This window comes from Gorilla gorilla, chromosome 9 (assembly GCF_029281585.2).
Source record: "Gorilla gorilla gorilla isolate KB3781 chromosome 9, NHGRI_mGorGor1-v2.1_pri, whole genome shotgun sequence".
NCBI classification, from domain to species: domain Eukaryota; kingdom Metazoa; phylum Chordata; class Mammalia; order Primates; family Hominidae; genus Gorilla; species Gorilla gorilla.
In genome coordinates this window covers 14268456-14340544 of record NC_073233.2, presented here as the reverse complement: position 1 = coordinate 14340544, position 72089 = coordinate 14268456, and the positions used below count along the sequence as shown (strand labels likewise).

At 39.9% G+C, this 72089-nt stretch overlaps 3 protein-coding genes and 1 long non-coding RNA gene across 7 annotated transcripts in view; all 4 read left to right on the top strand.

Annotated features, from left to right (window-relative positions):
• NLRP10 (NLR family pyrin domain containing 10) overlaps window positions 1–6683 on the top strand; it is a 13893-nt gene extending 7210 nt beyond the window's left edge. For all 4 annotated transcript variants that reach the window (XM_063710913.1, XM_055356492.2, XM_063710915.1 and 1 more), the window contains 2 exons: window positions 1610–1943; window positions 3513–6683. In XM_063710913.1, the coding sequence (XP_063566983.1) occupies window positions 1655–1943; window positions 3513–5341 (2118 nt within the window). In that variant the 5' untranslated portion in view covers window positions 1610–1654 and the 3' untranslated portion in view covers window positions 5342–6683. The remainder of the gene's footprint in view (window positions 1–1609; window positions 1944–3512) is intronic.
• Window positions 6684–28058: 21375 nt separating this feature from the next.
• On the top strand, window positions 28059–29003 carry LOC101137409 (olfactory receptor 10A3). The gene has a single exon (XM_004050645.4). The coding sequence runs from the start codon at window positions 28059–28061 to the stop codon at window positions 29001–29003; it is 945 nt and encodes a 314-aa protein (XP_004050693.3).
• A 9592-nt stretch (window positions 29004–38595) lies between these two features.
• On the top strand, window positions 38596–39540 carry OR10A6 (olfactory receptor family 10 subfamily A member 6). Its single transcript, XM_004050644.4, has one exon. It carries the CDS (start codon window positions 38596–38598, stop codon window positions 39538–39540), a length of 945 nt encoding a protein of 314 aa, XP_004050692.4.
• A 10175-nt stretch (window positions 39541–49715) lies between these two features.
• Window positions 49716–55306, top strand: LOC134759326 (uncharacterized). Its single transcript, XR_010135429.1, has 2 exons — window positions 49716–49942; window positions 54740–55306. It is a non-coding gene; the product is annotated as an uncharacterized lncRNA (long non-coding RNA).
• Window positions 55307–72089: the final 16783 nt, after the last annotated feature.

The following is a 72089-nucleotide window of genomic DNA, read 5'->3' as shown; positions in this document are numbered from 1 at the left end:
GGGAAGCCCTGAGTCTTCCCATGCAGCCTGAAGCTTTGTTGTAAATTGATCCTGCTTTCACAGGCCTGCTTTTCCAAACTGGCCTATGACTCACAACCAAAGTCCCCTGTATCCTAACATGTTCCAAACATTTTCTTTCTCTGTCAGTATGTAGTCAAAATGTTGGTATTTGAATGGCAACAATTCTCTGTGTTCCCAAATTCTCTTTTGAACACTCTCAATGATGAATGTGACATTGTACTACTGAGATGGGTTCCCTATGGGCCTTAGGTCACAGGTGTATTTCTGGATTCTGAAGGCTTTCTATTAATTGTTGCTTTTCTTTTCCAAAGACTGCCACCTGGCCTACATTTTAGTTCTACATTAGAAACACAATTCAAAATTCTGCTCTCCTTTACCTGTTACTTTAGTATTTATACATGTCTCCAGTTTCTGGTAACATTTAGTCTAACTTCCTGGTTCCTGACTCTGTCTTCTATTTCTTTATCTTTTGAGTTTTTTCTGTCTCTCTCTTCCACCCAGGGCATAGACCAGTTTAAATCCTGCCTCTTTGTCCAGTGGCCTAGCTCTGGAAAACTCTGAAAAACCACTTTTCTCTGACTGCCAAATTTCTCATGTGGAACAGTACCTGAGATGATTTCTGAGATGATCAAAAAGGATATGTAAATCACCTGGCACAAAGTCAGCACTCACAGGTGGCGGTTCCTCTTCCTATCATCATCTGGATTTGTTTCCTTATTTGAATTAGGAGACTTCTAGCTTTGCAATCCCTGTGTGACTGAGGCCAGGAGGCTGACATGTGAGGCCAATGGGTTGAGTGTAGATTTTTTTTACCTTCTTGCCATACCACAGCAGTTCCAGCAAATGTGCTCCAGCTCTCTATAGGTTCACACAGCCAGGGACAGGCTCACTTTTAAAACTTAAAACTTGGCCGGGCACAGTAGCTCATGCCTGTAATCCCAGCACTTTGGGAGGCCAAGGCGGGCAGATCACCTGAGGTCAGGAGATCGAGTCTAGCCGGGCCCATATAGTGAAACCCCATCTCTACTAAAAATACAAAAGTGAGCTGGGCATGGTGGTGGGCACCTGCAATTCCAGCTACTTGGGAGGCTGAGGCAGGAGAATTGCTTGAATGTGGGATATGGAGGTTGTGGTGAGCCGAGATCATGCCACTGCTCCCCAGCCTGGGCAACAGAGGGAGACTCTGTCTCCAAAAAAAATAAAATAAATAAAAAACTTAGAGTTTTTTTTCTTAATCCATCCATCTAAGGAGGCATACAGAGCCTAATAAAGAACGTGTGTGAGAGGGAAAGAGGAAGGGAGTGGGGGGAGAGAGAGAGACAGAGATAGAGTTTGGGAGAGAGAGATTGAGAGATTAACACACCTACATACCTTCCTACCCATTTGCCAACACAGTCATGTGTCACCTGACTAAGAGGCAGAGGGGAATGACTAGGAAAATTCCCCTGCGTTTCATCTGCTTGTCTTTCTTGGAGCTGTGCGCATGTATCTCGTCTCTCCCTGGCCTCTGCTCTGTAGCTTGGCCAAGCCCCCAGAAAGCAGGGTGGGCCTCTCAGCAGTGGACCTCTCCTTTTGCCTCTTTCTCCAGGTCACTGGTCTTCTGGTCTGGACTTGATCCTTCCCCCAGATCACCATGGCCATGGCCAAGGCCAGAAACCCCCGGGAGGCATTGCTCTGGGCCTTGAGTGACCTTGAGGAGAACGATTTCAAGAAGTTAAAGTTCTACTTACGGGATATGACCCTGTCTGAGGGCCAGCCCCCACTGGCCAGAGGGGAGTTGGAGGGCCTGATTCCGGTGGACCTGGCAGAATTACTGATTTCAAAGTATGGAGAAAAGGAGGCTGTGAAAGTTGTCCTCAAGGGCTTGAAGGTCATGAACCTGTTGGAACTTGTGGACCAGCTCAGCCACATTTGTCTGCATGGTGAGTGTGGAGCGGGGGAAGGAGAGGGCAGGATGGCACTGGGACTCCCCTCCCGCCATGGCATTTCCAGAGCTGCCTGTAGCCTGTACCTTATGCCTTCTGTCACCTTGTCCTCTAGTCCCTGGTGCCCCAGAGTCCTTGGTGGTCTCCACCTGAGGGTTCCAACAACTGTCAGGAGGGGGACTGAGCCAAAGCTGGGATTTATTTAAGAAAAGACTAGTCTTTCTTCCCCACATCTTACCTCCAGCTGCAGTGGCAGAGAAGGGGAGAGTCTGAAGAAAGAGTCTTAGAGACAGGGAGGGTGCTGGTGAAGGGATTTCCACTAACCAGAAGAAATAGCATCAGGATGTAGGGGTCAGACCTGTCCCTAGCTGCTTCCTGGCAAGCTGCTCAGGCTGCTTCTAAGTCTTCTGTGCCCCTGATCTCTCAAGGAACCACACTACAGAATGGGTGGTGTGGGACCTCATGGCCTACTGGTTCTTCCTGTGGGTGCCTGGGGGGAGGGAGGGATCTTTTGGTGCCTTTGCTCCCTCCCATAGGCTCCTTTCATGCTTGAAAGCTCCTCTGCTACGTACAAATGGGAGGGTTTCATGGACCCAGAGTCATGGCTCTTTCTGAGAAGCTGGTTTATCTTTAGCATTTGGCTTGTCCTTTCCCAAGAACAGGCTTATCTTAGTCCCCTTTGTATTGCTATAAAGGAATACCTGAGACTGGGTAATTTATAAAGAAAAGAGGTTTATTTGGCTCATGGTTTGGCAGGTGGTGCAAGAGGCATATTGTCAACATTGACTTCTGGCGAGGCCTCAGGCAGCTTTCAGTTATGGAAGAAGGCAAGGTCAGAGCTGGTGTGTCACATGGCAAGAGAGGGAGGAAGAGAGAGGGGAGGAGGTGCCAGGCTCTTTTAAACAACCAGCTCTTGTGTAGCTAATAGAGCAAGAACTCGTTCATTACCGTGGGGAGGGCCCCAAGACATTCATGAGGGATTTGCCCCCATGACAAAAACAACTCCCACTAGGCCCTGCCTCCAACATTGGGGATCACATTTCAACCTGAAATTTGGAGGGGACAAACACCCAAACTGTATCAAGGCTCCTATCACTTCACCATCCTCAGGCATCCCTTTCCTTTCCCCTCTCTCTGTCCTCACCTCTTCAAATGGAGACATTTCACATGAACACTCAGACATTCATGCATTCTCACACAGGCATTTTGCACTTACATGTATTCTTACAGACACACACTTGCTGATGCACACTGACATGACTTCCCTGCACAACGGTACATGAAGGTCCACGAGCACATGTGGATACCAGCATTCATGCACAACTATCCACACACACAGAACACACCCTTGCACACTCATACAGATGTGCATATGCATACTGCGCCTGCACACACACACTCATGCACACATACAGTGGCCCCTCCCCATGAAGCCAGAACTATAATCTCAGCAAGATCCAAGTTGGAGACATACAAGAAGACTAATGAGCAGAGTCAGTTTGGAGGGGCCATTTTGCCTTCTAAAATTTCCATTTCACTACCTAACATCCCATTTGTTTGGCTCAGATTACAGAGAAGTATACCGAGAGCATGTGCGCTGCCTAGAGGAATGGCAGGAAGCAGGAGTCAATGGCAGATACAACCAGGTGCTCCTGGTGGCCAAGCCCAGCTCAGAGAGCCCAGAATCACTTGCCTGCCCCATCCCAGAGCAGGAGCTGGACTCTGTCACGGTGGAGGCTCTATTTGATTCAGGGGAAAAGCCCTCCCTGGCCCCATCCTTAGTTGTGCTACAGGGGTCGGCTGGCACTGGAAAGACAACTCTCGCCAGAAAAATGGTGTTGGACTGGGCCACCGGTACTCTGTACCCAGGCCGGTTTGATTATGTCTTTTATGTAAGCTGCAAAGAAGTGGTCCTGCTGCTGGAGAGCAAACTGGAGCAGCTCCTTTTCTGGTGCTGCGGGGACAATCAAGCCCCTGTCACAGAGATTCTGAGGCAGCCAGAGCGGCTCCTGTTCATCCTGGATGGCTTTGATGAGCTGCAGAGGCCCTTTGAAGAAAAGTTGAAGAAGAGGGGTTTGAGTCCCAAGGAGAGCCTGCTGCACCTTCTAATTAGGAGACATACACTCCCCACATGCTCCCTTCTCATCACCACCCGGCCCCTGGCTTTGAGGAATCTGGAGCCCTTGCTGAAACAAGCACGCCATGTCCATATCCTAGGCTTCTCTGAGGAGGAGAGGGCGAGGTACTTCAGCTCCTATTTCACGGATGAGAAGCAAGCTGACCGTGCCTTCGACATTGTACAGAAAAATGACATTCTCTACAAAGCGTGTCAGGTTCCAGGCATTTGCTGGGTGGTCTGCTCCTGGCTGCAGGGGCAGATGGAGAGAGGCAAAGTTGTCTTAGAGACACCTAGAAACAGCACTGACATCTTCATGGCTTACGTCTCCACCTTCCTGCCGCCCGATGATGATGGGGGCTGCTCCGAGCTTTCCCGGCACAGGGTCCTGAGGAGTCTGTGCTCCCTAGCAGCTGAAGGGATTCAGCACCAGAGGTTCCTATTTGAAGAAGCTGAGCTCAGGAAACATCATTTAGATGGCCCCAGGCTTGCCGCTTTCCTGAGTAGTAACGACTACCAATTGGGACTTGCCATCAAGAAGTTCTACAGCTTCCGCCACGTCAGCTTCCAGGACTTTTTTCATGCCATGTCTTACCTGGTGAAAGAGGACCAAAGCCGGCTGGGGAAGGAGTCCCGCAGAGAAGTGCAAAGGCTGCTGGAGGTAAAGGAGCAGGAAGGGAATGATGAGATGACCCTCACTATGCAGTTTTTATTGGACATCTTGAAAAAAGACAGCTTCTCGAACTTGGAGCTCAAGTTCTGCTTCAGAATTTCTCCCTGTTTAGCGCAGGATCTGAAGCATTTTAAAGAACAGATGGAATCTATGAAGCACAACAGGACCTGGGATTTGGAATTCTCCCTGTATGAAGCTAAAATAAAGAATCTGGTAAAAGGTATTCAGATGAACAATGTATCATTCAAGATAAAACATTCAAATGAAAAGAAATCACAGAGCCAGAATTTATTTTCTGTCAAAAGCAGCTTGAGTCATGGACCTAAGGAGGAGCAAAAATGTCCTTCTGTCCATGGACAGAAGGAGGGCAAAGATAATATAGCAGGAAAACCAAAGGAAGCTTCTACTGGAAAAGGCAGAGGGACAGAGGAAACAGATGAGGAAGTTAGGTGCAGTGGGATGGGAAGCAGGGAAATGGGGGCAATCATGCTGAAGGGTTGGAGGAATGAAGGGGTGACGGGACGGACAGGAAGATGGGGAAAGACAGACAAAGTTAAAAAGGATGGAGAGAGGAGAATCAAGACCAATGGGTACAAGAAAGAGTGAAGGACAAAAGAATGAATAGAAAAGAGAATTCGATTAGAGAGGATCAGAAGATATAAACATAGGACCTGGGCAAATGTGCAGTGAGTCCTTAGGAACAGCCCCATGCACCACCAAGGTCTCTAGTACCATCCCCAGAGGCTGTTTATAACTCCCTACAGTATAGAGTACAGTTTCCATAGCTCCTCTTATATGTTAATGACCAAGCATTTGATTCTGACATTTGACTCTTTCCTATACAATATTCTATTTCCTGCTTATTTCAGAGAGGGCTTCTGGAAACATTTCCAGGAATTGTTTTCACAGCCTAAAGCTATAGGGATACAGACATGTAAGAAAGGCAAGGATTATACATTTCGAATTCATCATGCTGTGTCCAGACCTGTGCAAAAACCTGGCATAGAGTAGCGTGTAGTAAAGGTTTATTGAATGTGTGTCTAGGGACCTCTTTGTCCTCAATCTGAAATCAAGATAAGTTTATATAATTAAAGATTTTGATACAAGGATGTTGGCAATTGGGAGAAGGAAAGGATAAATTTGGAGTTACATACCAAGGCTCCACCAGATGAAAATAGTGCCTGACTGTGGATTTCATGGGCAACAAAAGCAAATGTAACACAAGAACTTATATTGGTGTTATAAGCATGTCAAAATTATTCAAGAGATAATATAACAGTTTTATGGGCTATAAATAATAAACATAAATTACTTATAGTCATTATTGCTAGTTGAATATGCATAAAATATCATTGATGTGAGAATCAGTGTGTTTTACTGGAAAGATCAGGAACACTGGTTCTAATAAACCTGGTTCTAAATATTGGATCTAAATACTGGATCTGCCGTTTTCTAGCTATATACCTTTGCTCAATTACTTATATTTTCCAAGAGTCAGTTTAAAACAATTTATAAAATAAGAATTGTAACATTTATAATTTGGGAAATATAAGGTTTAGACCTACTACTGCTACTGCTACTAGAGTAGCAGAAACCATGACAATAATGAAAGCTAACACATTTTAGAGCTCTTGTTGTGTGCCAGGTTTTGGGCACGCACTTACATACACATACAGTTTAGTTTTCTCCCATTTTAAAAATGTACATAAATGTTCTATTGTGTCTTGGCCTCTTCCCCTCAACATCTAGTTTTTATATGTTACACATAATGTTTCCATAATCATTTTGAATGTCTTTTTCTGCACATATATATTCATTTGTCGGATATACCTAAAACTGGAATTTCCAGGTCAGAGGATATGTATGTCTTTGGCTATAGAAGATAAAAGTGAACAATTTTTCAAAGTGGTTGTATTAATCTTCTTTAATAAATAGTGTGTAAGAGTTACCACGATTCCAAATCCTTGCTAACACTTAGTATTGTCAATCTTTTCACTTTAGCTATTCTTGTGGTTACATAATCATGGTTTTAATTTGCATTTTTCCTATGAGTAATGAGGTTGTCTATACAAACCTTTATTGGCTATTTAGATACACCCTTTGGTGAATTGACTATTAACATTTTTTATTCATTTAAAAATGTTAACAATATCTCTCATGAGCATATATGCAAAAACGCTCAACCAAATATGAGCAAATTGAATCCAACAGTGTATGAAAAGAATTATATATTATGACCAAGTGAGATTTATTTCAGGTATATAAGGCTAGATCAGAATTTAAAAATTAATGTAATTTATCACATCAACAGGCTAAAGAAGTAAAATCATGTGATCATATCAACAGATGCAGAAAAACATTTCCAACATCTATTTATGATAAAAACTCTCAACAAATTAGGAATAGAGGGGAACTTCTTCAGTTTGATAAACAGCATCTACGAAAGCCCTATGGCTAAAATCATACTTAATTGTGAGAAAGTAGATGCTTTCTCCATAAGATTGGGAACAAGGCAAGGATGCCTTTTCTCACCACTCCTATTCAACTTTGTGCTAGACATCCTAGCAATGCAATAAAAGAAGAAAAGGATGCAGCCATAAAAAAGAATGAGATCATGTCCTTTGCAGGGACATGAATAGAGCTGGAGGCCATTATCCTTAACAAATTAATGCAGGAACAGGCAACCAAATACCACATGTTCTCACTTATAAGTGGGAGTTAAATGATGAGAACACATGGACATATAGAGGGGAACAACACACATTGGGGCCTATTGAAGGCTGAGGGGTGGGAGGATCAGAAAAAATAACTAATGGGTAGTAGGTTCAACACCTGGCTGATGAAATAATGTGTGCAACAAATCCCCGACACAAGTTTACCTATGTAACGAACCTGCACGTGTGCCCCTGAACTTAAAATAAAAGTTAAAAGAAGAAGAAAAGGAAATAGAAGATATAGTGATTGGGAGGTAAGAAATAACATGTCTTTGTTCACAGATGACAAAACTGTCTATGTAGAAAATGTCAAAGAATTTTTTTTTAAACCCTCTGGAACTAATAAGTAATTATAGTAAGATTGAAGGATACAAGGCTAATATGCAAAATTCTATTGGTTTCTTATATACCAGCAATGAACACAACACCATCTACCTTAGCACCAAAAAATACTTACATATAAACCTAATTAAATATGTACAAGATCTCTATGAGGAAAATGACAACACTCTGAGGAAAGAAATCAAAGAAGCAGTAAATGAATGGGAAGATTTTCCATGTTCATGAATAGAAAGACTCAATATTGTTAAGATGTTAGTTTTCCCCAATTTGATCTGTAGATTCAATGCAATCCCAATCAAGATCCCAGCAAATAACTTTGTGGACATTGATAAGCTGATTCTAATGTTTATGTGCAAAGGCAAAAGACTCAGAATAGCCAATAAAATATTGAAGAAGAACAAAGTTGGAGGAGTGCTGCTATCCAACTTCTTCCTACTATAAAGCTACAGTAATCAAGACAGTATGGTATTGTTAAAATAATAGAGAAATCAGTGGAGTAGAATAGAGAACCAGAAACAAACCTACACAAAAATGGTCAATTGATCTTAGGCAAAAGAGCAAAAGCAATTTAATGGAGAAAGTTTACTCTTTTCAACAAACGGTGCTGAAATAACTGGACATCCACATGTAAAAAAATGAATCTAGATGTAAAATACAAAAGTGCTAATATAAACTGCTAGAAGATAATATAGGAGAAAATCTAGGTGACCTTGGGTTTGGCGATGACTTTTTAGATATAACAGCAAAAGCATGAATCATTAAAAAAAGAATTAGTTGGCTTCATGAAAATTAAAAACTTACGCTCTGTGAAAGACACTGTTAAGAGAATGAAAAGATAAGCCAAAGACTGGGAGAAAATATTTGCAAACACATATCTGATAAAAGACTTGGGTAAAAAAAATATACAAATAGCTCTTAAAACTCAATAATAAGTAAACAGTCTACTTAAAAAGTGAGTAGGAGGCCCAGGCTGGTGGATCACGAGGTCAAGAGACTGAGACCATCCTGGCCAATGTGGTGAAACCCCGTCTTTACTAAAAATACAAAAGTTAGCCGGGCGTGGTGGTGCACACCTGTAGTCCCAGCTACTCAGGAGGCTGAGGCAGGAGAATTGCTTGAATCTGGGAGGCGGAGGTTGCAGTGAGCTGAGATCGCACCACTGTACTCCAGCCTGGCAACAGAGTGAGACTCTGTCTCAAAAAAAAGAAGGTGAGTAAAAAGATTGGAACAGACAGCATATTAAAGAAGATACACAGATGGCAAATAAATATTTGAAAAGACGCTCAACTTCATATGTCATTAGGGAATTGCAAACTAAAACCACAATAAGATACCATGACACCCCTGTTAGAATGGCTAACATCCCAAATCCTGGCAACACTAAATGCTTGTTAGGATGTGGAGTAATGGGAGCCTTATTCATTGCTGGTCAGAATGCAAAATGGTACAGCCACTTTGAAAGACAGTTTGGCAGATTCTTACAAAGCTAAACATAGTTTTGCTATATGTAAGATCTAGCAATTATGCTCCTAGATATTAACCCAAGTGAGTTGGAAACTTATGTCCACATAAAAACCTGCACATGAATATTTATAGCAGCTTTATTCGTAATTGCCCAAATTTGGAAGCAACCAAGATGTCCTTCAATTGGTGATGGAGAAGCAAACTGTGATACATCCACATAATGGAATAGTATTCAGTGATAAAAATAAATGAGCAATTAAGACATGAAAAGATATGGAGGAGCCTTAAATGCAACTACTAAGTGAAAGAAGTCAGTCTGAAAAGGCTACATACTGTGTAATTCCAAATATATGCTTTTATGAAAAATGAAAAACTATGGAGACAATTAAAAATCAGTGGTTGTCAGGGGTTCAAGGAGAGTCAGGGAGAGATAACCAGGTGGAGGCACAGGCACTTTAGGATAGTAAAACTATTCTGTGTGATATTATAATGATGGAGTCATGACATAAATTTTTCAAAACGCATAGAGCTGTACAATACAAAGAGTGAATCCTAATGTAAACTGTGCCTTGTAGTTAATAATAGTGTATCAAAATTGGTTCATCAGTGATCACAAATGTGTCACACTAATGCAAGATGTTAATAAGAGAAACTTTGTGAGGGGGTGGTGGTGGTGGAGAGGGTATATAGGAACTTTCTGTACTTAAAAAAAGTTTTATTGAAGTATAATTAGTTTAATACAATAAATTGTGCATATTTAATATATAAAATTTGATGAATTTGTACATACACATACATCTGTGAAACCATCACTACAATCAAGGTAGAAGACATAACAATCCCTCCAAAAATGTTCCCGTGTCCTTTTTTCTTTTTGTGTGTGTTAAAAACACAACACAAAATTTACCCTCTTATAAATTTTTAAGCACATAATACAGTATTGTTGACTATATGTGGGAATTCTGTACTTTCCACTCAATTTTTCTTTAAACCTAAAATTGCTCTTGAAAAACTAAGAAAATCTGAATTAAGTATGGACTTTAGTTAATAAAAATATGGTTAACTTTACTGATATATAGGATATTAAAAATATTCTGGGTGTTAGGTCATTTATCAGTTAATATGTGTTACACATATCTCTTCTTATTTTTTTGGCTTGTTTTTTCAGTCTCTTGATGCCTTTTGATAAAGGAGTTCTTAATTTACTCATTTTTTCTTTTATGATTAATAACTTTATTTTCTGTTTAAGACATTTTCTATCCTGAGAATATAAAATAATCTCCTATATAAACTTCCAGAAAGTTTATTGCTTTACTTAACATATTTAGTCTGGTAAACCACTAGGAATTAATTTTGGTGTATGATGTGAGATAGATAAAGTTTTATTTTTTCCCAGTAGTGATAATCAGGTGGTCTAATACTATTTATTCAAGAGATCAACCTTTCTCCACAGTTCTGCAGTATCACCTTCATCATAAATCAAGTGTACAAAAGTCTCTTCTGATCTCTCTATTCTTTTCCATTGATCTATTTGTAGATTCTCATGGCAAATACCATGCAGTTTTTATTATAGTAGCTTTGTAATAAGTCTTGCCACCTGGTAGTGGAAGAACAACAACTTTTCTTCTGGATTTTTGTGGCTATTTTAGGTCCTTTGCATCTACACTTAAATTTCTTAAATTTTAGAAGCAGTTTGTCAATTTATAAGAAAAACATTAGGATTTTTGGGTTTTGATTGAAATTGCATGCAATCTATAGATCAAATTTGGGAGGACTGACAATTTTATAATATTGATCCTTCTAATCCATGTACATTGATTGTATATAGCTCTACTTTTTATATACATTTGATGTCTCACAGCAATATTTTGTAGTTCATATCTTTCAATGGTATTTAATACAATTCTAAGTGTGATTCTTAAATTTTTATTTTCTAATTGTTTTTACAATTAGCTTTTTATCAATCTAATTTTTTTGTACATTGATTTTCTATATTGTCATTTCCCCAAATTTACCTATTTTTTAATAGCTTAAGAGCAGACTTTTTGGACCTTATATTGACACATTATGTTGTCTGCAAATAATGACAGTTTAATTTCTTCATTTCTAATCACTGTACCTTTAACTTATTTTTGGTGCAAATTGTGTTTATCTGTAGATTCTTGTCTTATTTCACTAGACTTTTCTTGAAAAAAAATTTTTTTTTTTGAGACAGAGTTTCACTCTTGTCACCCAGGCTGGAGTGCAGTGGCATGATCTTGGCTCACTGCAACCTCTGCCTCACAGGTTTAAACAATTCTCCTGCCTCAGCCTCCCGAGTAGCTGGGATTACAGGCACCTGCCACCACGCTTGGCTAATTTTTGTATTTTTTAGGAGAGATGGGGTTTCACCATGTTGGTCAGGCTGGTCTTGAACTCCTGAATTCAGGTGATCCACCAGCCTTGGCCTCCCAAAGTGTTGGGATTACAGGTGTGAGCCACCACGCCCGGCCTTCTTGAATTTTAAAAAATAATTTTGCTGGGTGTGGTGGCACATACCTGTAATCCCAGCACTCTGGAGGCTAAAGTGGGAGGATTACCCGAGTTTAGGAGTTGGAGGACAGCCTGGGCAACACAGCAAGAGCCTGTCTTTAAAAAATAAATGTGTATATACATATATAATTTTGTATTTCTTCTTCAAAGAGATCAGTTATATACATTGGATTTTCTTGGTTTGCTTTCCAAGTCTAAAACTTTTCTGTGGTCATTTAAGCTTTTATTTTCTGTTTTATTTTTCTTTATTCTATTTTCTATTTGTCGCTATGTTTTGGCAAAGAGGAGTCATTACTAAAATGGTGTCCCTATTAGAACCATTAAAGAGGAGTATGCAGGAAACGTAGGTAGGACATCTGTGTCAACCTGTGCGTTGGTCACCAGTCTTTGAGCTGTGTGTTTGTATTGCCCCTGTATTTGTGTACTTTAACAACTGTGTAAATAATAACTTCATAATGACTTCTAAAAAGAAGTATGTTCTCCTGTTTAATGGTTCTGATAGGGACACCATTGTAGTAATAATTTCATTTATTATTCAATATCCTTTATGAACTCTGGTAGCTAGTATTTTATAGCTTTCATTTTTTAACTATATATTTCCTTAATGCTTATATTTGTGCTTTGTGCTCTTGTTTTAGAGGAGCAGTTTCTTCATAGGTATTTAAAATTATTGGCTTTTCTTTTTTGGCCACAATTTTTACTGGCTTCATAGTGACATTTTTATAGTCACTGTTCTTAATATGCTATTTCCTCCCTGAAACTTTTTTTTCTTACAGTCTCTGCTTCAATATCATGCTGTTTCTCTTTTGATTATTTCTCACATTTGAACAAGTTAGGTTCTTTCTGTACCTTTTTTTGCAAAAAGGTTTTTTGGAGGAAGGGCTAGGGTCATTCAAGCCAACAGGGATTCTCTTGGTTAACACTAAAGTTCTTTAGACGTTTGCTACTCAATATGTGGTTTGTGGCCCAGCCACAATGGCATCGTCTGGAGGCTTGCTAAAAATGCAGAATCTCAAGGCCCACTCCAGATCTACTGAATTTGAATCTTCATTTTCAAAAGATCCTCTAGTGATTCATAGGCTCATTGAAGTGTGAGAAGAAAGAGGGGCTTTTTGTCCTTAACAATTCTTTTTTTTTTTTGAGACGGAATCTTGCTCTGTTGCCCAGGCTGGAGTGCAGTGGCGATCTCGGCTCACTGCAAGCTCCACCTCCCGGGTTCACGCCATTCTCCTGCCTCAGCCGCCCGAGTAGCTGGGACTACAGGCGCCCACCACAGTGCCCAGTTAATTTTCTGTATTTTTAGTAGAGACAGGGTTTCACCGTGTTAGCCAGGATGGTCTTGATCTCCTGACCTCATGATCTGCCTGCCTCAGCCTCCCAAAGTGCTGGGATTACAGGCTTGAGCCACCGTGCCTGGCCAACAATTCTTAATCTTAAGTGAGTGCTATGACTTTCAGTGTCAGGAGTAAGCCCTTTTCAGTGATTTTACTTCTCTCCTAGCAATAGATTTCTTTTGCTTATTATTTGGTGTTTCTTAGACTGATTGGGGGTGGGAAAAAGAGCTTTTTTGGTCGTTCTTATGCATATTAGTCTTAGGCAGGTGCTGTGACCCTGAGTCTCAGGAGTAGGGGTTGCCTTGACCCTGCCCTAAGAATAGGAGACATCTAATAGTATTGGTATGTGATCCTGGGCCCAGAACTTTTTCCTGCCCCATTCTAAGGGATAGAATATATTTTTTCTTTTACCCTTCCTCAGACTGCAATGTATCTTTACTTGTGCCCTGGGGTGACAGTTAGATATATTAATACATATAAATTATGTTATATATATATTACTATATCTAATAATACATAATGCAAATTATATATAATAAAGTGCATATATTTTAATAATGTAAAAAATTAAATTATGGTATAAACACAAAATTTACAATCTTAATCACTTAAGTGTACAGTTCAGTAGTGTTAAGTATATTTGTATTTTAATTATTTTTAATTTGAAATTATTGTAGAATTATAGAAAAGTTTTGAAAATACTACAGAGAGATCCTGGTACAATATCACATGCCTGTAGTCCCAATTACCCAGGAGGCTGAAGTGGGAGTATGTCTTGAGCCCAGGTATTTGAGTCCAACCTGGGCAACACAGTGAGATCCCATCTTTAAAAAACAAAAACAAAAAACTATAAAGAAGTTCCTGTTCCTGTATATTCTTCACCCAGATTCTACTTATGTTAACATCATACATAAACATAGTACAGTTATTAAAACTAAGCAATTAGCACTGGTTTAATGCTATTAGCTTAACTACAGACATTATTTGGATTTCACCAGTTTTTACACTAATGTTCCTTTTATGTTCTAGAATCTAATCCAGGATCCCACTTTGCATTTAGCTGTCATGTCTTCTTAGTCTCCAGTCTCTGACAGACATTCCTTTTATCTTTCCTTTTCTTCCTACATGACCTTGACTCCTTTGAAAAGTACTGGTCAGGTAAACTGCAGAATGCTCCTCAATTTGGATTTGTCTGATGTTTTGAAGTTACACATTTTTGAGAAAAATGCTACAGAGATGATGTGTCCTTCTTAGTGCATCATATTAGGAGGTACACGATGTTAATATGTGTTATTATTGGAAATGTTAACTTTGGTCACTTTGTTAAAGTGGGGTCTGCCAGGCTTCTCCACTGTGAAGCTACTATTTTCCCTTTTGTAAGTAATACATATTTTGGGGGAGACACTTTGAGACTATATAAATGTCCTGATTTTCCTTAAAATTTCTCCCATTAATTTTGGCACCTATTTGTGGGTCTTGATTACAGCTACTATTATTTGGCTAGAATGGTGACTTTCCTATTTTCCTCATTCCTTCTACATTTAGAAGAAATTAATTATAACTTTCTTTTAAGGAATTCCCCCCATGTAAACTTTTTTCAAGTACGATATTCATTGGGAAAGTGTAGAAATCATGAGGGGGCAGTGCGATGACTTTCGCAAAGTGTGTACTGCTGGTGTCACCATCGCTGAGATCAAGAAACAGAACACACTGGAATTCTGGAACCCTCCTCATGCCCTCTACCAGTCACTACCTTGTCTCATTCCAAAGGTCACCACTATCTGGATTCTAATCTCATAGATGACTTTTGTCTGTTTTTAAACCTTATATAAGTGGAAATATATGATACGTATTCTTTCGAGTTAGCTTTCTCTACTCTCCATTATGTTTTTGAGATTTACTTTTATTATTGCAGTGGTTCATTAATATTTCTTTGTGTAATATTCTATCGTTTCGCTAAACTACAATTTGCCCATTTACTGTTGATGAACATTTGAATTATTTCCAGTTTTTGGCTATTAAGTATAATGCTCTGAACTTTCTTGTGCATGTCTGTTGGTAAATATATGTATGAATTTCTGTTGGATATATGCAGGAGTGAAACTGCTGAATCGTAGGCCATGTGTACGTTCATCTTTAGATGACGTTGCCAAATAGATATCCAAAGTGAATGTAAGAATTTGCACTGCCATCAGAAATGTATGAGACAAGTGGCCAACAAACATGAAAAAATGCTCAATATCACTAATCATCAGAGAAATGGTAAATCAAAACCACAATGAGATATCATTTCATACCAGCCAGAATGGCTGTTACTAAAAAGTTAAAACACAACAGATGCTGGCAAGGCTGTAGCGAAAAGGGAACACTTTTACACTGTTGGTGAGCATGTAAATTGGTTCAGCCCCAGTGGAAAGCAGTTTATAGATTTCTCAAAGAAATAAAAATGAACTACCATTCCACCCAGAAATCTCATTTCTGGGTATGTACCCAAAGGACAATAAATCGTTCTACCAAAAAGACACCTGCACTCATATGTTTATTGCAGCACTATTCCAATAGCAAAGACTTGGAAACAACCTAGGTACCCATCAGTGGTGCATTGATAAAGAAAATGTGGTACATATACACCATGGAATACCACACAGCCATAAAAAGAATAAAATCATGTCTTTAGCAGCAAAATGAATGCAGCTGGAGGCCATTATCCTAAGCAAATTAATGCAGAAACAGAAAACCAAATATTGCATGTTCTCACTTATAAGTGGGAGTTAAACCCTGGATGCACACGGACATAAAGATGGGAATAACACACACTGGGACTCCAAAAAGATGAAAGGAGAGATGGGGGCAATGGCTGAAAAACTTCCTGTAGGGTACTATGCTCACTATCTGGGTGACAGGATCAATAGAAGCTGAAACTTCAGCATCATGCAATATACTCTTATAACAAATTTGCATGCATTTCCCCTGAATCTAAAATAAAAATTAAAATGAAAAAAGAAATGTATGAGAGTTCTATTTGTTCCACATCTTTGCTAAAAGATGGTAAGATAAGTGTCTAGGGAACACACTCTGCTTCCACTACCCCAGCTTGCATCACTCTAGCATATATTTGAGGTGGGAAGAAGAAGAATATGAATAAGTTATAAGGTTGTATTTTTTTCTTTTTTTTTTTTGTATTTGAGATGGAGTCTTGCACTGTCACCCAGGCTGCAGTGCAGTGGCGCAATCTCATCTCTCTGCAAGCTCCACCTCCCAGGTTCACACCATTCTCCTGCCTCAGCCTCCCGAGTAGCTGGGATTACAGGCACCCACCACCATGCCCAGCTAATTTTTTTTCTATTTTCAGTAGAGACAAGGTTTCACCGTGTTAGCCAGGATGGTCTTGATCTCCTGACCTCGTGATCCGCCCGCCTCCACCTCCCAAAGTGCTGGGATTACAGGTGTGAGCCACCTCGCCCGGCCAAGTTTGGATTTTTAAAGAGATTAAATTCTTAATAGTAGAATGAAACTAGTTTAACAACTAACTAGCTGAAAACATACATAAGTCTGCCCAAAATGTCATCAAGAGAAATGCTATGCAATGGAAAAAGGATTTTTTTCGTGATCTAATTGGTAATAGTTATTGGAAGAAACAAAAACACCTCATGCTCCAATGAGTTAGAATTTCTTGGTAAAAATTGCATGTAGTTGTTGAGTCTTCTAGCCTTTAAGTCTTGCATTTTTTTCTAATAATTTCTTTGTCTTTCTGTGTTGCATTTTGGGGATACAAACTTAATTTTTGCTATTGTGGCTGTAATGAAATTAATGGTCCCTATTGTGAAATCTCACCAATGCTAGAGCTTATAGACATGAAATCTGCATTTATGGACATCATCCTAAATCTTATGATTTTTTTCTTGCTAAAATTCTTGTCATATATTTGTCTTTTATGGGTACAAACAATATCATTTATTACAAGTGAAATCTGGCTGCTCCTTAGGAAATAAGAAACTTAAATCTCTGGCCTGCTTTCTGCTCATCTCTCTGCTAATCTGTTGAACTACAGCTTGAGATCTAAAGGGTACTTAGGAAACTGGAGAAGAAAGTGGTTTTACACACACTGTGGTGTTATTTCGTTGTAGGCCATTGCACACAATTTGAATTTGTAAAGATAGAAGGACTGTGTATTTTACAATACCATAGATCAAAGATATTTCTCCAGGTTAGTTCATTTGGTCTAATTCATCCTTTTAAGTCACTGCGTAATATTGGGTATCGCACTATTTATACAATAACACAGTATTTGTTGGCTATCAGTTTCAATTTTTTTGCCAAAACAAACTATGATGCAATAAACAGCTGTATGCATATATATCCCAAGGGGAGAGCTGGATCAAGGAGCAAATGTACTTTTAATTTTAACAGATATAGTATTGCTACGTTACTTTCTGAAAAGTTTCTACTTTAGATAAGCCTGAAGATATACTCAATGCCACCATCTTGGGAAAGCACCCAGATACCACTAAATAGAGACAGGATTTTCATTTCTGTAGCTAAAAACTTATCTGTGAATGACTTGGGAAAGTTGGCTCAAACTTGGGAGGGTCAAACTGGGAACCATCAGATTCTAAACTCCAAATGGGAATACACTTAGCCATTTAAGGGAATAATTCAATTTGCTTCAAGTAACCTGAGAATATCTTAAAAAAGAAAATTTTATGGGACATCTTTTTGTTGTCAATACACTGGATGCTCACTGGAGATCCGTTTTCACATGAAGCTAAGTCACATAGACTCAAATTAATTCAAATCAATTAATTATGCTTTTCGTTGTTGTTCATTTATATCTCTGTTCAATTAATAAATCTACTATCTAATTACCTTCCAGCAACACATGATAGTCACAGGAGCTTCAAAACTGAAAAACCCCTGCCCTTGAGGGACTCGCAGTCTGCTGTAATCACAGGGTCTAAATGGCCACTGAATCCAAACTTTTACATGTATCTAAGACCAGGCTGACAAAAATAAATTTGAGCTGTCAAACAAAATTTGTTTGACTATGGAATGATTTAACAGGTGTATCGATCCATTCAGTCTTGTAGCCAGTCCCAATGGAATGAATTTATGACTTTGCCAGTTTGCATGGGCAGGTGGATCGTGTTCTTGACCAGATGGGCTCTAATCACACCTTTGCTCATTAGACCCACTTTTTGTTGAAACAGCTTGAAGTCAATCTTCCCTCACTTTGAAGATGACATTATCATTTCCATAGGAGTAGGGATAATTATGAGACATTTATTTCAATCCAAATCTATTCATTTTAACACCTAGCACAATAAAAAAGTAGTAATTTTGAAACAAAAGTCTGACAGTTTTATCTGTGGAAAATATTTAAAAACCCATTATAATTGGGGAAAAAATCCTAATGAACCTACCAGGCTTCATGCACACCTCTCCTAATCATCTCTGCCACTCTCTCCTTCACGCTTTGCTCTTTGGTTTTTTGTAATGCATTAAGCCCTTTCTTCTTCATGTTATTTTATCTCCCTTGTTCTCTTTCTTTTGTTATTACCATAATGAACAGAAAAATGAAATAGAATAGCATTCTAGAAGTGGGTATGAGCCTAAAGAGTGTTAATGTAATTCCTCTGCTTTTGTAGACAAGGTAACTGAGGCACAGGAACTTCAGCTGTGCTTCAAGATACTATCTTTGGCGAGAAAGGTGCTTCTGGGGTTTCCGTGGTTAGGTTTAAAGCAAAGGTGCAGAGTCCCACAACCCCCATGCAGGGTCTTCAGTGCCTGCTGGTGTTGCCAGGATCCAAACATTCATATTTTTAAACTATTGTTTAAACAGTTTAAATAGTAGATTAGGTTCTGCAGGAAATGCTGCGATAGAGATTAGTGTGCAATGGGATCAACATCTGTGGAAGGGAAGGAAAGAAGAGCAGGATTTAGCAAAGAAAGAAGTTGAGTTTTGAGGCAGACTACCTGAAGGCTTCAATGGACTGAAGGCGGGGATGACCCTTCAGAGATGTCCTGACCTTCAGAGTGGGGGCCAAGCCCTTATTCTCTGCCATTGATCAGTTAGTAGATACAGATGCCCCAGGTGAAGCAGTCCTTTTAGGGGCTGACAGCTCAGGCCTTTCTGGCACTCGCAAAATCTTCATTCCTGAAGATTCTTCATTCTTGAAGGTAGATCTGGACAGCTTATCCCATAGGTCACCAAACTGAGCCTTTCTTAGAAACTCTATGTCCCCAGGGATGTTAGAGAGATGACCTCTCCTTTACAAATTGATTTTCCTGCTCTTTGAAGGCAGTCCCCTCTCTTAAGACTCTGCCATTAAGCCTCCTTAAGATGAGGACACAGACTGTGCTCAGAATCTCAGTCTTACTGCCCTGGCCCTATTCCCATCTTCCCACATCTTCTGCCTCCTCACTATTCTCAGTTTTCAAAGCTTTAGCCTTCTGTTTTCTTTTTCAGGACTACTTTCTCCCCCAGAGTCTCCTCTGTCCTTCAAATAAATTGTTTCTGAATGTATCAGCTCTAGCAGCTGTCAGTGATTCCCAGACTGGTCTGAATACAAAGGTGAACCAAGCTTAGAACCATCAAAATGTACCCCTTTACTCTGCCTTCTCTCCTGTCACCACAGATCAGATCTTTGCACTTCTGTTTAAGACAGAAGCCCAGATCTTATCCCTTTATACCTACTCAATCTATTCCCTTCCTTTCTTTTTGTTATTTTCCAGCTTTATTGTGGTATAACTGATGAATAAAAATTGTGAGAGTAGTATATCCTGCTGCCTACTGGACTTTTCTACTTGGTTGACCCCAAACACACGTGTTTCAGATTGAACTCATCATCCAATCCTCTATTTTGTCTTTTAAGTTTTGCTCAGTTGCTTATGCCAAAACTTAGTTGTCACTCTTGCCTTGTTCTCATCTCCCAGATTTCCATCAATCACCAATCCAATTGCCTATACCACTTAATTTTTCCGAAGCTTACCCACTGTTCACCTGGTTAACTTTAGCAGCCTCCTCAAATCCATTCTCCCTGCTGCTTCCACAGTCAAGTTCCTAAAAGGCAAATCTGAGGAAAGAATGAAAGAAACCCTGCCCTAGGCGTGAAGTTTTGCAAGACCAGGCTGATACTTAGAGATTACTGGGGATTGGTTCTCTGGGGAGAGGCCCCTTAGGGTCCCTATGGTTTTAGGGATGCTACCTTAGAGACTGTCAATTGTGATGTTCCTGGAGGATTTTTATAACAGAAATTTACATTTTTCTTGGCAGTGATAGATATATTTATATTTCTATGCAAAAGAAAAGAGGTCCTCTTTCAGAGAGTATAAAGTATAAGCTTCTCTCTTTACCCTGGAGGATAGGAAATATTTAAAGGACATGTATGACTATTGAGACTTTCATGTCTAAAATGTTAACTGTTTATGTATTATACCACTCCTGTGCTGACCCTTACCATCCTGCTCTCCAAAGTATACATCATATTACAGTGTCCAAAGGGAATCCTGAGAGGGAAGAGCACTGGGTATGCCTCTTCCTGGTAGAGTGCTTCTTCATCAATTGCTATTTTTTAAAAAATTATATATATTTGGATTTTGATGACAGCCAGATAGCCCTCTAAAAGTCCCTAGTGCTAGTCCTACCCATCCCCCACAAAGATAGCCAAAACAACAAATAAACCACTATAAACCACTATATTTTGATAAAAATAACTAAAGGAGAGCACCAAAGTTTATCAAGGGAGCCACAGAAACCCTGGGTGGGCACAGAAACTCAGGACAGCCACACAGAGAATGGAAGGAAGCACCTGGGCCCCATCACCCCATTTGCCAGCTGGGATCAGCTTGGAACCAGTAAGGACTTCTCCTTGCGGGGAAAAGGCAAGCAAGGTCACCTCAGCAGGCCCCATCAACACCTCAGACACCTATAGTCCTCACTGTTGTGGACTCTTGTAGTCCTCACAGGCACTAAGCCCAGCTAAGAGAGCTGCCTGGAGTCCATAGCTATACCTGTGCTCCCCTCTGTCACCAGTGGAGTTGACACTGTGCCCTGTGTCCCAGCCCCTGTCTCAGCCCCTGACTGTGGCCCATGCAGCTATGCATTACAATGCTGTCTTGAACCTGGGAATACTGCTGGAGTGTGTTTTGCTTTGGGGGTGAGTGACCACAGCACCCATTCACCCCTGAGGCTCCAAAATACCCCTACCCTGTGGCCCAACATCTGTAACCAGTGAGCAGCTGTACCTACCCTTCCCATTTGCTGCTGTACCTCACCCCTTCAGGCTGGAGGTGAAGCTGCATACTCCCTCCCACAGAAACAGTGCTTTGGCAGACCTGCCCATCTACCCTTTCCAGTTGTTGCTGCACCTTCCCCCTAGGAGCCTGAGCTAAAGCTGCTCATCCACTCCTGAGGAAATGTTGCCTCTACAGAGCTGCTCCAAAAACCTCTCCAGCTGCTGTCACGCTCTGCTCCACAGGACTTGAGCTGAAGCTATGTACTACCTCCCAGGGAAACAGTGCTTTGGTGAAGTCGTTCCATATACCCTTCCCAGTTGCTGCTGTGCTCTGCCCCTCTGTGTGTGAGCTGAACCAGTATCCTGCTTCCTGGAAAAACAATACCTTGGCTGCTCAGAGCAGTCATGCCTCCCTGGAGCCTAAGCAGAAGCATGCCCTGCATCCTGGGGAAATGGTGCCTGGGCCACCCAGAGTGGTCATGCCCCCAGTCCTTAGCTGAAGTGACACATTGTCCCTGGGGAATTGGTGCCTAGGCTGAGTAGCTGTACATATCGAGGCTTAGCTATATTAGTACCCTGCATCCCAGGGAAACAGAGCAGTGCCTGAGCTTAGACACCATGCTCTAGAGACCAAACAACTCAAGTACCCTACTCTCCTGGAGCTGGACTAGCCCCCTAGGGCATGAGCTGCTGAGACACCCCTCATTCCCAGGAAGTAGAGTCATCACTGTGCTGCTCCCTGTCCCCCAGGGCCCAAACAACAGCTGTGATCCACCATTCTGGAGTCTGCACTGTCACTACACCTGCCTCACAGAGTCTGGGATACTCCCACCTTCCCAAGGTCTAGAGTCACCACAGCATGATTTCTCATCCCCTGGGACCTGAGTTGCCACTGAACTTTATTGGTTCTGGTTCCCAAATTGCAGCTGTACCTTGCTCCCTGGGCCCAAACCTCTGAAGCACCCCTTCTTCCCCAGAGCTAAGCCAGTGTTATGTCCTAATCTCCAGGGTCAGAGTCATAGATACAACCTGACTTTCTAGGCCTCAGCTGCTAGGGGATGCCTCAGAGTCACAGATACTGTTGGCAGTCTATATCCAACCCCACTACAGAGGGTGAACCTGCACATTAAGACCCAAGTTGGTCACACAATAGGTTCCTGAGACCCTGAGCTTAGTACTCCAGCTCCACAGATGCTCTGAGCACATGCACCTGGAACCTAGCACTGCTGCAGCTGCTTGTAGGCCATGTCAGATCTGACACCAAGAGGAGACACCTCAGCTACCTCTCCCCATTATGGGAAAAATGAGAAAAGGAGGACCTCCAAAGCCCCTGTTACTGAGCACCTTAACAACCCATGCCACCATTGCCACTGCCACAAGCTTCTACAGGCCACAACACTGAGGCACCCACAGTTATTGCTGATGTTGATTGCAGTTGAAGAAATTGCACAGAGACTATACTACTACATCTACTCAGAACCAGAGTCACTACACCTTTCTCAATAGCTACACAAAGACACAACTGCAGGTGAAATTCCTTTTCTATGAAAGCCCCTCTATAAAGTTTGGAAGATGCAATTTTTCCACCAGATGCAGAGACATAAATGCAGAGACACAAAAGACATGAAAAATAAAGAAATATGACACCACCAAAGGAACACAATAACTCTTTAATAACAGATCTCACAGGAAAAAAGATCTATGAGTTGCCAGAAAAGGAATTCAAAATAACGATCCTAAGGAAACTCAGTAAAATACAAGAGAATACATATAGAAGATTCAACAAAATCAAGAAAACAATTCATGATATGAATGAGAAATTTAACACAGTGACAGATATCATAAAAAAAAACCAAACAGAAATCCTGCAGCTGAAGAATTCAGTGAATGAAATAAAAAATACAACAGAGAGCTTCAATAGCCAGACCAGATCAAGCAGAAGAATGAATATCTGAACTTGAAGATCAGTTGTTTGAAATTAGCCAGTGAGTGAAAATAAAAATAAAATAAATAAAATAGAATGAAAAAGGCCTATAGGACTTATGGGACACCATTAAGCAAACAGATATTTGTACTATGAGAGTTCTGGAAGAGATGGGAAAAGGCATAGAAAACCTATCAAACAAAATAATAGTTAAAAACTTTCAGAGTCTTGGGAGAGATATGAGGACCCAGATCCAGTAAGCTCAAAGTCCCCAAACATATTTAACCCCAAAAGATCCTTCCTGAGGCACATTATAGTCAAACTGTTAAAAGTCAAAGATAAAAAGAGAACTCTAAAAACATCAAGAGAAAAGCATCAAGTCACATATAAGGGAGTCCTCTTTAGACTTACAGCAGGTTTCTCTGCAGAAATTCTATAAGCAAAGAGACAGTCATATTTTCAAAGCGCTGAAAGAAAATAATTGGTGGCCAAGAATACTATACCAAGAAAAGCTATCCTTCAGAATGGAAGGAGAAATAAAGTTTTTCCCGACAAGCAAAAACTGAGGGAATTCATCACCACTAGACTGACCTTTCAAGAAATTCTCAAGGGAGTCCTACATACAATGATAGGTCCAACAATACCACCATCATAACACCCTCCCCCACCCCCCAAAAATTGTTGCTGATCCCATTGCCTGCTGATGGCACTTACTCTGTTGCTTTGCAACAGTCTTAGGTAACAGACTCATAGGAAAGAAGATAATTTCTGTATATCACACTTCCCATTTCCCACTTCAAGGGTTTCAATGGATTTTTCTTTTTTTTTGCATGACTCAGGGGACTGGGACATCTGTATAGGCTCATAACAATGCCTTTACCATCAGGTTTTCAGCTTGTTCAACGAAGGGATTGTCAATTCTGAGAAGACTTCTTCATTAATAGAGTGTGTGACTATTTACTCCTTGACTTATTTTACGAGGGTAAGTATATCCCTTTTCCCCTCACTCTTGGACGCAGGAACCAGTTCCAAAGGTGTGCAAAGCCCTTGAAGTGATTTATTTATGGACTTCCCTGTCCATGTTTCTATTTATTCATCCTCTCTTCCACAAACATTTGAAATCCTGTCTTCTTTATGTAACACATTCATATACAGGACTATATATTACTATTTATCCTCTACAATATATATGATTTTTCTCTATTCATTACATCCTAGTTCTACTTCTGTCCAGTCCATCTTGCAAAAATAAATAATGCAACATTATTGTTTCTCAGCTTTCATCTCACTTCCTTGTATTCATATAATAATTTAAAGTATACCATGCTTTATGTATAGAGCATTTGTGTGTTGAATCACCATCATTCTTTGACCTCCTTCTCCTATAAACAGTACCTTGGGGATTTTTAAAAAATTAAACATTTTCAGGTATGCATAGTTAGAATTGATGCTGCACCTGGTTATAGGATAGAATGCCATGAAATTTGCATATTAGGTAGCATTTCTCATCTCATTCACAGTCACAGTGTCTGGTTTATAGGTGGATAGTCATGTAATCCCACGATAGTAAATGATACAGGAGGGGTTCTTGGATTAGTTTTTGCAAATGAAAACCCTTTATCCTCAGGATAACTGGTACATTGCCCACTGGATACAGAGAGGATCTATCCGTAAGTGTTGTTAGCAGCCTTATTGACACTAAAGGGAAAATATTCATTGAGAATAGAACCTACTCTAGGAAAGCAGAGATGAGAAATAGAGAAAAAAAGAAATCCAGGTCCTGGAAACATTATCTGAGTTCTGGATAAAGCCAAGCCTACAGATTTATTCATCCCTATACTTTGCTGGAACTGAGCTAATAGTCTTATCGATTGCTCAAATCAGTGTGAACTCAACTCTGGGTCCTCTGATTGTTACATATACCTTGTGAAGTTAATAACATTATCTTGATTTTATCAAAAAAGTAATAGAGCCAGAGAAGAGACATGATGCTCAAAGTCATATTAGTTCAGATGTTTTGACTTCAAGTTAAAAAGTTTTGACTATAAAATTATCTAAAAGACTTTCCCCCAAAATTTAGTATTTCCATATTACTACCAGAAAATATAAGTTTTGGTATCTCCAGGCTTTCCACAAAGTAACTTCAATTTACTTGCCATAACACATTTCCTACCATTGCACAAACTGTCTATCTTGTCCAATCAGATCCTCTGTCCAAATCACTCTGCCTTTACTCACGCTCACATTCTTTTCTCCCGTCTGCATTTGTGCCTATTTATTAACATTCATTCAGTCTCTGCTTTCATTTCTTAATGGGAAAGGTCTTGGTGGAATTGGGTCTCTCGTGTGAAGAGGTGTTAATTCCCTATGGAAACCTGGAAGAGTCGTATTCCAGGTTTGTGCAGCAGAGATTCCTTGCCCCCATACAGGAAAGTCTGTATAAATTGTGTGTCAGTTCTCCAGAGAAGATTTCTCTCAGGGCATAAAATTTAATGCAGTATAATTTAAAATCAATGCACTGAATCACTAAGTTGTATTTAGGAAGTGCTTTTTAATTGAAGAGGTAAAACAATAAATGGGATGAAAATCAGGGACAGTGAATAGATAAGGATCTGAAGATTCTGCTTTGGTACTTGCTGGTGGGTTTGCCATCTGTAGTTATCCTCACTGATAATTGGAGATACTTATCAAGTGATAACTCAGTGCTCAGGTAAGAAAGTCAATTGCTGTGCCCTTCATATTCACATAAAAGTTCGAAAGTAATTAGATCTATAGACGGTTTGCTTGCACAAATCATCAATTCTTAGAGGTATGTAGTTGAGGGAGCGGGGTGAAAGCGGTCAGAAATAAGTCCAATTGGTTAGAAAGATGAAACCCTGATAGGGAGTTATTTGCCCAAGATTATACAGAAAGTTAATGCCAGAGCCAGTAGAACATATCAGTGAATTAGCTAAATCAGCATTATGTTGTTTTATGTTAAAGGGAAAAGATGGAGCATTTAAGTTCAGCTTAAAAAAATTACTCATGAAGGCAGTAATTTAGATTTATTTTGTAACTTTGCTTTATCAGCTCCTTAAAAGTTGCCCATTTTTAGTAGGATACTCTAAATTTTCTCATTTTACAAACCTATTTGGTTTTATAGGCCTGGAGCTGAAAATGTAGTTTTGTCTATTAAAATGATACTTAGGCATTTTTTTTTTCCTGCCAAGTCTATTTTAGGAGATTTTTTACATCCAAAATATTTTGTTACAGTTAAAACATATATTTGATTTTTAATATCACTATGGTCAGACTCAATAAATCAATTGCCTTTTCCTCTCTGCTAATGTCCTAATGATATGAAATCAAGATGTCTTCAGCTTGCTGTGTCCTTCTCTCCTCCTGGCTTCCTCTTGTCCCACAGTAAGATTCTGCTGGCTTTTGAAGCATCACACAAAGTCCAGTTTAGAGGTCCATGCTAGTACTAAGGTGTCATTGAATACCTTCTATCTGAGCAAGGCAGCCTTCCTCCTTATGCTTTTTCTCCTCTGCTTAATGGACCTTCCACCCATGTCATCTTGTGATTATGGTTTCCCACCCTCACTGTCCATTCAGAAGTAATGTTTCCCTCATTTACATTCCTAAAGCAATTGTTATCACTCTAGTTCCCCTTAAATGCCAGCCTGAGAAGTGGGCATTGTATTTTACTGCTAAGGGGAGACTCTGAAGTTTCTGGGAGGGAGGGTGATATTATTTTGTCAGAAATTTGAGGTACAGATTGGAGGAACGGGTATAAAACATGGAATAGCCAGTTAGGTTTCCATTTAAAGGTAGAGGAGGTGAAGGGAGAGGAAAAGAGGCAGTGAGGTGGAGAGTGTCAGCGGGGATGGACTCTTAAGGCCAGGAGGACTCCAGATTTTAAAGACTTGTGGGCCCTGACAGTGAAGGGAATACTGGGAGACAAGGATTGTTGCTCTGGTTGAGAGCAGAGAGAATGAAGTCGCTTTGCCCTGAGAGTGGCTCTGGAGGGGCAGTTGGATTGGGAAGAAAATGGTCATCTCCGCATGGGACTGGCAGGCCCAAAGTGACTCAGACAGTATGTGTGCTGCCTATGTATCCACCCACCACTACTCCATGTTCCCTTCAGCCCAGCTCCCATCTGATTGGAGTTGAGGCCTTGCAGCCTGCAGTTTTCTATCAACAAATTAGAGAAACACCTATGTCAGAGCCAGAAGGGATCATTCTGCTGCTTCTAACCCATACAGATGGGGAACCCAAGTGCAGCAGAGGCAGAGACCCATCTTGGAGACAGTGGCAGAGTTAGGACTGCAGCCAAGTTCCAGACTAGCTCGCAATCCAGGCGTAACCAAAACGCAGCTTCAGTTGCTCTTTGCTTGCAGAATCCAATTAAGGGAAGAGGTATAGGCTCCTGCCTTTAAGGACACTGCTTCACTTTTTGGGAAGACAGCAGAGGCTTTTAAAGGGGGACTTGGCATTAAGAGAGGAGAGAGAGAGCAACCTACAAAACAAAGATGTTGCCAGATAACATTTACTGTTATTTTGTACTTTAAAAACAAGATTTCTGAACCAAAATACTTCACTTCTTTATTTGTATTTTAAAGATTCACTATTACAAGTCATTGGCCATTCTTCAAAAGTGCCAACCTGAAGTTCTGTCAAAATGAGCTTGTCATTACATCTGCTGTCAAGAATTCCAGACTCGAACTCACAGCTATGGGATTATGACTTCATACTCGATATACCAGGTCCATAAAAACAATATAAGTTTCAACTACTGAAATGAAAAGACAAAATCAAAGCTGTGTGGTTGAATTCATCCTCCTGGGTTTTTCTAACTTTCCTGAGCTCCAGGTGCAGCTCTTTGGGGTTTTCCTAGTTATTTATGTGGTGACCCTGATGGGAAATGCCATCATTACAGTCGTCATCTCCTTAAACCAGAGCCTCCATGTTCCCATGTACCTGTTCCTCCTGAACCTATCTGTGGTGGAGGTGAGTTTCAGTGCAGTCATTATGCCTGAAATGCTGGTGGTGCTCTCTACTGAGAAAACTATGATTTCTTTTGTGGGCTGTTTTGCACAGATGTATTTCATCCTTCTTTTTGGTGGGACTGAATGTTTTCTCCTGGGAGCGATGGCTTATGACCGATTTGCTGCAATTTGCCATCCTCTGAACTACCCAGTGATTATGAACAGAGGGGTTTTTATGAAATTAGTAATATTCTCATGGATCTCAGGGATCATGGTGGCTACTGTGCAGACCACTTGGGTATTTAGTTTTCCATTTTGTGGCCCCAATGAAATTAATCATCTCTTCTGTGAGACTCCCCCGGTACTAGAGCTTGTGTGTGCAGACACCTTCTTATTTGAAATCTATGCCTTCACAGGCACCATTTTGATTGTTATGGTTCCTTTCTTGTTGATCCTCTTGTCTTACATTCGAGTTCTGTTTGCCATCCTGAAGATGCCATCAACTACTGGGAGACAAAAGGCCTTTTCCACCTGTGCCTCTCACCTCACATCTGTGACCCTGTTCTATGGCACAGCCAATATGACTTATTTACAACCCAAATCTGGCTACTCACCAGAAACCAAGAAACTGATGTCATTGGCTTACACGTTGCTTACCCCTCTGCTCAATCCGCTCATCTATAGCTTACGAAACAGTGAGATGAAGAGGGCTTTGATAAAATTATGGCGAAGAAAAGTGATTTTACACACATTCTGACTGTGTTGAGAAGCTGAGTAAGATTTGGCCACTGCCTGAGTGAACTCTATTTAAATTTAATAAAGGGTGAAAACAGATTGCATTTTTTGTATGAATATGTAAGTTTGTTGAGTTTTTATATTGGAAAATGTATCTCTTTCAATAAAGAACTGCTGTCACTTGTTTTTAGTAGATACATATGTTCTCATAACATGACACAACAGTTTATTCATCCATTTCTCTATTATGAACATCCAAGTAGCTACTGGATTACTGTCATTAAGACAGTGCTTCAATAAATGCCTTGTTCCATATGCTCATATGTACTGATGTCATTATACCTGTGTGATAGATTTGCTACAGTGAGGCTGATAGGATGAGGAGTATCTGTGTTTACAAATTTTATTAGCTATTGCAGAATTACTTTTCAAAATGATTATAGTTCTTCAGACTGGCCTGAAGGCTCACTGTGCTTTGGTAACAGGGTAGAGCTTCAAGAGACCAACAAATAAGGTGATGATGTTTCTATTTTTGGATTGAAAATTTGTTCCACGGATGAATAAAAAAAAAGTGCATCTATTTTGGGGGGCCAAAAATGGTTCTACTTCATGACCTTACAGAAATTATAATCCCAAACTGGATTTCTCTTGGTATCTTTCCAAATATTTACCCAATGTTGGTGACCAGAGAGCTACGTGGGAAGTTTCTCAAATTCTCATTTGATAATATCAGTATCTTTTTCATTTACAGACCACTGATTTAGAAACTTTTATGAAGTTTCCTTTTGTAGTCTGTGACAGGAAAGTAAAATCTTGGAACCCCAAACTCACTATGCCAAAAGAAAAGTTAAGCTTGGAAACTGGCTCAGGCAAAAAAATTGCCTTTCCTTTTGTTCCTAAATAGATAGCTACAAGATATCCGGTCACCTATCTTCCCAGATTACCTCCTCAATTGTTCTTAAAAATAATTGGAATAAAACTGATACTGTGATGTTAAGATTAGATATACATATTCTGCTAAATGAAGGGGTGTCATTATAATTTGTGTATATTATTTGGGAATAGGCAATACATGTATATATCTGTGTGTCTATTTAAACTGGTTTTAGGTTTATAATTGTTAAACAAATCCCTACTGATTGTTTACGTGTTCTCTATTACATATGAAATTTGACATAAATATCTGAATTGTTTACTGGTATTATTTCAATTCATATAGAGTTGACTGAATTTGTGTTTAAGGAATTACAATATGAAATCAGATCACATTAATTCTAAGTGTGTATGGGTATATTTGTATACGGTCTATGCACTGATTTGTAATTTTTTTGAGGAGTTACACATTATCACTAGTAAATCTGGTTGGTCTTGGTAAATGAGTTCCACGTTGCGTGGGCTTTTGCATAGCCTTTATCTCTGCTGCCAGGCCACTTTGTTCTTGTGGGCATCATGCCAGCACTGGGGTGGTTGCTGACAGAAGAAGTAGGCTAATTTGTCAACTGGGTGAGTCATTTTACCTACTGACCAGGTGTTAACACAAGATACAAAGACCTTCACACTTTATGCCCACTCCATATGCCTATCAATATGCCTCTACCCTAGACTTCCCTGCTGCCAAACTCCCTATCTTTTCTTTCCAGATCAGGTCAATAAACTTTCACTTATCCAGTCTTGCCTACCAGCCTCCTGGTCCAGCACCCTCAGGACAAGTACCATGGTTCTCCCCTTGCTGGTGAAGGTCTGTTAGATCTTGCAGTTCTTTTGTGGTATTGTTCCATTCTTTCCTTATTTCCCTGGCTGAGCTGTGCTGTGACTTAACCATATTTATAGGCCTGGTGTTGAGGAAAAGAGGTGAAGGCTGTTTCTGATCGTGCGCCTCTTCAATAGTCTTCCTGCCCTGAATAGGGAGGGGTTGGTCACTTCTGCAGTATTAGAAAGTTTAGTGATATCTTTGAAGTCCAGATCTTTGGAGGCATCCACCTAGAATTCTTATCCCATGTGTCAAAGCCTTAGATTTTTTCCAACTCTGGCTCCAGATTTGGCTTAACATAGCTACCTTGATTAAGCATGCAGGTATCATTGAAGTTCAGCCACTGTGACTACTGAACCCTGAAAATGATCTCCATTTTTTCTGCCTGCTTGTTGCAAGAGATGAGGACCTCTTTGTGAGTGACTGACACTCTGGTTCTCGCATTTAATTTTCAATGGTTTGTCAATTGACTCATCTTTTGTTATCTATCTGAAGATCAATGCAATGTAGTTTTAGTCTGTTAGCATTGCTGTAAAGAAATACCCGAGACTCGGTAATTTATAAAGAAGGGAGATTTATTTAGCTCATGGCTCTTCAGTCTGTACAAGAAGCATGGTGCCAGCATCTACATCTGATGAGGACCTCAAGCTGCTTCCACTTACGGCTGAAGGGGAAGGAGAGGCAGAGTATAGAGACCACACAGTGAGAGAGGAAGTGAAAAAAAGAGAAAGAGGGAAGGTGTCAAGCTATTTTTTGCAACCATCTCTAGCAGAACTAACAAACTAAGAACTCACTCACTCCCCTCATCACCCCAGGAAATCAGTCTATTAATAAGAGATCCACCACCATGACCCAAACATCTCCCACTAGGCCCCACCTTCAACATTGGGGATCAAATTTCTTTTTTTTTATTATTATACTTTAAGTTCTAGGGTACATGTGCACAATGTGCAGATTTGTTACATATGTATACATGTGCCATGCTGGTGTGCTGCACCCATTAACTCGTCATTTACATTAGGTATATCTCCTAATGCTATCCCTCCCCCCACCTCCCACCCCTCAACAGGCCCCAGTATGTGATGTTCCCCTTCCTGTGTCCAAGTGTTCTCATTGTTCAATTCCCACCTATAAGTGAGAACATGTGGTGTTTGTATTTTTGTCCCCGAGATAGTTTGCTGAGAATGATGGTTTCCAGCTTCATCCATGGCCCTGCAAAGGACATGAACTCATCCTTTTCTATGGCTGCATAGTATTCCACGGTGTATATGTGCCACATTTGCTTAATCCAGTCTATCATTGATGGGCATTTGGGTTGGTTTCAAGACTTTGCTATTGTGAATAGTGCTGCAATAAACATATGTGTGCATATGTCTTTATAGTAGAATGATTTATAATCCTGTGGGTATATACACAGTAATGGGATTGCTGGGTCAAAAGGCATTTTTGATTCTGGATCCTCGCCACACTGTCTTCCACAATGGTAGAACTAATTTACACTCCCACCAACAGTGTAAAAGCGTTCCTATTTCTCCAGCACCTGCTGTTTCCTGACTTTTTAATGATCTGCATTCTAACTGGCATGAGATGGTATCTCATTGTGGTTTTGATTTGCATTTCTCTAATGACCAGTGATGATAAGCTTTTTTTCATATGTTTGTTGGCTGCATGTATGTCTTCTTTTGAGAAGTGTCTGTTCATATTCTTCACCTATTTTTTGATGGGGTTGTTTGCTTTTTTCTTGTAAATTTGTTTAAGTTCCTTGTAGATTCTGGATATTAGCCCGTTGTCAGATGGATAGATTGCAGGAATTTCTCCCATTCTGTAGGTTGCCTGTTCACTCTGATGATAGTTTCTTTTGCTGTGCTGAAGCTCTTTAGTTTAATTAGATTCCATTTGTCAATTTTGGCTTTTGTTGCCATTGCTTTTGGTGTCATCCTGATACCAAAACCTGGCAGAGACACAACAAAAAAAGACAATTTCAGGCCAATATCCCTGATGAACATCGATGCAAAAATCCTCAATAAAATACTGGCAAACTGAATCCAGCAGCACATCAAAAAGCTTATCCAACACAATCAAGTCAGCTTCATCCCTGGGATGCAAAGTTGGTTTATCACATGCAAATCAATAGGCGCAATCCATCACATAAACAGAACCAATGACAAAAACCACATGATTATCTCAATAGATGCAGAAAAGTCCTTCAATAAAATTCAACACCACTTCATGCTAAAAACTCTCAATAAACTAGGTATTAATGGAATGTATCTAAAAATAATAAGAGCTATTTATGACAAACCCACAGCCAATATCATACTGAATGGGCAAAAGCTGGAAGCATTTCCTTTGAAAACCGGCAGAAGACAAGCATGCCCTCTCTCACCACTCCTATTCAACATAGTATTGGAAGTTCTGGCCAGGGAAATAAAGCAAGAGAAGCACATTCAAATAGGAAGACAGAAAGTCAAATTGTCTCTGCAGATGACATGATTATATATTTAGAAAACCCCATCGTCTCAGCCCCAAATTTCCTTAAGCTGATAAGCAACTTCAGCAAAGTCTCAGCATACAAAATCAATACGCAAAAATTACAAGCATTCCTATACACCAATAATAGACAAACAGAGAGCCAAATCATGAGTGAACTCTCATTCACAATTGCTACAAAGAGAATAAAATACCTAGGAATCCAACTTACAAGGGATGTGAAGGACCTCTTCAAGGAGAACTACAAACCACTGCTCAAGGAAATAAGAGAGGACACAAACAAATGGAAAAACATTTACATGCTCATGGATAGGAATAATCAATATCATGAAAATGGCCATGCTGCCCAAAGTAATTTATAGATTCCATGCTATCCCCATCAAGCTACCACTGACTTTCTTCACAGAATTAGAAAAAACTACTTTAAATTTCACATGGAACCAAAAAAGAGCTTGCATAGCCAAGACAATCCTAAGCAAAAAGATCAAAGCTGGAAGCATCATGCTACCTGACTTCAAACTATACTCTAAGCCTACAGTAACCAAAACAGCATGGTACTGGTACCAAAACAGATATATAGATCAATGGAACAGAACAGAGGCCTCAGAAATAATGCTACACATCTACAATCATCTGATCTTTGACAAATCTGACAAAAACAAGCAATGAGGAAAGGATTCCCTATTTAATAAATGGTGTTGGGAAAACTGGCTAGCCATATGCAGAAAACTGAAACTGGACCCCTTCCTTACACCTTATACAAAAATTAACTCAAGATGGATTAAAGACTTAAATGTAATATCTAAAACCATAAAAACTCTAGAAGAAAACCTAGTCAATACCATTCAAGACACAGGCATGGGCAAAGACCTCATGGCTGAACTTCACTTTCTATTTTTAAAAACCTTGCTTTTATTTATTACAAAATTAATTTATTTCTTTTAAATTCAAGCAGTAGATTTATAAAATAAAAATACAAAAGTGTCTCTCAAAAATACCTCTATTCTCATCCCCCAATTCCATCATTCCTAAAAGTAGCCAATCTAAATTATTTCATGTCTATTTTTTTCTGATTCTTCCTATGTACATAAAAGACTTATTAAATATATATAATTTTTATAAAATGAGCATAAGAGTTTTTACATCTAGTTTTTTAAAGTATGTTGTTAGTTTGTTTCTAAGACTAGTTTTTCTTTTCTATTTTGGGCTTTTTTTTGCAGTTTTATTACAAGGAATGCTGTATATATATGACTGCCAAGATTTTGGAATTTATTGAGATTTTCTTTTTGACAAAACACATATTCAATTTTTGTAAATATTATATAGATATTTTGGGATAAAAATATAGAGTTAATGAGATGAAAGTGTTCTTCTATATCTTATTCTCATTACCATCTGTTAAATCAACATTTTATTATTCAAATCTTTCCATTTTGTATTTTTTGTTGTCTGCTCTCTCAAACTTTGAGAAAGTGTGTTAAAATCTCCACATTTTGATTATTGTTATATCCATGACATATTGGCTTTAAATTGGAGATTAACATTACTATTATTCCCCACTTACCCTTTTAAATATGTGTCTGAAATTTTTTTATACACTTTTTGTTGAAATCTAACGTATGTAAAGTGTACAATTCATGACTCTACATCTTGATGACTTCTCACAAATTGTACATCACCTGTGATACAGTCACTGACATCAGGTTATAGAGCATATTAGTACAACAGAAGCCCGCATGGGATGTCATGGGGTAGGAATTATGAAAAGTACCTATTAGACAGCTTTTCCCCACCGGACTAGTTCATGAATGGGCATGTAATCCCACCATGGGGACTAATATGGGAGGCATCCCTGGACTGCTTCTTTGAGAACCCCCTTTCCTCAGCATCACTGGGACATTTCCCACTGGAGATGGATTAGGGAGAATATCCCTATGTGTTGTTGCCAGCCTTATTGCTGCAAGGACAAGAGGGCTTTTTTGAGAGTAGAACCTACCCCACAAAACTATAGATGAGAAGAAGAGAAGTGGAGCCTTGGCGTGAGCACATCATCTGCCTTCTGGATAAAGCCAAGCCTGCAGATTCATTCATCTCTACAGTCTCCTGGGACAGAGCCTATGGCTTCCTTTATTGCTCAAGCCAGTTTAGACTAAACCCTGAGTCCTCATTCTTATATACATCCTATAAGATTAATATCATTATCTTTATTTTACAGAGAAAGTAATAGAATCAGAAAGTTGTGTGATGTGCTCAAAGTTATACAAGCCAGTCAGGATATTTCGACTCCATGTTAAAAAGTTCTTGAGTCAGAGGGAGCATCCAGGCTTTCTACAAAGCACCTTTAATCTACTTGCCATGTCTCCCTCCGTTGCACAAACTGTGCATTGTGTCCATGTGAATCCTCTAGCCCTAGGTCACCTGCCTTTGCTCTCACCTTCACTCCTCCCCTCCCTTCTTTCCCTATTGACAACTTTCATTCAGCCTCTGCTCTCACCTCCTACTGAGAGGTGTCACGGTGGAATTGAGTCTCTCGTGGGAAGAGGTGCTCATTCTCCATAGACATAAGAAGGAGTGCTGCTCCATGTTTGTGCTCTTGAGCTTTCTCACCCGAGGGGCCAAGTTTAAGCCTCTTTAGTTATCACACAAAAATACAGGAAGGTCTCTGTGAAGTGATTTCACGTTCTTCAGGGAGGAATTCTCCAGGGCATATAATTCTATGCCATATAACATTATGGAATCAATGCTCTGAATCAGTCAGTTGTGTCTGTGAATAGGTGGCTTTTGACTACAGGTGAATCTTCTGATAAAGTAGTATGAAAATTAAAGAGACAGAGTCAACAGGTAAAAAAGTGCATATTCTGCTCCTGTGCGTTTTGGTGGGACTTCTGTTTATAGTTGTCCTCTTTGATAGTTGGAGATGTTGTTGAAGTGATGGCTCAGTGCTCAGGAGTCACTAGGCTCAGCTGAAACATTTAATCAGTAGACTTTTTGGTTTGATGCCAGTCAATTTCTTTTTCTTTTCAGAGAAAGTTTCAGGCAATAAGTAGAAGTGTAAGTGCTTTGCATGCATAAATCATCATATTCTGGAGTTTGCAACTAGAAGAGAACTTGGTTAGTAAGTTCAACACTTACCTCTTTCCATTGGCAGGCTGAAGCCTTGGGAAGGAAATGATCTGCATAAGTATTACTTGTCAGTGATCTATCCAAGACACCATGAAGATCTTCTAAGGTATAAAGATTTTCTATTTTGTATAACATTCTATAAATTTTCTAATTTTTAAAACCAATCTACTTTTACATATTTGGAACTGAATACATGTTGTTCTTTTTTTTGCCATTAGAAATGCATTTTAAATATTTGGCCTCACAGAGTCTGGTTTTAATAATTGTAGGAGGTTTTTTGACATCCAAAATACAGCGCAATTTTTGTGGTTAAATACAGTCATTTGATTTTAATACATGACTATGGACAAATTCAGAAATAAAGTAACTTGTCTTCTCCTGTCTGCTAATGTCCTACAGGTCTGCACTCAAGACAGCACTGTATGCCTTCAACTTGCTGTGTCCATCTGTCTTCCTGGCTTCCTCATCTCTCACAGTGAATTTCTTCTGGTTTTCAAAACATCACACAAAAGGCAGTAGGCCTCCATTCTAGTTTTATGGTGTCATCAAGTGCCTCCTGACTTGAGCAAGTCAGTTTTTCTCCTCCTGCCATCCTCCTCCGACCTAACGGCCTTCCATTCATGACATCCTGTGATTGTGTTTGTTCATCCTCCACCCCCTTCAAATGTCATCATTCCCTTACTTAAATTTCTACAGCACGTGTTATTAATTTCCAATTGTGTTGTGTGCTGACTTCTCTTAGGCACTCTATTCCTTAAAAATAGAGTCTAGGTTTTTCTTATTTTAAAATTCATTTATTCAAAAATGTTGGTTTAAAACCTATTATGAGCCAGGGAGGGTTGTAGGCACTGTGTGTAGAGCAAAGAAGCAAACAAAATCTTTGCCCTCTGAGAGCTAAGCTCTAGTGAGGGATTTTATATATATGTATACACCTCACTAGAGCTTATATATATATATATATAATATATAAATAATATATAAAATATTAATCTGTTTATATTTATATAAATATTTAAAATATATTTTACACATATTTCTTAAAAAAGGATATATAGAGGATATATTATATTCTATGCCATATAATGTTATAAAATCAATGCACTGAATCACTCAGTTGTGTATATATATGTGTGCATGTGTGTGTATATATATATATATATATATATATATATATATATATATATATACATACATACATAGAAAGAGAGAGAGAAAGAAAGAGAAAGTCCTGGGGTATGCGGTACGGGGAGGTACTAGTTTATGCAGCATACTGGTTAAGGGGTTAGAAGCTATTTTATGTAGTGTGCTTAGCTCTCTGTTGAGCTCTGGATTCATGTGTATTCCTAAGGGTGCAGAGCCTAGAAAATGGTAGCTGGTTAATCAGTGTTTGTTGAATAATTAATGATTAAATGAATTTTTTGATGACGAGTATAGTGGGAAGAGAGAAGAGAGAAAAGGAGAGAGAGAGTGAAATCTTTTAAATTACACAATGATCCCCCAGATGGTTTTTTTCTTAAGTCATCATGGTCAGAAGGATAGACCTTGGAGATCTGGCCCCAAAAACTTCACATCCAGGTAAATCCCAATATAATTGGCCAAATCCAGGATGGGCAGAAATCTGTAAGCTTGAAGCCAATTCACATAGTCTATAGGTCACCTAATATGGTTGTGTTGAAAATTCAAATCCCCTCTATGTTTCTACAGAATGTTGTTTTCTTTCTCCAAGTCATATATAGGTACTTTGAATCTAATTAATATTTTAAATAAGTTTATATCAAATATGCTGTAACATTGGATTATTAGGCTGTTATCACATTTGTTGAGACATATTTTTCAATCTATCTGCTTTTTTATATTTTATTTTTTGTAGTCTTAAGTTTTGCATTTATGTAAAATTCAGTTGAATAAAGAACACTTGCAGCAATGTTATGGGATTGGAACCTAAGGTATAAAGTATTTATATTTCCATTAAGGCTATGTTTAATTTTCAAATAATATCAAATAAATTTTGATATTATTTGACAAGATCTCTGAGCCAGAATTCTTCATTTCTATTTTTTATATTTGGAATATAATCCAAGTATTTGGTCATTGTCTAAAATTGCCAAAGAAAATTTCTGTCAGGATAGGCTCCTCATCTTCTGCCAGAATTTCTGGGGTGAATGCAGACTGGAATTCTTAGCTAATGGACTGTGGCTTTATTCTGTATATACTATGTCCATAAAATCAATGCACAACTTCATTACTGAAAATGGAAAGACAAAATCAAAGCTGTGTGGTTGAATTCATCCTCTTGGGCTTTTCTAACTATCCTGAGCTCCAGGGGCAGCTCTTTGTGGCTTTCCTGGTTATTTATCTGGTGACCCTGATGGGAAATGCCATCATTATAGTCATCATCTCCCTAGACCAGAGCCTCCACGTTCCCATGTACCTGTTTCTCCTGAACTTATCTGTGGTGGACCTGAGTTTCAGTGCAGTTATTATGCCTGAAATGCTGGTGGTCCTCTCTACTGAAAAAACTACAATTTCTTTTGGGGGCTGTTTTGCACAGATGTATTTCATCCTTCTTTTTGGTGGGGCTGAATGTTTTCTTCTGGGAGCAATGGCTTATGACCGATTTGCTGCAATTTGCCATCCTCTCAACTACCAAATGATTATGAATAAAGGAGTTTTTATGAAATTAATTATATTTTCATGGGCCTTAGGTTTTATGTTAGGTACTGTTCAAACATCATGGGTATCTAGTTTTCCCTTTTGTGGCCTTAATGAAATTAACCATATATCTTGTGAAACCCCAGCAGTGTTAGAACTTGCACGTGCAGACACGTTTTTGTTTGAAATCTATGCATTCACAGGCACCTTTTTGATTATTTTGGTTCCTTTCTTGTTGATACTCTTATCTTACATTCGAGTTCTGTTTGCCATCCTGAAGATGCCATCAACCACTGGGAGACAAAAGGCCTTTTCCACCTGTGCTGCTCACCTCACATCTGTGACCCTATTCTATGGCACAGCCAGTATGACTTATTTACAACCCAAATCTGGCTACTCACTGGAAACCAAGAAAGTGATGTCACTGTCTTACTCACTTCTGACACCACTGCTGAATCCGCTTATCTACAGTTTGCGAAATAGTGAGATGAAGAGGGCTTTGATGAAATTATGGCAAAGGCGAGTGGTTTTACACACAATCTGACTGTGTTGAGAAGCCATGTAAGATTTAGTCACTGCATGACTGTATTCAATCTAAATTTAATAAATTTAGATTTATTAAGTTTGCATTTTTTGGCATGAGTATGACTAATTTATTGTGTTCTCCAAGTTTGATTGTATATCAGGAGCATCTTTATATGTTAATGTTTTTAGTTTTTTCACCAATGCATAATATTCCTTAATATTGAATATAACACAATTTCAACAATTTGTTTAGCAGTAGCCCTACTGATGGTTACTTTTTTGTCACAATAGATAATACTAAAACAACCAGTTTTTATATATTCATAAATTCTGGTGCTTTAATTTTTACAGAATAGCTTTCACAAAGTAGGTTTGAAGGGTCAAAACAAATGTGAGTTTGCAAGTTTTCATAGATATTACTGAGTTACTTTTTTAAATGATTTTAACATCTTCAGACTGACCTGAGCACCCATCCTATCCCTCTACTATGTTGTATGACAAGAAGCCTACAATAACGAGATGAGATTTTCTGCTTCTGTAGTGAAAATCTGTTCTGTAAATAAGTAGGAAAGAGCAGTTATTTATTGAAAGGAACACAATGTCTCTACTCAGGGACCCAGAGAGGCTATAATTCAAAACTAGATATCTTCTGGTTATTTTAGAATATATATTCATCCAGTGTTTTGAGTAGAGAACATCATGTGATCATTTCTGAAGGTCATTTAAAGTACGGCTGTCCTTTCTACTTATAAACTATATTTTTTGAAACTTGGTCAAATTTCTTTCATAAGGCAAAAATGCACCTCATACAGGCCAAACAATGTATGATTGTGTTTTTTTGTTGTGGGACATAAATATAATTACCTCATTGTGCCTATTTTCTATTATCCTTGGGTCATATCAATATTTATGTGCATCTTTCCAACATAAAATAATCACATAATAGTCTTTCTAGTTATATATAAAGATGAATAATTAGACACATTGCAACATTGGAATATAACATTTCATTCTTGCTTCCTATTTTAATATTGCTATAATAAATAGAAAGGGTTCTTCTCATTAAATCTATATCAAAGGAGTTGACAACACCCTTCATTTCTGCTCTGGGGGTGGAGGTGGGGTAATAAAGTGGTTAGAACACTTCTACAAAACAATCATTCATTGGATGTAAAACCCTGTTTTTCTTCACTACTACTTCTGCCAAAAATAAAGGTGAAGGTGCAAATCTATTTGAATTTCAAAAAAAGAGAGAAATTTCATGAGAAGAAGGCTGGAACCTTGTGGGTAATGATGCAGGACTTTTCTTCTCAGTCACTTTGGAAGCTGGGGACCCCTGACCGGCAACAGCCCACCTGGCATGCCCCAGCTTGCCTCTGTTATAGCTTGTACCTGCATTCAGCAGTTCCCAAGGTTTTGTACCACACCCAAGAAGAATGAGGATATGCTGGGCATTGAAGGGTAAGGATGGTGGAGAAGAATTTTACTGAAGGACAGAACAACTGTCAGCAGAGAGGGGATATGGGGGGTGGTTCCCCTACTGGAAGGCAGGAAAGCCCCACCATGGTGGCTGGGTCCAGGACCTTTTAGGGACTCAAAATGGGAAGTACATGCTGGTTTGTGAGGTATGCAAAAAGGTAAAAGTGAAGACACCACTCAAAGGTGGGCATGACAGTGTAGAAAAACCAATTAGGAAAGGGTAGGTATATGTAAAATAGGTGAAGAGTGGGGAACAATCAGAGGAAAGTATGTGAAATGGGAAGATAAGTTCTCAATCTGGTCCCAGAATTTAACTTGCAGCTTGGCTTTCAGGCTTTAAACTGTCTTTTGTTTAGAGGTGGGGTTTCACCAGGAACCCACCCCATCTGCCTAGGCATTTGGCTGCCTCCTGTCACTATCAGTAATATCTGAATGTTGTATAATACTGTTTTCATTTGGGCACCAAACAGCCCTCAGCAAAAGCCTTTGATTTGATCCCATCTCTTGATATCCTGAAATTTCCTTCTGATAGCTTTTAAAAGAACCAATTAAGTAAGGCTTATGTAAAATGAACAAATCAGCAAAGAAGCAAACAAAGGAAGCTAAATACAGAAAGTCTTTTTAGCCATTCTTTAGTTCATTTTGTTCACTGATTCTGTAAACCAATTTTTTTCTTAAAAAATTCTTTATAAAAATGTCTTAAGAGAGCTAAATCTAATGAAATAGTCTCTGCTCTTGAAGGATTTACAGTGTACTGGTCATTAGATGCTGGAAAGTTACTATATTCAACGCTTTCCTCTTTCATTGCCTTTGTGATAAATAAAAGCCTGGATTGGAAAGATGTTTATGAAATTACAATAAGAAATTAGGTCACTCTAATTCTAAATTTGTATGTGTGTGTGTGTATGCGTGTGTGAATCCAAGTATATGCTGGGAATTTATACATTTGTGATGTTATGTGAGGAGATAGAAATAATCACTAGTAAATTTAGTCATAGTTTAAAATTTGTATGTTATTCTGATGAATAGAAATTGTTAGTATGCTTCACACGTAATAGCCTAATCATATCATTTCTGCATACTATTCTTCATGGTGATTTTTAGTTATAGTCACCGTGGCTGCTACTGCTGCTAGTTGTCTAGTTTATGCCCATTCTCCTTTTTCTTTAATAGAGAAAACCCCATTTTTGTTCTTTAAGTAGAAAAAAAAACAAGTTTCTTAAGGGCAGTAATGTATCCAGTTAATAACCAATTTCCCAGTTTCTCTTTTGAACAAGGGTGGTTTGTGACACAGTTCTGACTAGTGATATATAGGTGGACATCCTTGAGTAGGGTGTCTATGAAAACTCTTTAAAAATGTGACTTAGTTAATAAGGACTTTTTGCTCTTCGACCTCCTCCTTCCTTCTACCTGAAACAAGCCATGAGGCTAGAGATAGAGCAGCTATCTTGCAATGAGAGTTAAAGCATGACTAGAAAAGCAAGGCCCTACAGAGGCCAAGTGGAAAGCTAGAGGGCCCCTGGGTCTATGATGGCATTGCGTAGTGACCTTATCATTCCTCTCCTGCCTATTTCTTCACTGACTGTTACTTCAGAGAAATAAACCTTGTCTTTGTTTAATCCAGTATTTGCTAGGTTTTCTGTTACAGCATAACCCAATCCAGACTGTTATTGTTACAAAAAAATAAATAAATTTAAGAAAACTTACATGTAGTGGATAATTTGGCATTTTTCTCCACAACATATTTAAGCTTAAGGGTAGAAAACTTTAAATTATATTTTTTTCTGTTTAGATCTGAAAAAGAAATTATGGAGCTGTAATACTAGTAGTCATGAATAAAGTTTGACAAGAAAAATAATATTCTAGAAGTGAAATAGAGTTACAGTTTTCTTCCAGAAAATCCAGGCAAATAGCAACCCATAATATGATTTAAAGGTTTTATAACCCCCTCACCACAGATGCTTAGAGGTGGCTGATGTTCCAAGTAAACTTGAAACAGAAAGCAAATCACGCAAGCTTGTTTCAAATATAAAAGTTAATACTTTTTTCCAATATATGCTTCTCAAAGAAAATAAGCAGAAAAAAAAATGTCTACCACGAAAAGCTGCACATAATTTGAGTTCCAACTGTTTCTTTTTTCTTGAAGATATATCTTGCTTTTTATATAACTTGGATCATAAGATTATTCAAGTGTGTATTTTATTTAAGTTAGTGACTTACACATTGTTTATGTTATCACAAAATTTTCATAAACATAACTTTTCATCAGAACATGGAAAATAATTTATTTGCTCATTCCCTATTTTTGGATGTTTAAGGTGTTTTGAATTTTATCAAGTCATAAAAACCACTGCTAATTATATGCACAGCATTTTCCCTGCAAAAAATTTTTTTAAAAATTTTTCTAGATCAACGAGACAGAAAGTCAACAAGGATACCCAGGAATTGAACTCAGCTCTGTACCAAGTGGACCTAATAGACATCTACAGAACTCTCCACTCCAAATCAACAGAATATACATTTTTTTCAGCACCACACCACACCTATTCCAAAATTGACCACATACATGGAAGTGAAACTCTCCTCAGCAAATGTAAAAGAACAGACATTATAACAAAATATCTCTCAGACCACAGTGCAATCAAACTAGAACTCAGAATTAAGAATCTCACTCAAAACTGCTCAACTACATGGAAACTGAACAACCTGCTCCTGAATGACTACTGGGTACATAACGAAATGAAGGCAGAAATAAAGATGTTCTTTGAAACCAACAAGAACAAAGACACAACATACCAGAATCTCTGGGACGCATTCAAAGCAGTGTGTAGAGGGAAATTTATAGCACTAAATGCCCACAAGAGAAAGCAGGAAAGATCCAAAATTGACACCCTAACATCACAATTAAAAGAACTAGAAAAACAAGAGCAAACACATTCAAAAGCTAGCAGAAGGCAAGAAATAACTAAAATCAGAGCAGAACTGAAGGAAATAGAGACACAAAAAACCCTTCAAAAAATTAATGAATCCAGGAGCTGGTTTGTTGAAAGGATCAACAAAATAGATAGACCGCTAGCAAGACTAAGAAAGAAAAAAAGAGAGAAGAATCAAATAGATGCAATAAAAAATGATAAAGGGGATATCACCACCGATCCCACAGAAATACAAACTACCATCAGAGAATACTACAAACACGTCTACGCAAATAAACTAGAAAATCTAGAAGAAATGGATACATTCCTCGACACATACACTCTCCCAAGACTAAACCAGGAAGAAGTTGAATCTCTGAATAGACCAATAACAGGAGCTGAAATTGTGGCAATAATCAATAGCTTACCAACCAAAAAGAGTCCAGGACCAGATGGATTCACAGCCGAATTCTCCCAGAGGTACAAGGAGGAACTGGTACCATTCCTTCTGGAACTATTCCAATCAATATAAAAAGAGGGAATCCTCCCTAACTCATTTTATGAGGCCAGCATCATTCTGATACCAAAGCCAGGCAGAGACACAACCAAAAAAGAGAATTTTAGACCAATATCCTTGATGAACATTGATGCAAAAATCCTCAATAAAATACTGGCAAAATGAATCCAGCAGCACATCAAAAAGCTTATCCACCATGATCAAGTGGGCTTCATCCCTGGGATGCAAGGCTGGTTCAATATACGCAAATCAATAAATGTAATCCAGCATATAAACAGAGCCAAAGACAAAAACCACATGATTATCTCGATAGATGCAGAAAAGGCCTTTGACAAAATTCAACCACCCTTCATGCTAAAAACTCTCAATAAATTAGGTATTGATGGGACATATCTCAAAATAATAAGAGCTATCTATGACAAACCCACAGCCAATATCGTACTGAATGGGCAAAAACTGGAAGCATTCCCTCTGAAAACTGGCACAAGACAGGGATGCCCTCTCTCACCACTCCTATTCAACATAGTGTTGGAAGTTCTGGCCAGGGCAATTAGGCAGGAGAAGCAAATAAAGGGTATTCAATTAGGAAAAGAGGAAGTCAAATTGTCCCTCTTTGCGGACGACATGATTGTATATCTGAAAAACCCCATTGTCTCAGCCCAAAATCTCCTTAAGCTGATAAGCAACTTCAGCAAAGTCTCAGGATACAAAATCAATGTACAAAAATCACAAGCATTCTTATACACTAGCAACAGACAAACAGAGAGCCAAATCATGAGTCAACTCCCATTCACAATTGCTTCAAAGAGAATAAAATACCTAGGAATCCAACTTACAAGAGAGGTGAAGGACCTCTTCAAGGAGAACTACAAACCACTGCTCAATGAAATGAAAGAGGATACAAACAAATGGAAGAACATTCCATGCTCATGGGTAGGAAGAATCAATATCATGAAAATGGCCATACTGCCCAAGGTAATTTATAGATTCAATGCCATCCCCATCAAGCTGCCAATGACTTTCTTCACAGAATTGGAAAAAACTACTTTAAAGTTCATATGGAACCAAAAAAGAGCCCTCATTGCCAATTCAATCCTAAGCCAAAAGAACAAAGCTGGAGGCATCACACTACCTGACTTCAAACTATACTACGAGGCTACAGTAACCAAAACAGCATGGTACTGGTCCCAAAACAGAGATATAGACCAATGGAACAGCACAGAGCCCTCAGAAATAATGCCGCATAGCTACAACCATCTGATCTTTGACAAACCTGACAAAAACAAGAAATGCAGAAACGATTCCCTATTTAATAAATGGTGCTGGGAAAACTGGCTAGCCATATGTAGAAAGCTGAAACTGGATCCCTTCCTTACACCTTATACAAAAATCAATTCAAGATGGATTAAAGATTTAAACGTTAGACCTAAAACCATAAAAACCCTAGAAGAAAACCTAGGCAATACCATTCAGGACATAGGCATGGGCAAGGACTTCATGTCTACAACACCAAAAGCAATGGCAACAAAAGCCAAAATTGACAAATGGGATCTAATTAAACTAAAGAGCTTCTGCACAGCAAAAGAAACTACCATCAGAGTGAACAGGCAACCTACAAAATGGGAGAAAATTTTCGCAACCTACTCATCTGACAAAGGGCTAATATCCAGAATCTACAATGAACTCAAACAAATTTACAAGAAAAAAACAAACAACCCCATCAAAAAGTGGGTGAAGGACATGAACAGACACTTCTCAAAAGAAGACATTTATGCAGCCAAAAAACACATGAAAAAATGCTCATCATCACTGGCCATCAGAGAAATGCAAATCAAAACCACAATGAGATACCATCTCACACCAGTGAGAATGGCAATCATTAAAAAGTCAGGAAACAACAGGTGCTGGAGAAGATATGGAGAAATAGGAACACTTTTACACTGTTGGTGGGACTGTAAACTAGTTCAACCATTGTGGAAGTCAGTGTGGCGATTCCTCAGGGATCTAGAACTAGAAATACCATTTGACCCAGCAATCCCATTACTGGGTATATACCCAAAGGGCTATAAATCATGCTGCTATAAAGACACATGCACACGTATGTTTATTGCGGCATTATTCACAATAGCAAAGACTTGGAACCAACCCAAATGTCCAACAATGATAGACTGGATTAAGAAAATGTGGCACATATACACCATGGAATACTATGCAGCCATAAAAAATGATGAGTTCATGTCCTTTGTAGGGACATGGATGAAATTGGAAATCATCATTCTCAGTAAACTATCGCAAGAACAAAAAACCAAACACTGCATATTCTCACTCATAGGTGGGAATTGAACAATGAGATCACATGGACACAGGAAGGGAAACATCACACTCTGGGGACTGTTGTGGAGCGGGGGGAGGGGGAAGGATAACATTGGGAGATATACCTAATGCTAGATGACGAGTTAGTGGCTGCAGTGCACCAGCATGGCACATGTATACATATGTAACTAACCTGCACAATGTGCACATGTACCCTAAAACTTAAAGTATAATAATAAAAGAAAAAAAAGAAAAAAAAATCTTAAAAAAAATTTTTTTCTGCAGTGAAATTATTTAACTGTTTAAAATTAATTCCTTTAGACTAGAAGGATTGTTGGGTTGAAGGTTTTGAACACTGTTTAGACGTTTGATGCATATTGTCAAATTGCCAATAAGGAAGGTTGTATTGTTTGACCTACTATACTATAGCATTCCAGAGTGTCTGTTTTGTGACCTGTGATGTAGTATTATTTACTTTCTCTTTTTTTAAATTTGCATTTTTTCATTTTTCACTAATCAAAAGAAAGCTAGAAATATTATCTATTTTTAAAGAAAATATTGCTAATTATGCATTTTTAAATGCCATTATGCTATATTACTTTACTATTTATTTTAATTTACTTTAAATATTTATGATAAGTTTTAATCACAAAAGTAATACATGCTTATTTTAAAATTTGACATAAATACAGAAGTAAGTAAAAGAACTATTTTTCCAAACACCAGCCTTCAGTGCAATTGAAAGCATAAACAATATTCAAAACTGTTCAATTTATGGCACACACAGATAAGAAAACAAGACATTTGGGGACATCTTTATGATGAAAAAAGTATTTTATTTTATATGCCATAATTATAAGATTAACAAAGTATTAGATAAGACATTAAATATTAAATTTGTATACTTCTAATAAAGTGTTTTCAGAAATTAGGAGAAGGAATTTGAGGTTGTTTCCGCAAGTAAAGTTTTCTAATATCAGTTTCTATGCTTGAAACTGCAACATGCAATTTCTGATCAAGACATCTTAGGGATGTTTCCTTTACAGTTTTGATAGTTGTCATGAATATAAAAATGGCCAGGCATGGTGGCTCATGCCTGTAATCCCAGCACTTTGGGAGGCTGGGCTGGAAGGGTCACTTAAGCCAAGGAGTATGAGACCAGCCTGGGCAACATAGGGAGACCCCGTTTCTACAAAAATAAAAATAAAAAACTAGCCAGGCATGGTGGCATGTGCCTGTGGTCCCAGCTACTTGGGAGGCTGAGGCAGGAGGATCACTTGAGCCTGGGAGGCCAAGGTAGTGGGTGAGCTGTGATCATGCCACTGTACTCCAGCTTGGGTGACAGAGTGAGACCCTGTCTCTGAAACAAAACAAAACAAACCATTCTGACAAGGTAGTTGATAAAAACTGTTGATGAAAAGAGTCAAACTGTAAAATATTTGCAGAGATTTATTGTGAGCCAAATGTGATGACCATGACCTATAACACAGCCCCAGAAGGTCCTGAGAACATACGCCCAAGGTAGTTGGTTTATGGCTTGATTTTATACATTAAAGTTACAGGCAAACATCAATCAATATGTATAATGAGGTGTACAGTGTTTCTCTGCAGAAACGTGGGACAACTTGAAGTGGGAGCTTTCAGGTCACAGGTAGATTCAAAGATTTTCTGATTAGCAATTGATTGGAAGAGTTATTATCTAAAGCCTGGAATCAATAGAAAGGAGTGTTTGGGTTAAGACAAGAAGTTGTGGAGACCATGATTTTTATTATGCAGATGCAGACCCCAGGTACCAGGCTTCAAAGCTCTTATCAGACCTAAAAAGGTTCCATACTTTTAGTTAATTCTCTCCTGGATCAGGGAAAAGACATGGAAAGGGAAGATGATTCTCTACAGAATGTGGATTTTCCACACAAGAGACAGCTTTGCAGGGCCATGCCATTTAAGAACATGTCAAAGAAATATATTTTGGGGAAAATAATTTCAATTTCTTTCAGGACCTACTATCTGTCATGAATCACCATACTAGAATCAGGTTTGAATTTGGTATCTTACTGTTACAAAGGGTCTGTTTCTGTGTTAAGATCTCTGTTTTAATGGTAGTGCTGGTCAATTGCATCTGAATTCCAAAGGGAGGAAGTTATAATAACACATGTCTAACCTACCTCTTCTGGTCATGGTCTGAACTAGTTTTTCAGGTTTACTTTGGAATGCCAGTGGCTGAGAGGGGAGTCCATCAGTAGGTTGGGGGCCTTAGAATTTTATTTTTCGTTTATGAAACTTAAAAATCTAACAGTTTCTTTTTTTTTCATTGACAAGTGTAATGTTACAATTTATTGTGATAATAAGAATGGATTTCATAACTATTTCAATGTTTTTCATGTTGAATATTTCAAAATGATAATTATTAAAAGAATCTAACTGGGAGGCCATTAGACCAAGGTGGCTTTGGCACTCTAAATTCCTATGTGAACCAACCAGAGTCCAGTGTAATCAGTAAACTGAAACTAGAAACAGCACCAATCAGAAACCACCAACTAATTTCTAACCCATCAAAATTATTTTCTTTGTCTTGCTTCTGCAAAAACTTTATAAAGTTTCTGTCAGGCCTCTGAGCACAAGCCAAGCCATCGCATCCCCTGTGACTTGCACGTATATGCACAGATGGCCTGAAGTAACTGAAGAATCATAAAAGAAGTGAATATGCCCTGCCCCACCTTAACTGATGACATTCCACCACAAAAGAAGTGTAAATGGCCGATCGTTGCCTTAAGAGATGACATTACCTTGTGAAAGTCCTTTTCCTGGCTCATCCTGGCTCAAAAAGCACCCCCACTGAGCAACTTTCAACCCCCACTCCTGCCCACCAGAGAACAAGCCCCCTTTGACTGTAATTTTCCTTTACCTACCCAAATCCCATAAAACAGCCCCACCCTTATCTCCCTTTGTTGACTCTCTTTTCGGACTCAGCCCGCCTGCACCCAGGTGAAATAAACAGCCATGTTGCTCACACAAAGCCTGTTTGGTGGTCTCTTCACACGGATGCACATGAAATTTTGTGCCGTGACTCGGATTGGGGGACCTCCCTTGGGAGATCAATCCCCTGTCCTCCTGTTCTTTGCTCCGTGAGAAAGATCCACCTAGGACCTCAGGTCCTCAGACCGACCAGCCCAAGAAACATCTCACCAATTTCAAATCAGGTAAGCAGCCTCTTCTTACTCTCTTCTCCAACCTCTCTCACTGTCCCTCAACCACTTTCTCCTTTCCACTCTTCAATCTCTCCCTTCTCTTAATTTCAATTCCTTTCATTTTCTGGGAGAGACAAAGGAGACACGTTTTATCCGGGGACCCAAAACTCTGGGGCCAGTCACGGACTGGGAAGGCAGCCTTCCCTTGGTGTTTAATGATTGCAGGGATGCCTCTCTGATTATACACTCATGTTTCAAGGGTGTCAGACCATGCAGGGACACCTGCCTTGGTCCTTCACCCTTAGCGGCAAGTCCCACTTTTCTGGGGAAGGGGCAAGTACCCCTCAACCCCTTCTCTCCTTGTCTCTACCCCTTCTCTGCTTTTCTGGGGCAGGGTCAAGTACCCCTCAACCCCTTCTCCTTCACCCTTAGTGGCAAGTCCCACTTTTCTATGGGGCAAGAACCCCCAATCCCTTATTTCTGCACCCCAACCTCTTATCTCTGTGCCCCAATCCCTTATTTCCACACCCCAACCTCTTATCTCTGTGCGCCAATCCCTTATTTCCACACCCCAACCTCATATCTCTGTGCCCCAATCCCTTATTTCCGTGCCCCAACCTCATATCTCTGTGCCCCAATCCCTCATTTCTGCACCCCAATTCCTTATTTCCATGCCCTGACCTCTTATCTCTGTGCCCCAACCCCTTTTCCCACTTTTCTGGAAGGTAAGAACCCCCGAACCCCTTCCCTCCATTTCTCTACTCTCTCTTTTCTCTAGGCTTGCTTCCTTCACTATGGGCAACCTTCCACCCTCCATTCCTCCTTCTACTCCCTTGGCCTGTGTTCTCAAAAACTTATAACCTCTTCAACTCACACCTGACCTAAAACCTAAATGCCTTATTTTCTTCTGCAATGCCGCCTGACCCCAATACAAACTCGACAGTAGTTCCAAATAGCCAGAAAATGGCACTTTGAATTTTTCCATCCTACAAGATCTAAATAATTCTTGTCATAAAATAGGCAAACGGTCTGAGGTGCCTGATATCCAGGCATTCTTTCACACATCAGGGCCTTCCTAGTCTCTGTGCCCAGTGCAACTCATCCCAAATCTTCCTTCTTTCCCTCCTGCCTGTCCCCTCAGTACCAACCCCAAGCGTCTCTGAGTCTTTCTAATCTTCCTTTTCTACAGACCCATCTGACCTCTCCCTTCCTCCCCAGGCTGCTCCTTGCCAGGCCGAGCTATGTCCCTATTCTTCCTCAGCCTCTGCTCCTCCACCCTATAATCTTTTTATCACCACCCCTCCTCACACCTGGTCCGGCTTACAGTTTCTTTCTGTGACTAGCCCTCCCCCTCCTGCCCAGCAATTTACTCTTAAAAAGGTGGCTGGAGCTAAAGGCATAGTCAAGGTTAATGCTCCTTTTTCTTTATCCCAGATCAGATAGCGTTTAGGCTCTTTTTCATCAAATATAAAAATCCAGCCCAGTTCATGACTTGTTTGGCAGCAACCCTGAGACACTTTACAGCCCTAGACCCTAAAAGGTCAAAAGGCCGTCTTATTCTCAATATACATTTTATTACCCAATCTGCTCCCAACATTAAATAAAACTCCAAAAATTAAATTCCGGCCCTCAAACCCCACAACAGGATTTAATTAACCTCGCCTTCAAGGTGTACAATAATAGAAAAAAGTTGCAATTCCTTGCCTCCACTGTGAGACAAACCCCAGCCACATCTCCAGCACACAAGAACTTCCAAACGCCTGAACCACAGCGGCCAGGCCTTCCTCCAGAACCTCCTCCCCCAGGAGCTTGCTACACGTGCCGGAAATCTGGCCACTGGGCCAAGGAATGCCCGCAGCCCGGGATTCCTCCTAAGCTGCGTCCCATCTGTGTGGAACCCCACTGAAAATCGGACTGTTCAACTCACCTGGCAGCCACTCCCAGAGCCCCTGGAACTCTTGCCCAAGGCTCTCTGACTGACTCCTTCCCAGATCTTCTCGGCTTAGTGGCTGAAGACTGACACTGCCTGATCACCTCGGAAGCCCCCTAGACCATCACGGACTCCGAGCTTCGGGTAACTCTCACAGTGGAAGATAAGCCCGTCCCCTTCTTAATCAATACGGAGACTACCCACTCCACATTACCTTCTTTTCAAGGGCCTGTTTCCCTTGCCTCCATAAGTGTTGTGAGTGTTGACGGCCAGGCTTCTAAACCTCTTAAAACTCCCCAACTCTGGTGCCAGCTTAGACAATACTCTTTTAAGCACTCCTTTTTAGTTATCCCCACCTGCCCAGTTCCCTTATTAGGCTGAGACACTTTAACTAAATTACCTGCTTCCCTGACTATTCCTGGACTACAGCTATATCTCATTGCCACCCTTCTTCCCAATCCAAAGCCTCCTTTGCGTCCTCCTCTTGTATCCCCCTACCTTAACCCACAAGTATAAGATACCTCTACTCCCTCCTTGGTGACCGATCACGCACCCCTTACCATCTCATTAAAACCTAATCATCCTTACCCCACTCAATGCCAATATCCCATCCTGCAGCATGCTTTAAAAAGATTAAAGCCTGTTATCACTCGCCTGCTACAGCATGGTCTTTTAAAGCCTATAAACTCTCCTTACAATTCCCCCATTTTACCTGTCCTAAAACCAGACAAGCCTTAGAAGTTAGTTCAGGATCTGCGCCTTATCAACCAAATTGTTTTGCCTATGCACCCCGTGTTGCCAAACCCATATATTCTCCTATCCTCAATACATGCCTCTACAACCCATTATTCTGTTCTAGATCTCAAACATGCTTTTTTTACTATTCCTTTGCACCCTTAATCCCAGCCTCTCTTCGCTTTCACTTGGACTGACCCTGACACCCATCAAGCTCAGCAAATTACCTAGGCTGTACTGCCACAAAGCTTCATAGACAGCCCCCATTACTTCAATCAAGCCCAAATTTCTTCCTCTTCTGTCACCTATCTTGGCATAATTCTCGTAAAAACACACGTGCTGTCCCTGCCAATCGTGTCCGACTGATCTCTCAAATCCAAGCTCCTTCTACAAAACAACTCCTTTCCTTCCTAGGCATGGTTAGTGCGGTCAGAATTCTTACACAAGAGCCAGGACCACACCCTGTAGCCTTTCTGTCCAACTTGACCTTACTGTTTTAGCCTAGCCCTCATGTCTGTGTGCAGCAGCTGCCGCTGCTTTAATACTTTTAGAGGCCCTCAAAATCACAAACTATGCTCAACTCACTCTCTACAGTTCTCATAACTTCCAAAATCTATTTTCTTCCTCATACCTGACGCATATACTTTCTGCTCCCCAGCTCCTTCAGCTGTACTCACTCTTTGTTGAGTCTCCCACAATTACCGTTGTTCCTGGCCCAGACTTCAATCCAGCCTCCCACATTATTCCTGATATCACACCTGACCCCCATGACTATCTCTCTGATCCACCTGACATTCACCCCATTTCCCCAAATTTCCTTCTTTCCTGTTCCTCACCCTGATCACGCTTGATTTATTGATGGCGGTTCCACCAGGCCTAATCGCCGCATACCAGCAAAGGCAGGTTATGCTATAGTACAAGCCACTAGCCTGCTTCTTAGAACCTCTGATTTCCTTTCCATTATGGAAATCTATCCTCAAGGAAATAACTTCTTAGTGTTCTATCTGCTATTCTACTACCCCTCAGGGATTATTCAGGCCCCCTCCCTTCCCTACACATCAAGCTCAAGGATTTGCCCCCACCCAGGACTGGCAAATTAGCTTTACTCAACATGCCAAAATATCTCTTAGTCTAAACAGACACTTTCACTGAATAAGTAAAGGCCTTTCCTACAGGGTCTGAGAAGGCCACTGCAGTCATTTCTTCCCTTCTGTCAGACATAATTCCTAAGTTTATCCTTCCCACCTCAATACAGTCTGATAACAGACAAGCCTTTATTAGTCAAATCAGCCAAGCAGTTTTTCAGGCTCTTAGTATTCAGTGAGACCCTTATATCCCTTATGGTCCTCCGTCCTCAAGAAAAGTAGAATGGACTAAAAGTCTTTTAAAAACACACCTCACCAAGCTCAGCCACCAACTTAGAAAGGACTGAACAATACTTTTACCACTTTTCCTTCTCAGAATTCAGGCCTGTCCTTGGAATGCTACAGGGTACAGCCCATTTAAGCTCCCGTATAGATGCTCCTTTTTATTAGGCCCCAGTCTCATTCCAGACACCAGACCAACTTAGACTGTGCCCCCCAAAAAACTTGTCATCCCTACTATCTTCTGTCTAGTCATACTCCTATTCACCATTCTCAACTACTCATACATGCCCTGCTCTTGTTTACACTGCCGGTTTACACTGTTTTTCCAAGCCATCACAGCTGATATCTCCTGGTGCTATCCCCAAACTGCCACTCTTAACTCTTGAAGTAAATAAATAATCTTTGCTGGCAGGGCTGTGCTGAATCTCCTTAGGCACTCTCTAATCAGCTATCCTGAGTTGTCCCAATTCTTAGACCTTTTATACCTGTTTTTCTCCTTCTGTTATTCCATTTAGTTTTTCAATTCATACAAAACTGTATCCAGGCCATCACCAATCATTCTATACGACAAATGTTTCTTCTAACATCCCCACAATATCACCCCTTACCACAAGACCTCCCTTCAGCTTAATCTCTCCCACTCTAGGTTCCCACGCTGCCCCAATCCCGCTTGAAGCAGCCCTGAGAAACATCGCCCATCCTCTCTCCATACCACCCCCCAAAAATTTTCGCTGCCCCAAGACTTCAACACTATTTTATTTTTCTTATTAATATAAGAAGGCAGGAATGTCAAGCCTCTGAGCCCAAGCCAAGCCATCGCATCCCCTGTGACTTGCACGTATACGCCCAGATGGCCTGAAGTAACTGAAGAATCACAAAAGAAGTGAATATGCCCTGCCCCACCTTAACTGATGACATTCCACCACAAAAGAAGTGTAAATGGCCGGTCCTTGCCTTAAGAGATGACATTACCTTGTGAAAGTCCTTTTCCTGGCTCATCCTGGCTCAAAAAGCACCCCCACTGAGCACCTTGTGACCCCCACTCCTGCCCGCCAGAGAACAAACCCCCTTTGACTGTAATTTTCCTTTACCTACCCAAATCCTATAAAACGGCCCCACCCTTATCTCCTTTCGCTGACTCTCTTTTCGGACTCAGCCCGCCTGCACCCGGGTGAAATAAACAGCCATGTTGCTCACACAAAGCCTGTTTGGTGGTCTCTTCATACGGACGCACATGAAAGTTTCCCCTCTTGCCTTTCTTGATGGAGTGATAGCCCCTTGTGGTCTGGTGCTGCCCCAATTCTTGAATCTCTGAATGCTCCGATAAACTCTTTAAAATTGAAATGTACTTACGCTTTTCTTTCATCATAAGGAAGTGCTATTCTGCAGCACGCACATGCAAAGCAAGAGCAGTTGCTACCAGGTAGTTAAGACGGAAATGAGCATAAGACTATGTAAAGGCAGAGATTTGGGGCCACCTTGTAGAGCTCTGCCCACAAAAGGCCCCTAACTGATAACTGCCCAGTCTGATTCTCTGAATGAGCTACATTATTGCGTGTATGCTGCACTCCTCTGGGCACCTGGAACCTCTTAGCCACCAAGGCAGCAGCACATTGTTTAAAACATCTCCTAGCCTTCACTCAGTGGCTTCCGGCAGAGTGGTGATGCCAGACATCACTTACAGTGCTCACTGTCTGTGGGGAACAGAGAGTCCCATCAGACACACATCTGTTTCAGCCAGTTTCTGAGAAGCCCACAGAGAGGACAGTGACAATGTTCTGGGACTCTGGTTGCTTCAGGTGTTGCCTGGGCTCTCAGAAGTCTAAGAAGATCAATATTTCCTGGTAAACTTTTAATGCATTTGAAATATACCAGTTCATCCTAGCACGTTAACTGAGGAGATGTGTGCTTCTCAAATTTTAGGGTGCAAAAGCATCACCTGGAGAGCTGATTAAAACACAGATTCATGGACACCTCCCCAGAGATTTGGATTCAGTTGGTCTGGGGTGGGGCCCAAAAACTTGCATTTCTAACAAGCTCTTAGTCCTTGCTGATCCAGAATTACACTTGCAGTAGCCCTGTCCTACAGGATAGTTTAAATATTTGAGACTTATTAAAGGAGTTATTTAATAATAAATGTAAAGTACTTAGAGCTATGCCTGGCATATGATAATCACTTAACAGATGTTGAGTTTCAACATTTGCTATTTTGTGGTTTGTCTGGGTTGGAGAGCAGAACCTTTATGTAATTCCTTTAATTGGTAAGGCTTTAAGCAAGCGTTTTCTTGTTTTCCCCAGCTATCATTCCCAGGTTTGTGAAAATAATCAGATATTTTAGTATAATACTGTTGTTATTTTTTCTATTATATCTCTTTTCATAGCCTTTCATTTATTATTACATTATATGTTGTTATACATGACAAATTATTTTAAAATTGAACTATAAGATTTTCTGATTTAAAAATGGCTTATCACTTTTGTATCCTACATGTTCCCTTTTCTTCAGCTGTGTTTTTCAGAAGAACTTTTATTTGGTTTCAGTTTCTCCAACAGTTATTTTTTTCAAATGTTGTATAATTGTTATACATTCTGCATCCTTGCATGTCTAAAACAGTTTTCCATTTGCCTTTGTTAAATAAAATTTACAGGAGGCTATTGATTTAGACTAAGCTCCTGCATTGGCCCTAATAGATCAAACCAAAATGGAGTTGTCAGAGGCATTTAAACCAGAGTGACTCCATCTTGTATAGAGGTTGGGTAAAATAAGGATGGAACTTACTGAGCTGCATTCCCAGGAGGTTAAGGCATTGTTAGTCACAGCATGAGATAAGAGATTGGCAGGAGATACAGGTCATAAAGACCTGGCAGATAAAATAGGTTACAGTAAAGAAGCCGGTCAAAACTCACCAAAACCAAGATGGCAAGGAGCGTGACTTCTGGGCATCCTCACAGCTCATTATATGCTAATTATAATTCATTAGCATGCTGAAAGACACTCCCACTAGTGCCAGGAAAGTTTACAAATGTCATGGCAATGTCAGGAAATTACTCTATTTGGTCTAAAAGGGGATGAACCCTTAGTTCCAGGAATTTTCCACTCCTTTCCCGGAAAACTCATGAATAATCCATCCCTTGCTTAGCATATAATCAAGAAATAACCATAAAAATGGGCAACCAGTAGCCCTCTCTGAAGGTTTGCTGAAAATCAACTCACAAGGCAGATCAATAGGAGAAAAGGCATGCAAAATGTTATTTTAACGTGTATAGCCTGGGGGAACTGCAGGAGGGTGATTACCCAATAACCCAATGGGACACAGAAACTTATATACCCTTTTCATAGGAGGGGAGGGAGATGGGGAATGTAGACAATTCTTTTGAGGGGTAGCAAATGATTATTAGGGGAAGCAAATGGACAGAACTTAACTTGTAAATGATTCTTTTTGGAATTTGAATGAACCTGAGAGATGGTTATTTTCTTATGAAAAAGTCCTTCCATGTGAGGTTGCATTCCTGTCTCCTTTTTTTGTGATCTGTAATGAGATTTCAGGAAGGAGAAGAAAGGCAATTGCATTGTTTTTGGAAAGAAGCTTTCCAGGACAGATAAGAAAATCCCAGAGACAGCCCCTTCCTGCACTGCAGGCGTGTGTCTGGTGGTAAGACAAGGTTGGAGGGACCTTGATTCTGAGGCAGCTTCTAGGCCACTCAGCATATCAAAGTGCCAGTCTTTGGGGCAACACTTCCTGAGCCCCAATACTTGATTCATGAATTGTTCTTTGCTCAAATAAATTCTATTAAATTTATTTTGCCTAAAGCTTTTATTTTAAAATAATTTTTCTATATGCCACAGGTTTGGTTGGCTATACAATTCCTGGGTTTCAATAGTTATGCTTTAAGAAACTCTAAACAGGCTGGGATCGGTGGCTCACGCCTGTAATCCCAGCACTTTGGGAGGCCGAGGTGGGTGGATCACCCGAGATCAGGAGTTCTAGACCAGCCTGGCCAACATGGTGAAACCCCGTCTCTACTAAAAATAAAAAAATTAGCTGGGCGTGGTGGCAGGCACCTGTAATCCCAGCTACTCAGGGGGCCAAGGCAGGAGAATCACTTGAACCCAGGACACAGAGGTTGCAGTGAGCTGAGATCGCACCATTGCACTACAGCCTGGGGGACAAGAGGGAGAATTTGTCAAAAAAAAAAAAGAAGAAAAAAGAAACTCTAAACATTATTTCACTGTTTTCTAGTTCCAGTGTAGCAAAAATGAGATTTGCTTTTATTTCTGCTCTTTTTTATTTTTGGGTATAGCTTCCACCCCACTTCTGCTTTTTAATCTAAACTCCTATGAGTATTGGAGCTATCAGATCAATTCTCCATGTCTCCTATCTTTTTCATGATAATTTTTACTTCTCATTAATTTTATGTGAATTTCAATCAAATTCATTCTGTGAATTTCTAACTCATCATTTGGTATTCAGTGTTATCTATTTTGTTACTCCATTTCTCCACAGAGTTATTTTAAAAACCATTTTAAGATTTCCCCTATATTGTTTTAAAATTGATCTCTTTTTTTTCAGAATATGCTCTTTTAAAAATAATTGAGTCTCTCTACAATGATAATGCATATTTTCAAGTTTTCTTCTCTTTCTTGCATTTAATCTGTTTCAGTCTAGGAATATTTGCTCCGGTCCCTTGCACTGATATTTCAACTGAAAGAAGAAAAAAAATCGAGGCAAACAATATAAGTAGAGAGTTCATTTGGACTAAGCTTGAACACTGCAACTCAACAGCGTAGATGCAAGTTGCCCTGAATATACACCCCTATGAGCAGCAGTTACAAGTGGGTTTTAAAGGAAACAAAGAGGCAGTTCCCAAGTTGTTTACCAAGAATTTACATTAAAATAACATAAGCTATTGATTGGTTATACATTGTTCTTTGTATCACAAACTCCAGGAACATGAAGCTAATGGGCAAAGCAGCTAGTCAGGAACAAAATGTCTTTAAACAGTTGGCCCTGGGTATGGGTGTGAGAGGTGTGATTGAGGTCCCATAACCATACTCATGTCTCTCTGGGCCTGACAAATTTTGTATGCTTCACATAACTTAGATGGCTCTGAGCAATTTTTTTTCTCATTTCCCACCTGTTGATCAAAAATCTTTCCATGGAAACATTAATGATCAATTTCTGCTTAGGTCAGAGTGATCAATATCCTTCCTCCTTCAGTTTGAGAAGGCTCATGATGGTGCTGTCTCACATGGGAAGGAGAGGTGAGGAAATGTTACAATGAGGAATTTTAAGACTGTCAAAAGCCAAATTGAGATGGCATCACAGGTGGCAAAAATGGCACCTCGGTCAAGTATGTAGTTGCTGTTGCTTGTTGAATCATTGTTAGTCTTCAGAATATCATGAGTTTAGTCTTTGTGGAAGAAAACAAGAGATATATGTAATGCACATAGGAATTATAATTAAAAAAAGAATTTGTATATCAGAACAACAACAACAAAACCTATATAAAAAAACCTATATAAAAAACCTATATAAAAAAACCTATATAAAAAAAATATCATGAAGGAAATTAAATCCAATTTCTTCTTTGGAGGATTGTTAGAGCTGGGAAATTATTCAGAATTCAGTCTAAATTGTAGACAAATAGTAAAAACTAAAAAACAACTAAAAAACAATGGTCAGGGCTAGAATCTTATAAGAAGGATGGTATAGTTTCCTTCTAAAACAATTTTTTTCTCTCCCCAGTTCCCCATTCCTACCAAATATAAACGTTAGCAGGACAAATTTATTGGCTAAATAAGTTTTAGTATTACACTTGGCCTGATTATTTGCAAAACGTGCAACAAGAAGAATGATTGGCCATATAGGCTCTTTTCCATTGACTTTGCAGAATTTTTAATAAGAAATCTCAGATTACACTTTTAAAACCTCTCAAGACTAGTAAGCCAAGCCAGGGATTCACCGTGGGACTGCTTGTAACATATGTAAAAATTGAGTGAATTCCTATCTTCTCAATGACCCAAAATATCTTGTGGTTCCTGGGTGCATCAGACAATGACAGTCTTTACTTACCACAAGCTGAGGAACCTTGTAAGGGAACCATGTGGGCAAGGCATGAGGCCAGTCTTTCCCATGTCTATTGGCTTTATAAAGTCAGCCTCGATTCCTCAAAGCAGTTTGGTCACATTCAAAAATGTAACATTCCAGCCAAAGCCTTGGTAAAATAACCAGTGTATCCAATGTGTTCTGTTACAAAAGAAAACAGATTCTTATTGATCTTATGCACATAACTATATTGCCACAAAATACAAATACTCATGAATAGTTTCCAAATTTTAGAGAAATCAGGTAGGGAGAAATGCAGATGTTTTAATTTTGCTCACAAAAGTTTACCCAGTTGCTGTAAGCTATAATTAGCTAAAAAGAGACATTTTCTTGACTCTGGAAAACAAAACAAAATAATCAGCAATGTTTCAAAGAGAAAAGTTAAAGAAAGCATTTCCACCCTCTGTCAGGCTAGCCCCATGTATTTAATTATTATTCAGCTGGATGTTAGGTTAGTAATATTCATGAATGCATTCATTTTTTAAATTAGAGTTCTGAAAGTTTTCACTCAGTCCAATGATATGATGGGTGGAATCTAGCCACTGGGAGCATTTCCTTTCTGTGTGTGCTGCCAGTAGATGGAAGTGCAACAAAAGCCTGGCTGCCTCCCTGCACCACTGGCAGAGCTGCCTCCCTGCACCCCCAGGAGAGCTGCCTCCCAACACCCCCAGGAGAGCTGCCTCCCCGCACTCCCAGGAGAGCTGCGTCCCCGCACCCCCAGGAGAGCTGCCTCCCTGCACTCCCGGCAGAGCTGCCTGGGCTTCTGAGTGTAAAAATAAAATAGAGGTTCCTCTTCAAAGAGACTTTCCTCCCCATCTAATTAGGAATAAATAGTAACTTCTCTCAGAAACAAAATTTATTCAAAGACCTGTGCTAACATTCTTAGATATCTGCTAGCTATAATAAAGAAATCAATGTACTTTGTGTTCTTAGCTCCCACAATTTAGCCTAAATATTTGCCCTGGCATGCTTACACTGGTCCAAGCAAGTATTAAGTCATAGTCTGTTCCTCTTCCTTATTTGGAGGTGTTTTTACCTTTCTCAGCATTCCACAAGTTACTTCCTCCTTTGTTCTCCTCTGCCTTTGCCTCTTTTAAAAAGTTCTAAGTTGCTGCCTAATCAGGACAAATACAGAATGTGAGGTGCAAGGAGCTGAAGGCCCCTGGGACGTGACCAACTCAGTATTTCGCTGGAGGCTATATGATCGAACAGCAAACTGTTTATCATGAATGCAGGATGTGGGCAAACTCACACTGCCCTGCCACCAAAAGGTTTGTTGAGGGCCTCACTCCCTGGCGCTGGGCTCCTTGAAGTTATCTATTGAGAAGTCTAGCACCTAAGAATGCAGTCTTGCAAGCCTGCTGTGAATCAAGCTGCTGGCCAACAACCACCCCCCACCTTCTCACTATCTCTGTTGCCTAATAAATATGGAGGGCAGTGTAAAGCTCAGGGCCCTTGCCCACTAGAGACAAGGTGCCCTCTGACCCCTTCTTCCAAATATACTCTTTTGCCTCTTGTCTTTTATTCCCGTGTTTGTCCCCTTTGTTCAGTCCCCCTAGGTCCATGCAGGTTACATAGTGGTGCCCCAAACAGTGACAGAATTGGGTTCTCAACAAGTGGCGACTCAGAACAGGGACGCCAGGGATGCCAACAAGTGGCGTCCGAACACGGGACTTCGACGATGTGAACAAAAAAGGTCTGCTGGAGCAGAGAAACTGAAATTGACAAGGCAAACGGGGACCCCAGGACGAGTCTGCCGGCAGCATATATAAGGTCAGTGCCCTAAAGAGGTACTGGGAGCAGTGCTTTATAGAAGTACTGGGAATGGGAAGCTTTCTAAATCAGGGTAACAAGGGGAATAACTTGTCTGTTGAAGAAAAACATTATGTATAGTTGCTTAAAATTCTGTTGAGACAGTCTGGAGCTCAGGCTAATTCTCAGACACTAACTAACCTCCTGCAGAAGCCACAAAAAGTTATTATGCATAACTCATGGTTTCCACAGGCAGGCACTCTTGATGTGGAAAATTGGGATAGAGCAGGAGAAGGATTAAAACAGGCTCATCGAAAAGGTCTTAAAGTTGATTCTTCTGTTTTCTCCACTTGGAGTTTAGTTTGTACTGTACTGCTGCTATTATCTCATTATTCTGTGGGACAGCAGGCTGAATCTAAAAATCTTAAAGAATCTGTTGTCCCACCCACAGCTCCAATTGAAAATACAAAACAGGAGAGGCAGGATAAAAGTTGGCCTATACTGCCTCCTCCAGTTGCAGAAACATTTGTACCGCCTCCTTTGGTGGCAGAAATAGAGACTCCAATACAAAGAGTTTTATGCTCTGCCGCAATAGCTGGAGAGCCCTTAGGACCCCACGTTTTTCCTATTTCCATAAGGCCTAATCCTAACAGTGCACAGCAGGTTATTCATGAACACACTCCACTAGATTTTAACTTGTTAAAGGAATTAAAAGCGAGTGTGGTAAGTAATGGCGTACAGAGCCCATTCACCTTAGGATTGCTAGAATCTGTGTTTGGTGCTATGCGTCTTTTACCGTTTGATGTGAAACACTTGACGTGAATTTGCTTGTCGGCTACTGCATATCTGACATGGAATTTAAATCGGCAAGAAATGTGTGCAGACCAGGCTAGACAGAACTGTGCTGCTGGAAATGGAGACATTACAGAGGATATGCTATTAGGTAATGGCCCTTATTCAGACCTGGAACCTCAAATGGGACTCCCAGATGTTGCTTATCAGCAGTGTGCACAGGCCACTAAATGCACCTGGGCCACAATTCCTGAAGGAGTCCCAGTACAATCCTTTTTATGTATCATGCAAGGGTTGCAGGAACCCTATGTGCAATTTCTTGCATGATTACAAGAGGCAGTGAAGCGTCAGATTTCTCCTACTGCGGCTGCGGAAATGCTAACCTTAACACTAGCTTTTGAGGATGCAAACGCGGATTGTAAATGTGCACTGGCACTGGTGAGGTGTACAAAAAACTTGGGAAATTTTCTCAGAGCTTGTCAAGATGTAGGAACTGAGCTTCATCACTCTGCAATGTTAGCACAAGCAATAGCTAATTTATCAGTTGACAAATCTAAAAGGAGCCAAGGGTCAAACCCCAAAACGGGAAAATATTATAATTGTGGAAAAACTGGACATTTTAAAAAGGAATGCTGCCAGATCTCAGGACAGAAAGGACCTTACAATGCAGTGCCCCACCCAGCAGAATAAACACCAGGATTCTGTCCTCACTGTATGAAAGGAAATCACTGGGCTAATCAGTGCCACTCAGAATTTCATCAGAATGGCACCCCCCTGCTGGGAAACGAGATGGGGTCCTGGACCCAGGCCCCGCAAACAATAAGGGCATTCCCAGTCCAGACCTCAACCCCATTTCAGAGGTCGGTTCCCAGAGGCACATTGATCCCCTCACCCCAGGAACACCAGGAAGTGCAGGATTAGATCTACCCGCCAGAGAAAGAATCACTTTAGTTGGTAGAGACAAACCTATCAAAGTTCCCACTGGCATTTGGGGACCTTTACCAGCAGGATATATGAGACTAATTTTAGGCAAAAGCTGCCTTAACTTGCAAGGCATTACTGTAGTGATTGGCTCCGATTATGAAGGAGAAATTCAAGTAGTTTTAATGTCACAAGATCTTTGGGTTTTTGAACCGGGAGAATATATTGCTCAATTATTGCTTATTCCCTGCAAATTACACCCTTCTCCATGAAAGGAGAAATGAGGAAATAAAGGGTTTGGGAGCACAACTACAGGGGAAATCTATCTATCCCAACCCATAGCCTCTAATAGACCCACCTGTGTAGTACAAATTAAAGGACAGACATTTTATGGGCTTATGGATACGGGAGCTGATGTTTCAGTAATATGTAAAGACAATTGGCCCCGCATCCTGGCCCTTGCAATTAACTTCTATGTCCCTAATGGGAGTAGGAACAGCTCAAAGTGTTCAACAGTATGCTGAAATTTTATCTTGTCTTGGTGTGGATGGACAGTCACGCACTTTTCAGCCTCATGTTGCAAGTATAGCCATCAAATTATGGGATTGAGACTTACAGCATGGGATGTGAGACTTACAAATGAAAGTTTTGATAACCCAGAACTTAAAATGGTAAAGAACATGGGATATCAGAAGGGAAAAACTTTAGGAAAATTTCTTCAGGGAAATCCTAACCCAATAGCAGTAACTGGAAAAACAGATAGCAAAGGGCTAGGACGTCAGGATTTCTGATGGAGGTCATTGAGGTTTCTCCTCTGCCCACTGCCTTACCATTAGAATTGCTCAGTGACAAACCCATGTGGGTGCATCAGTGGCCCCTATCTCAGGAGAAGCCGACACAACTTCAACAGCTAGTAAAAGATCAGTGGGATGCTGGACACATAGAGGAGTCAGTTAGCTCCTGGAATTCTCCAGTGTTTGTTATTCTAAAAAAGTCCAGAAGATGGTGACTGCTACATGATTTAAGAGCTATTAATACACATATAAAATGGATGGATGCCTTACAAAAAGGTATATCATCTTCAGTGGCTATTCCAAGAGTCTGGCCTCTTGTATTAATAGATCTTAAGGATTGTTTCTTTACTATATTCTTACATGAGAAGGATAAGCCTTGATTCACCTTCTCTGTGCCTTCTATTAATCAAAGAGAACCTGTTTCTTGTTATCAATGGAGAGTTTTACCCCCAAGTCATGCTATGTCAACATTTTGTAGGACAGGCATTAAAGGAGTCTCGGAATATGTTTCCTAGTGCTTACATCATTCATTTTATGGATGATATTCTTTTGGCCCCTCCTATAGATCAAATCCTACATCAGTTATTCAGAGAAACGAAGCAGGCTTTGACTAAATGGAATCTCAAAATAGCTCCAAAAAAGGTACAAACAACTTCCCCATACCAATACTTAGGAATTATTGTTATGGAGAGAAGTGTACGGCCTCAGAAAGTAGTTCTCTGTAAAGACAGGTTACAGACTTTAAATGATTTTCTACAATTATTAAGAGATATTAATTGGCTACAGCCAATGTTAGGTATTGCTACCTATCAACTTACACATCTTTACCAAACGCTGCAAGGAGATTCTACTTTAAATTCCCCATGGCAACTAACTAAAGAGGCAGAAGCCGAATTACGGCTTGTAGAGAAAATGTTACAGCAGAGACATGCCTCACAGCTACAACTGCAAAAACCTTTGCTTTTGTTTATTCTTCCTAACCCCCACTCTCCAACAGGACTATTGGGCCAGTTCATAGACAAGTCTGCAACAGTAATAGAATGGCTCTTTCTACCTAATCAAACAGTCAAAACCTTGCAAGTTTATCTTTCTTTAATTACACAAATTGTGACTATGGGCAGGCATAGGTCAAAAATGCTTATGGGATATGACCCTGACAAAATTATTGTTCCTTTAGACTCCCAGCAACAAGCCACAGCTTGGGAAATGTCAACTGCCTGGCAAACTGCTTTTGCAGATTTCATGGGTGCTATAGATAATCACTACCCCTCAGACAAAATTTTACAGTTTTATAAAATCCATTCTTTCATTCTTTCTGTGATTACTCATCACAAGCCTATCGCAGGTGGACAGACTTACTTTACTGATGGCTCTTCCAGAGGTCATGCTGCTATCTATAGACGTAAACATACTCAAATAATAATGACTTCTGGGGCTTCAGCTCAAGGCTCAGAGCTAATTGCAGTCATTCAGGTTTTACAGCTCGCAGCTTCAGATCCTATCAACATTGTCTGTGATTCAGCTTATGTTGTAAATGTAACCAGTCACATAGAAACTGCTACAATTAAAAGTACACTAGACCCAGAACTGTTTAATTTATTTTTAAGACATCATGTTCACACATATAAGTGGGAGCCAAACATTGAGTACACATGGACACAAAGGAACAACAGACACTGGGGCGTGCTTGAGGATAGAGGGAGGGAAGAGGATGAGGATCCAAAAATTACCTATCAGTTTCTATGCTTATTATGTGGGTGGCAAAATAATCTGTACACCAAACTTCTGTGACATGCAATTTATTTATATAACAAACCTACATATGTGCACTGAACCTAAAAGTTAAAAAAATAAAAATTTCTACCAACATCTAATGTGAAAAACAAAACAAAACAAAACAAAAAAAGACTTCAGCGAGTTACTCGTTCTCATGCAGATCCTTTTCATATTTCTGATATTTGTTCTCACACACAACTTCCAGGACCATTATCCCTAGGGAATGATAAAGTAGATAAATTGAATTGTTCTGTGTTTCAGCAAGCTCAAGCATCTCATGTGCTTCTGCACCAAAATACTTCCACCCTTACTTGCATGTTCCATTTATCTTGCAGCCAAGCTAGGGCTATAATACAAGCCTGTCCTACTTGTCAGCATGTCCCTGGAGCCACACCTGTAGAAGGCTGTAACTCATGAGGTTTGGCTCCAAATGAAATTTGGCAAATGGATGTTACGCAATAGTTACCTTTGGTAAGCTTAGCTATGTTCATGTGACTATAGATGCTGCATGCTACATGCCAAGCAGGTGAGACAGCTGGTCATGTACAGCGACATTGTCTGTCATCATTTGCTCATATGGGGATACTTAAACAATTAAAAACTGATAATGGAACCGCTTATACTAGTCATGCTTTTCAAAATTTCTTACAGCTTTGGGCTATAACCCATAAAACAGGAATTCCTTATAATGCTAGAGGACAAGTCATTATAGAGTGGGCCCATCAAACATTACAATGCATGTTGAAAAAACAAAAAGGGGGTATAGGAGGCCAACTACCACCTCAATCGAAACTACCTTTAGCCTTAATTACTTTAAGTTTTTTTTTTTTTAGACGGAGTCTCGCTCTGTCATCCAGGCTGGAGTGCAGTGGCACGATGTCTGCTCACTGCAAGCTCCGCCCCCTGGGTCCATGCCATTCTCCTGTCTCAGCCACCTGAGTAGCTGGGACTACAGGTGCCTGCCACCATGCCTGGCTAATATTTTTGTATTTTTAGTAGAGATGGGGTTTCACCGTGTTTGCCAGGATGGTCTTGATCTCCTGACCTTGTGATCTGCCCGCCTTGGCCTCCCAAAGTGCTGGGATTACAGGCGTGAGCCACCGGCCCGGCCTCTACTTTAAATTTTTTGACTCCTAGTATGGATGGTAAGACTCCAGTAGAAAGACATTGGCAAATGTTAAAGGAAAAGATGAAAGTTTATCCAAAAGTATTATGGAAATCCCCGGAAGAAGGACAATGTAAAGGTTCGGTGGATTTACTGACGAGGGGAAGAGGATATACTTGTGTTTTTACAGATGGACAAACCCTGTGGGTGCCCTCAAGACATGTGTGACCATGGAATGGGAGACTGGAGGAACCCAGGGTGGCCAACCATGAGCCCGGTCCTTCTAGTACGAACCATGAGACAACTGAGCCTGAGTGTAAAGACAGACAGAATGCCGGCCAGAGTCACAACACTGTTCTAATGCTACGTTTTCTGTAAAATTGGATGGACCGCCAATCAGAGAATGAGAGCTACCCAGTCTGGCCTTACATTCTTTCAATTAATACATAAACAAAAAGTGGGATATGCAGGGAGCTGAAAGCCTGTGGGACATGACCAACTTAGTATTCTGCTGGAGGCTATATGATCAAACAGCAAACTGTTTATCATGAATGCAGGATGTGGCCAAACTCACACTGCCCTGCCACCAAAAGGTTTGCTGAGGGCCTCATTCCATGGTGCCAGGCTCCTTGAAGTTATCTATTGAGAGATCTAGCTCCTATTGTTCTAAGAATGCAGTCTTGCCAGGCTGCTGTGAATAAAATGCCAGCCAACAACCACTCCCCTCCTTCTTGCTATTTCTATTGCCTAATAAATACGGAAGGCTGTGTAAAGCTCAGGGCCCTTATCCACTAGTGGCAAGGTGCCCTCTGACCCCTTCTTCCAAATATACTGTTTCATCTCTTGTGTTTTATTCCCGCATTTGCCCCCTTTGTTCAGTCCCCCTAGGTCCATGTGGGTTACAGTGAGGTCCCATTCCAGCCAATGGAAACCAGACACAGCAGTAGGGTGGATGCGTCAGGTTATAAATAACCCTGTCTCCTTTGTTCAGTGTACTCTCGTGGCAAAACTGCTGGTGAGTGTACCCTTTCTGTAGAGAATAAAAATGGCCTTGCTGAGAAAATTAAATGTATGTTCAAGTGCTATTTCTTTGTGGCACCAGGGAACAAGCATTTCAAACATGAGTGACAGTCAAGTCTCACTTTTAGTCATGTTCTGCATTATGGGCTGAACTGTGTCCCCTGATATTCACATGTTGAAGTCCTGACTTTCAGAATGTGACTATATTTAGAGCTAGCACCTTTAAAGTGGTAATTAAGATAAAATAAGGTCACTAGGGCTGGCCTGAATCCAAAAAATCTGGTATCCTCATAAGAAGAGTAGATTAGAATGCAGACATTACACAGACTGAAGGACGGCCACGTAAGGACACAGTGAGAAGATGGCCATCTGCTAGCCGAGAAAAGTAGCTCATAGCAGTTTGAAGAATGGGATGTATGCAAAGTTTATCAGGCCCAGACAGACATGAGTGAGTCTTCAGTCATGCCCCTCACACCCATGTCAGGAATTAATCATTTAAAGGCAAGGTTATCATCAATAGCAAGAAATGTCTTCGCCACACTGCTATTAATTGCAGATGAGGAAATGGGGTCACTCAAATTAAGTAAATTCTTCAGGGCCACATTTTTTTTTTTTTTTTTTTTTTGAGATGGAGTCTCGCTCTGTTGCCCAGGCTGGAGTGCAGTGGTGCAATCTTGGCTCACTGCAAGCTCTGCCTCCTGGGTTCATGCCATTCTCCTGCCTCAGCCTCCCCAGTACCTGGGACTACAGGTGCCCACCACCATGCCCAGCTAATTTTTTTGTATTTTTAGTAGAGACAGGGTTTCACCGTGTTAGCCAGGATGGTCTCGATCTCCTGACCTCATGATCCACCTGCCTCGGCCTCCCAAAGTGCTGGGATAGGCGTGAGCCACCACACCTGGCTCAGGACCACATAATTTATTAATGGTATGTGAAACTTATTGTCTGTCATAATTATTTCCAAAGAATATAATAAAAAACCTATACTTTGTTTGAATGTCTCATGTGGTAAAAAGCCAGCAAAGATGTCTCAAGTGCTTATCCTAATGAAATGTAACCAGAATGGAGGATTAACAAGGTGGCTTCCAAGAACTTGTTAAGAAGGGAAAGACTGTCATTTGGGAGTTTAACTAATTAAATCCATACTTTGTGGATTAATAACTTGACCATAGATTATACATTGGTGTGATTTTCATTGCCACTGACCTAACATCTCTATCAAAGCCCCCCACCCTTCCCTGTGCCTACGATTACACTCTGTAGGTCACGTCTTTATTTTTATTTTGAAAATATAGCATACATACAAAAAAGTATATGAAAACATGTATGTATAACTTAAGGAGCAATAATTAATATTCATGTACCTACTAATGGACCAAGTGTTTGAACTTTACATACCCCAGAATCTCTGGATACATTCTTGCTGGATTGCATGCCAATCATTCATTTCCAGAAGAAATTACTATCCAGAACTTGTGTTAATAACTCCCTTAGTTTTCTTTATTGTTTTTACCACCTAGTAACATGTCCCTAAATAATAGAGTGCTTAGTTTTGCCTGTTTTTAATCTTTATATAAAGGCATTTATTCTGCATATGCTCTTCCTTGGCTTGTTTTTTAGTTTAGCATTGTTTTTGAAATTCATCCATATGGATGTAGGTAGCTGTAGTTTAATTTTCATTGCTTTGTAGTATTCCATTTTATGAACGTACCATAACTTATTAATAAATTCTACCTTGAGGGAAAAAAAATAAAGGCAGGGTTATATGCTCATCAATGAAATAACCCCAGAGGAGTGACTGAGAATGCCACCACAAGTTGAACAATGTGACCCTCACCCATTATCTTTATGTTTCTGGAATTTGTGATGCAAAGAACAATGTATAGTCAATTAGTAGCTTATAGTATTTTAACACAAATTTTTAGTAAACAACTTAGGAACTGCCCCTTCTTCTTTCCTTTAAAAACCCATGTATAGTCAAGCATGGTGGCTCATGCCTGTAATCCCAGCACTTTGGGAGGCCAAAGTGGGAGGATCCCTTCAGGCCAAGAGTTTGAGACGAGACTGGGTAACATAGGGAGATCTCGTTTCTACAAAAACAAACAAGAAGCAAACCAACAAAAAACTCCACATTTGAATGCTGTTAGCCAGAACACATATACAAGGCAACTTGAATCTGTGTTTTCTGGGTTACAGTTCTCAAACTAGGCCCCAAATAAACTCTCTGCTTATATTTACTTTGCCTCAGTTTCTTCCTTTAGGTCAACAAAGCCAATGAAAAAGGCCTCAGGAGAAACAAAATCTATTGATACTTTAATCTTGGGCTTCTAGCATCCAGAACTATGAGAAATAAATTTCTTTTTAAGCCACCAGTCTGTGATATTTTGCTATGACAGCCATAGCAAACTAATTTAGCCTGTGACATGTGAAGGCTGGGGTTAAATTCTGCAGCCAACTTCTTCACACAAGGAGCCTTTTGGGTTTCTGAAGTCCCTTGATTTGCTCACTGCTAACAGCTAACAGGCGTGTCCTTTCCCTTGCATAGTTACAACTGGCCATGCTCCCAGTATCTATTTTCTTTTTCTTTTTTTTTTTGAGACAGAGTCTGACCCTGTTGCCCAGGCTGGAGTGCAGTGGCACCATCCCAGCTCACTGCAGCCTTGACCTCCCAGGCTCAAGCAATCCTCCTCCTGCATAGCTGGAACTACAGGCATGCATCACCACACCCAGTTGATTTTTTAATTTTTTGTAGAGACAGAGTCTCTCTGTGTTGCCCAAGTTGGTCTTGAACTCCTGGGCTCAAGCAGTCCTCCCACCTTGGCTTCCTAAAGTGCTAGGATTATAGGTATGAGCCACCATGCCCGGCCCTAATGCCTATTACTATACTTTTATATCTTCTTGGGAAAAGGGGCATCTGAAAGAGGTCAGAATTAATTAAGTGAAGGCATTACTTGACATTTCTTCACTGGGCTGTTTCCACCTATTTCCCAACTCAAATTACATATAGACACATTATTCAAAGTAACTCACCAAAAGCTTGTGCAATAAGGACAACAGCACAATGTAGCCCAAATAATACAGTGCAGAAATAGAGAAATTCCTTCCATTTAAATAACAGGAAAGCTTTGATTGAGATGGCCTTCAACATTCCCCTCAGCTTAAGTAAAATTAAGACAGGTTTTTTTTTTTTCCTGACTCTAGGTTCCTGACCTCCCTTTTCTTAAATCACTGGAGAAAACTTGTAATTGCAAATTTTTTCTCTGCCTCCTTTGAAATGTATGTAAATCTGCTCAGAAGCCTCTTACTAGTTTTAAATGTAAACATCAAAAGAAATAGCTCCTTATCTTCCAGTCTCCATGGGAGGGTAGGAGCCTAACTTCAGTAGACATTTTGCTCCAAGTTATACAAGTACCTCCTGTTATAAGCAGAGAAAGTTTGCTTTGGGTTCAGCCAATTAGTGAACACCATTGTCTTATGATTCCCTCTACTCCAGCTGTTAAACTCTCTCCAGGCTTTTGTTTTAGCTGAGTTGAGTTTAATCTCTGTCCCTTGTTGCAATAGTCTTGAATAAAGTATCTCTTCCTGTTCAACTTTGCCCAGTGCAACTTTTATTTTGACAGCTCTTCCAATATTAATTCATATAGAATGAAAACTCTAGGGACCCAAACTACCAAACCCATATAACTTACCATCTACATTAAGATGACTTTATCATTTCACTGTTTTCATTAACATAACTTTGCTATTTCAGGAGACTCCTGACCAGGCTCAAGGCAAATAACTTGGTTGTTCATTACAGTAATGAACTGTTGAGAAGAACTAGCAAGTCTTTAGTGGGGATCATCAACAGAAAATTTACA

Excerpts from the sequence above, each read along its gene's own strand:
- LOC101137409 (XM_004050645.4), top strand. The coding sequence starts at position 28,059 with ATGAAAAGACAAAATCAAAGCTGTGTGGTTGAATTCATCCTCCTGGGT.
- OR10A6 (XM_004050644.4), top strand. The coding sequence starts at position 38,596 with ATGGAAAGACAAAATCAAAGCTGTGTGGTTGAATTCATCCTCTTGGGC.